The following is a 71,200-nucleotide window of genomic DNA, read 5'->3' as shown; positions in this document are numbered from 1 at the left end:
CTATCCAAAGAGCCAAGATTTAAAATGTTTCTTTCCTCAACAGACTCTTCATTGTATTGAGTATTGGGGGACTGCCCTGTAGTTGACACAAAATGCATTTGTCAACAGTGTATCAAAACAAAATGTTGCCATAGTTACCTCAAATGAGTAACAGCAATATGCATCATATTTATACCGCCTTTAATATGTCCAAGACCTCCATAAGGCAGGGTACAATTATTATATTGTTTTTACTTGTTGATTTATAAAAATGTGTTTATTAGCCTTTGCCCTCAAAATGTCCTTCTCATGTCAGTCTTCTGGAGCGTTGTTATTCCAACAGGGGACTTAACAGTGAACTGCACTTTAGTACATGGAAAATGGAGGCCTAAGTAATCAATCACACAAGTCCAGCAAAGTTCCTCAATCAAGCAGTGGGTTATTCCTTGGTTAAGTGCTTTTTAACTAGGCTACAATTAAGCTCAAGCAAATTCCTTTCTTTTGGGCATGACTGGACACCTCTGTAATATAACTTCAGTGCAGGTACAGTACAGTTTATTGTAGAAGAAGAAGAAGAAGAAAAAGATAACAGCAGACAGTAGGAAAAGAGGGTTCCTGAAGGCTTTTTGGGAAGGGTGATGGTTGTACAGTATGTAGTTCAGAAAAGTGCTCTTTCCTCTCTGATAGTTCAAATGTAGGGGCGGTAGCTCAGTAGAATATTTTGGGGTGTGGCTTGCTCACAGCTCTTTTTGTGCAACCGTGAGTGAGTGAATGAGTGAGTGAATGAGTGAATGAGTGTGTGTGTGTGTGTGTGTGTGTGTGTGTGTGTGTGTGTGTGTGTGTGTGTGTGTGTGTGTGTGTGTGTGTGTGTGTGTGTGTGTGAGTGAGTGTGAGTGAGTGAGTGAGTGAGTGAGTGAGTGAGTGAGTGAGTGAGTGAGTGAGTGAGTGAGTGAGTGAGTGAGTGAGTGAGTGAGTGAGTGAGTGAGTGAGTGAGTGAGTGAAAGTGTCATTCCAATTTATCTAATCTGTTGTGTTATGCCATTACACTGTAAATGTAGAAGTAACGTGAGAGGTGAAAACTGAAGTGGTTCAAGGAGAGAGCTCTGTCAGATCCCTGGTTCCCCAGTCTGGGAGGGAGCTCTGCCAGTCAGAACCCTAGTTCCCCGGTCTGGGAGAGAGCTCTGTCAGAACCCTGGTTCCCTAGTCTGGGAGAGAGCTCTGTCAGAACCCTGGTTCCCCAGTCTGGGAGAGAGCTCTGTCAGAACCCTGGTTCCCCAGTCTGGGAGAGAGCTCTGTCAGATCCCTGGTTCCCCAGTCTGGGAGGGAGCTCTGCCAGTCAGAATCCTGGTTCCCCGGTCTGGGAGGCTCGCAGGTGACCTTTCCCATTGGCCCTGCGTGGTAAAGCTGTTCAGAGTCTCCCTATCCCTGCGTTCCCTTCAGGCTTCAGCATCCGTCTCTGTCTGCCAAACGCTGCTCACCTTGCATGTCCCAGGGCAGGCTGGGAATGAGTCCCAAATTACACTATTCCCTTTGTAGTGCACTACTTTTGACTAGGGCCCGTAGGGTGCTTTTTGGGACGCAAACCTGGAAGGCTGGAAGGACAAGGCCGGCGGCCGCTCAGCTCGGCAGCTCAGCTCAACATGGCCTGTATGTGTGTTGAAAGGCGTCCATTTAAAATAACCTATGGATAATTAAATACAGAGCTCTAAGTTCACTGTACAGTAATTGGTCAGGAAGCCGTTCGCAGGCAAAGCTCATTTACAGTAAACGGATCAGCCTGGAGCTGCTGAAGTACACTTGGCTCACTCCGTGCATTATAACGATTGGAAATTTCAAGTGAAGTCCCAAAGTTTTTTTTAATGTGCAAATATTTATTGCGATGTCTCTTAGACGCTGTTATTTATTTTCTGTGGACAAAGTCCACACTGTTTGAGTGTGTGAGTACAGGTTTAGTATTGCGTTTTAAAAATATAAATATTACAGAAATGTTTTTGATCGTATGATCTGTGATGTTGTGTTAGAGTCTCAGAGGGAAATGAGGTGCAGGTTTAAAATAGAGATTCTTACTGTTAAACTGTTGATGTAGAGAGAGAACAACGAGGATAACAAGAGAGGACATATTATCCTCATTGAAGGGCTCGGTCATTGAATTAGAGACATCTGAAAGACAGTGAAGAAATCAACCAAGTAAATTAGATTATGATTGTGGATGTGCTTGCTCTAATAGAGAGGTTTACCCCGATGACCACACACACAATTTGTATTTGTATTTATTATGGATCCCCATAAGCTGCTGCCAGGGAAGCAACTACTCTTCCTGTGGTCCAGCAAAATGAAGGGAGTTTATACAATTTTAAAAACATTACAATATATTCACAGATTTCACAACACACTGTGTGCAATCAGGCCTCTACTCCACCACTACCACATATCTACAGTACTAAATCCATGTGTATGTGTGTGTATAGTGCATATGTTATCGTGTGTGTTGTATTCACTGAATACAGCAGGTGTAGACCTCACCGTGAAATGCTTTCTTACAAGCCCTTAACCAACAAATGCAGTTCATGAAATGGAGTTAAGGAAATATTTACTAAATAAACTAAAGTTAAATTATTATTTTTTAAATCTAAAAGTAACACAAGAAAATTACATAACAATAACGAGGCTATATATACGGGGGTACCGTGCAGGGGTACAGTTAGTCCAGGTAATTTGTGACTACACATGGATAATAAACAGCTAGTAGCAGCAGTATAGAAACAAATGTAAATAGTCAGGATGGCCATTTGATTAATTGTTCAGCAGTCTGATGGCTTGGGGGTAGAAGCTGTTAAGGAGCCTTTTGATCCTAGACTTGGCGCTCCGGTACCGCTTGCAGTGCGGTAGCAGAGAAAACAGTCTATGACTTGGGTTACTGAAGTTTTTTGGGGCCTTCCTCTGACACCGCCTAGTATATAGGTCCTGGATGTCAGGAACCTTGGCCCCAGTGATGGACTACCCTCTGTGGCGCCTTACGGTCAGATGCCGAGCAATTGCCATACCAGGCGGTGACGCAACCGGTCAAGATGCTCTCAATGGTGCAGCTGTATAACTTTTTGAGGATCTGGGGACCCATGCCAAATCTCTTCAGTCTCCTGAGGTGGAAAAGGTTTTGTCGTGCCCTCTTCACAACTGTCTTGGTTTGTTTGGACCATGATAGTTTGTTGGTGAAGTGGACACCAAGGAACTTGAAACTCTCGACCTGCTCCACTACAGCCCTGTCGATGTGAATGGGGTGTGTTTGGCCCTTGTCCTGTAGTCCACAATCAGCTCCTTTGTCTTGCTCACATTGAGGGAAAGGCACCACACTGCCAGATCTCTGACCGCCTCCTTCTAGGCTGTCTCATAGTTGTCGGTGATCAGGCCTACAACTGTTGTGTCATCAGCAAACTTAATGATGTTGTTGGAGTCGTGCTTGGGACAAACCACGCACCGCTGAGGGGCCCCAGTGTTGAGGATCAGCATGGCGGATGTGTTGTTGCCTATCCTTACCACCTAGGGGTGGCCCGTCAGGAAGTCCAGGATCCATTTGCAGAGAGAGGTGTTTAGTCCCAGGGTCCTTAGCTTAGTGATGAGCTTTGTGGGCACTATGGTGTTGAACGCTGAGCTCTTAGTCAATGAACAGCATTCTCACATGGGTGTTCCTTTTGTCCAGGTGGGAAAGGGCAGTGTGGAGTGTGATTGAGATTGCATCCTCTGTGGATCTGTTGGGGCGGTATGCAAATTGGAGTAGGTCTAGTGTTCCCTGCATGATGGTGTTGATGTGAGCCATGACCAGCCTTTCAAAGCACTTCATGGTTACTGACATGAGTGCTACAGGGCGGTAGTCATTTAGGCAGGTTACCTTCGCTTCCTTGGGCACAGGGACTATGGTGGTCTGCTTGAAACATGTAGGTATTACAGACTCGGTTAGGGAGAAGTTGAAAATGTCTTTGAAGACACTTGCCAGTTGGTCCGTGCATGCTTTGAGTACACGTCCTGGAAATCCGTCTGGCCCCACGGTCTTGTGAAAGTTGACCTGTTTAAAGGTCTTGCTCACATCGGCTACGGAGAGCGTGATCACACAGTCGTCCGGAACAGCTGGTGTTCTCATACATGCTTCAGTGTTGCTTGCCTAGAAGTGAGCATAAAAGGCATTTAGCTCGTCTGGAAGGCTAGCGTCACTGGCCAGCTCGCGGCTGGGTTCCCCTTTGTCGTCTGTAATAGTTTTGAACCTCTCTGGGATATGTGGGACAGTAGCGTCCCACCTCAACAACAGCCAGTGAAAGTGCAGGGCGCCAAATTAAAAACAACAAAAATCTCATAATTAAAATTCCTCAAGCACACAAGTATTTTACACCATTTTAAAGATCAAATTCACAGTGTCTGATTTCAAAAATGCTTTATAGTGAAAGCCCCACAAACGATTATGTTAGGTCACCACCAAAAACACAGCCATTTTTCCAGCGAAAGTTAGGAGTCACAAAAAGCACAAATAGAGATTAAATGAATCACTAACCTTTGATGATCTTCATCAGATGACACTCATAGGACTTCATGTTACACAATACATGTATGTATGTTTTGTTTGATAAAGTGCATATTGATATAAAAAAATCATATTTTACATTGGCGCGTTATGTTCAGTAGTTCTAAAACATGCGGTGATTGTGCAGAGAGCCACATGAATTCACAGAAATACTTGATGAAAATTCAAGTGTTATACATGGAACTTTAGATACACTTCTCCTTAATGCAACCGCTGTGTCAGATTTCAAAAAAACTTTACGGAAAAAGCATAATCTGAGTGCGGCGCTCAAACCAGCCAAAATAAATATCCGCCATGTTGCGTAGTCAACATTAGTCAAAAATAGCATTAGAAATATTCACTTACCTTTAATGATCTTCATCAGAATGCACTTGTCACGCCCTGGTCGAGGTATTTTGTGTTTATCTTCATTTATTTGGTCAGGCCAGGGTGTGGCATGGGCTTTTTGTATGTGGTGTGTTGGTATTGGGATTGTAGCTTAGTGGGGTGTTCTAGTTAAGTCTATGGCTGTCTGAAGTGGTTCTCAATCAGAGGCAGGTGTTTATCGTTGTCTCTGATTGGGAACCATATTTAGGCAGCCGTATTCTTTGTGTGTTTCGTGGGTGATTGTCCTTAGTGTCTTGATCAAATCAAATCAAATCAAATTTATTTATATAGCCCTTCGTACATCAGCTGATATCTCAAAGTGCTGTACAGAAACCCAGCCTAAAACCCCAAACAGCAAGCAATGCAGGTGTAGAAGCACGGTGGCTAGGAAAAACTCCCAAGAAAGGCCAAAACCTAGGAAGAAACCTAGAGAGGAACCAGGCTATGTGGGGTGGCCAGTCCTCTTCTGGCTGTGCCGGGTGGAGATTATAACAGAACATGGCCAAGATGTTCAAATGTTCATAAATGACCAGCATGGTCGAATAATAATAAGTTGAAACTGGAGCAGCAGCACAGTCAGGTGGAAGTTGAAACTGGAACAGCAGCATGGCCAGGTGGACTGGGGACAGCAAGGAGTCATCATGTCAGGTAGTCCTGGGGCATGGTCCTAGGGCTCAGGTCAGTCGAAACTGGAACAGCAGCATGGCCAGGTGGACTGGGGACAGCAAGGAGTCATCATGTCAGGTGGTCCTGGGGCATGGTCCTAGGGCTCAGGTCCTCCGAGGGAGAGAAAGAAAGAGAGAAGGAGAGAATTAGAGAACGCACACTTAGATTCACACAGGACACCGAATAGGACAGGAGAAGTACTCCAGATATAACAAACTGACCCCAGCCCCCCGACACAAACTACTGCAGCATAAATACTGGAGGCTGAGACAGGAGGGGTCAGGAGACACTGTGGCCCCATCCGAGGACACCCCCAGACAGGGCCAAACAGGAAGGATATAACCCCACCCACTTTCCCAAAGCACAGCCCCCACACCACTAGAGGGATATCTTCAACCACCAACTTACCATCCTGAGACAAGGCTGAGTATAGCCCACAAAGATCTCCGCCACGGCACAACCCAAGGGGGGCGCCAACCCAGACAGGATGGCCACAACAGTGAATCAACCCACTCAGGTGACGCACCCCCTCCAGGGACGGCATGAGAGAGCCCCAGTAAGCCAGTGACTCAGCCCCTGTAATAGGGTTAGAGGCAGAGAATCCCAGTGGAAAGAGGGGAACCGGCCAGGCAGAGACAGCAAGGGCGGTTCGTTGCTCCAGAGCCTTTCCGTTCACCTTCCCACTCCTGGGCCAGACTACACTCAATCATATGACCCACTGAAGAGATGAGTCTTCAGTAAAGACTTAAAGGTTGAGACCGAGTTTGCGTCTCTGACATGGGTAGGCAGACCGTTCCATAAAAATGGAGCTCTATAGGAGAAAGCCCTGCCTCCAGCTGTTTGCTTAGAAATTCTAGGGACAATTAGGAGGCCTGCGTCTTGTGACCGTAGGTATGTACGTGTAGGTATGTACGGCAGGACCAAATCAGAGAGATAGGTAGGAGCAAGCCCATGTAATGCTTTGTAGGTTAGCAGTAAAACCTTGAAATCAGCCCTTGCTTTGAAAGGAAGCCAGTGTAGAGAGGCTAGCACTGGAGTAATATGATAACATTTTTGGGTTCTGGTCAGGATTCTAGCAGCCGTATTTAGCACTAACTGAAGTTTATTTAGTGCTTTATCCAGGTAGCCGGAAAATAGAGCATTGCAGTAGTCTAACCTAGAAGTGACAAAAGCATGGATACATTTTTCTGCATCATTTTTGGACAGAAAGTTGATGTCCTTGTTCTGTGTGTATGTGCACCAGTATTATGCTGTTTCGGTTTTCGTTACGTTTATTGTTTTGTAGTGTTTGTATTTAGATTCGTGTTACGTTAGTTGAATAAACATGGATCGCAATCTACACGCTGAATTTTGGTCCGACTCTCCTTCACCACAAGAGAACCGTTACAGCACTCCCAGGAATCGCAGTTCCACAATAAATGTTTGTTTTGTTTGATAATGTCCATAATTTATGTCCAAATAGCTTCTTTTGTTAGGGCATTTGGTAAAGAAATCCAAAAGCGCGTTCAGGTCCAGCCGAACGTCGGACGAAAAGTTCAAACAGCCCGTAGAAACTTGTCAAACTAAGTATAGAATCAATCTTTATGATGTTTTTATCATAAATCTTCAATAATGTTCCAACCGGACAATTCCTATGTCTGTAGAAAAGCAATGGAACGAGAGCTAACCCTCTCGTGACCGCACCTCAGAGCCTGTGGCAATCTGCCAGACACATGACTCATTCCTCTCTCATTCGATCCCACTTCACAGTAGAAGCCTGAAACAACATTCTAAAGACTGTTGACATCTGGTGGAAGCCTTAGGAAGTGCAACATAACCAATATCCCACTGTATCTACAATAGGGTCTTAGTTAAAAAACTACAAGCCTCAGATTTCCCACTTCCTGGTTGGATTTTTCTCAGGTTTTCGCCTGCCATATGAGTTCTGTTATACTCACAGACATCATTCAAACAGTTTTAGAAACTTCAGCATGTTTTCTATCCAATAGTACTAATAATATGCATATATTAGCATCTGGGACAGAGTAGCAGGCAGTTTACTCTGGGCACCTTATTCATCCAAGCTACTCAATACTGCCCCCCTGTCACCAAGAAGTTAAGCCCTGCCACATCCGATGAGAGTCAGAGCGGTGTTATAGGATGCAATCTTAGTCCTGTATTGAAGCTTTGCCTGTTTGATGGTTCGCCTGAGGGCATAGTGGGATTTATTATGAGCGTCCGGATTAATGTCCTGCTCCTTGAAAGAGGCAGCTCTAGCCTTTAGCTCGATGCGGATGTTACTTGTAATCCAAGGCTTCTGGTTGAGATAAGTATGTACGGTCACTGTGGGGATGATGTCATCAATGCACTTATTGATGAAGCCGGTGACTGAGGTGGTGTACTCCTCAATGCCATTGGATGAATCGCGGAACATATTCCAGTCTGTGCTAGACAAACAATACTGTAGAGTAGCATTCACGTCAGATTTAGTTGTTGCTTGTAAGCAGGAATCAGGAGGATAGAATTATGGTCAGATTTGCCAAATGGAGGTCGAGGGAGAGCTTCGTATGCATCTCTGTGTGTGGAGTAAAGGTGGTCCAAAGTTTTTTTCCTCTTGTTGCACATGTAATATGCTGGTAGAAATGAGGTAAAAACAGACTTAAGTGTGCCTGCATTAAAGTCCCTGGCCACTAGGAGCGCCGCTTCTGGATGAGCATTTTCTTGTTTGCTTATGGCCTTATAATATAGATGAGAACTCTCGGTAGATAGTGTGGTCTACAGCTTATCATGAGGTATTCTACCTCAGGCGAGCAATACCTCGAGACTTCTTTAACATTAGACATCCCGCACCAGCAGTTATTGACAAATTGACACACATCCCCGTCCCTCGTCTTAACAGACGTAGCTGCTTTGTCTTGCCGATGCACGGAGAAGCCAGCCATCTCTATATTATCCGTGTCGTCGTTCTGCCACGTCTCAGCTAAGATATTACAGTTTTCAATGTCCCGTCAATAGGACGTAGGACGTAGATTGTCCAGTTTGTTTTCCAATGATTGCACGTTTGCCAATAATACGGAGTGGCAGTGGTAATTTACCTACTCATCGGTGAACTCTAACAAAGCACCCCGCCCTCCTTCCCCTTCTTCTCAGGCTTTTCTTCACGCATGCAAACACTGCGGTTAGCCCTGCCAACCTTGTTGATCTACTGGCTTAGCATGGGGTTACATGCTGTATGCAGAGCATTCATTGACCTATTGAATCTGCTCTTCACATAAACAAACATACAGGCTCAATCCGTCATTTCTGTGTCAGACTAGACGTGTGTTTGTGTGTGTGTGTGTGTGTGTGTGCATGTGTGTGCATGTGTGTGTATGTGTGTGTCTGTGCGTGCATGCATGTGTGTGTCTGTGTGTGTGTCTGTGTGTGTGTGTGTGTGTGTGTGTGTGTGTGTGTGTGTGTGTGTGTGTGTGTGTGTGTGTGTGTGTGTGTGTGTGTGTGTGTGTGTGTTAATGGTTTAATAACATACTGTACAGTAGTAGTAATGGTTTAATAACATACTGTAACTGTACAGACAGTAGTAGTAATGGTTTAATAACATACTGTAACTGTACAGTAGTAGTAATGGTTTAATAACATACTGTAACTGTACAGACAGTAGTAGTAATGGTTTAATAACATACTGTAACTGTACAGTAGTAGTAATGGTTTAATAACATACTGTAACTGTACAGACAGTAGTAGTAATGGTTTAATAACATACTGTAACTGTACAGTAGTAGTAGTAATGGTTTAATAACATACTGTAACTGTACAGTAGTAGTAATGGTTTAATAACATACTGTACAGACAGTAGTAGTAATGGTTTAATAACATACTGTACAGACAGTAGTAGTAATGGTTTAATAACATACTGTACAGTAGTAGTAATAGTTTAATAACATACTGTAACTGTACAGACAGTAGTAGTAATGGTTTAATAACATACTGTAACTGTACAGTAGTAGTAGTAATGGTTTAATAACATACTGTACAGACAGTAGTAGTAATGGTTTAATAACATACTGTACAGTAGTAGTAATGGTTTAATAACATACTGTAACTGTACAGTAGTAGTAATGGTTTAATAACATACTGTAACTGTACAGACAGTAGTAGTAATGGTTTAATAACATACTGTAACTGTACAGTAGTAGTAATGGTTTAATAACATACTGTACAGTAGTAGTAATAGTTTAATAACATACTGTAACTGTACAGACAGTAGTAGTAATGGTTTAATAACATACTGTAACTGTACAGACAGTAGTAGTAATGGTTTAATAACATACTGTACAGACAGTAGTAGTAATGGTTTAATAACATACTGTACAGTAGTAGTAATGGTTTAATAACATACTGTAACTGTACAGTAGTAGTAATGGTTTAATAACATACTGTAACTGTACAGACAGTAGTAGTAATGGTTTAATAACATACTGTAACTGTACAGTAGTAGTAATGGTTTAATAACATACTGTACAGTAGTAGTAATAGTTTAATAACATACTGTAACTGTACAGTAGTAGTAGTAATGGTTTAATAACATACTGTACAGTAGTAGTAGTAATGGTTTAATAACATACTGTACAGTAGTAGTAGTAATGGTTTAATAACATACTGTACAGACAGTAGTAGTAATGGTTTAAAAACATACTGTAACTGTAGAGACAGTAGTAGTAATGGTTTAATAACATACTGTAACTGTACAGACAGTAGTAGTAATAGTTTAATAACATACTGTACAGTAGTAGTAATGGTTTAATAACATACTGTAACTGTACAGACAGTAGTAGTAATGGTTTAATAACATACTGTACAGTAGTAGTAATGGTTTAATAACATACTGTGCAGACAGTAGTAGTAATAGTTTAATAACATACTGTAACTGTACAGACAGTAGTAGTAATAGTTTAATAACATACTGTAACTGTACAGACAGTAGTAGTAATGGTTTAATAACATACTGTACAGTAGTAGTAATGGTTTAATAACATACTGTAACTGTACAGACAGTAGTAGTAAAGGTTTAATAACATACTGTACAGTAGTAGTAGTAATGGTTTAATAACATACTGTACAGTAGTAGTAGTAATGGTTTAATAACATACTGTAACTGTACAGACAGTAGTAGTAATGGTTTAATAACATACTGTACAGACAGTAGTAGTAATGATTTAATAACATACTGTACAGTAGTAGTAATGGTTTAATAACATACTGTAACTGTACAGTAGTAGTAATGGTTTAATAACATACTGTAACTGTACAGACAGTAGTAGTAATGGTTTAATAACATACTGTAACTGTACAGTAGTAGTAATGGTTTAATAACATATAACTGTACAGTAGTAGTAATAGTTTAATAACATACTGTAACTGTACATAGTAGTAGTAATGGTTTAATAACATACTGTACAGTAGTAGTAGTAATGGTTTAATAACATACTGTAACTGTACAGACAGTAGTAGTAATGGTTTAATAACATACTGTACAGACAGTAGTAGTAATGGTTTAATAACATACTGTACAGTAGTAGTAATGGTTTAATAACATACTGTAACTGTACAGTAGTAGTAATGGTTTAATAACATACTGTAACTGTACAGACAGTAGTAGTAATGGTTTAATAACATACTGTAACTGTACAGTAGTAGTAATGGTTTAATAACATACTGTACAGTAGTAGTAATAGTTTAATAACATACTGTAACTGTACAGTAGTAGTAGTAATGGTTTAATAACATACTGTACAGTAGTAGTAGTATTGGTTTAATAACATACTGTACAGTAGTAGTAGTAATGGTTTAATAACATACTGTACAGACAGTAGTAGTAATGGTTTAAAAACATACTGTAACTGTAGAGACAGTAGTAGTAATGGTTTAATAACATACTGTAACTGTACAGACAGTAGTAGTAATGGTTTAATAACATACTGTACAGTAGTAGTAATGGTTTAATAACATACTGTACAGTAGTAGTAATGGTTTAATAACATACTGTGCAGACAGTAGTAGTAATAGTTTAATAACATACTGTACAGTAGTAGTAATGGTTTAATAACATACTGTGCAGACAGTAGTAGTAATAGTTTAATAACATACTGTAACTGTACAGACAGTAGTAGTAATGGTTTAATAACATACTGTACAGTAGTAGTAGTAATGGTTTAATAACATACTGTAACTGTACAGTAGTAGTAATGGTTTAATAACATACTGTAACTGTACAGACAGTAGTAGTAATGGTTTAATAACATACTGTAACTGTACAGTAGTAGTAATGGTTTAATAACATACTGTACAGTAGTAGTAATAGTTTAATAACATACTGTAACTGTACAGTAGTAGTAGTAATGGTTTAATAACATACTGTACAGTAGTAGTAGTAATGGTTTAATAACATACTGTACAGTAGTAGTAGTAATGGTTTAATAACATACTGTACAGACAGTAGTAGTAATGGTTTAAAAACATACTGTAACTGTAGAGACAGTAGTAGTAATGGTTTAATAACATACTGTAACTGTACAGACAGTAGTAGTAATAGTTTAATAACATACTGTACAGTAGTAGTAATGGTTTAATAACATACTGTAACTGTACAGACAGTAGTAGTAATGGTTTAATAACATACTGTACAGTAGTAGTAATGGTTTAATAACATACTGTGCAGACAGTAGTAGTAATAGTTTAATAACATACTGTAACTGTACAGACAGTAGTAGTAATAGTTTAATAACATACTGTAACTGTACAGACAGTAGTAGTAATGGTTTAATAACATACTGTACAGTAGTAGTAATGGTTTAATAACATACTGTAACTGTACAGACAGTAGTAGTAAAGGTTTAATAACATACTGTACAGTAGTAGTAGTAATGGTTTAATAACATACTGTACAGTAGTAGTAGTAATGGTTTAATAACATACTGTAACTGTACAGACAGTAGTAGTAATGGTTTAATAACATACTGTACAGACAGTAGTAGTAATGATTTAATAACATACTGTACAGTAGTAGTAATGGTTTAATAACATACTGTAACTGTACAGTAGTAGTAATGGTTTAATAACATACTGTAACTGTACAGACAGTAGTAGTAATGGTTTAATAACATACTGTAACTGTACAGTAGTAGTAATGGTTTAATAACATACTGTACAGTAGTAGTAATAGTTTAATAACATACTGTAACTGTACAGTAGTAGTAGTAATGGTTTAATAACATACTGTACAGTAGTAGTAGTAATGGTTTAATAACATACTGTAACTGTACAGACAGTAGTAGTAATGGTTTAATAACATACTGTACAGACAGTAGTAGTAATGGTTTAATAACATACTGTACAGTAGTAGTAATGGTTTAATAACATACTGTAACTGTACAGTAGTAGTAATGGTTTAATAACATACTGTAACTGTACAGACAGTAGTAGTAATGGTTTAATAACATACTGTAACTGTACAGTAGTAGTAATGGTTTAATAACATACTGTACAGTAGTAGTAATAGTTTAATAACATACTGTAACTGTACAGTAGTAGTAGTAATGGTTTAATAACATACTGTACAGTAGTAGTAGTATTGGTTTAATAACATACTGTACAGTAGTAGTAGTAATGGTTTAATAACATACTGTACAGACAGTAGTAGTAATGGTTTAAAAACATACTGTAACTGTAGAGACAGTAGTAGTAATGGTTTAATAACATACTGTAACTGTACAGACAGTAGTAGTAATGGTTTAATAACATACTGTACAGTAGTAGTATTGGTTTAATAACATACTGTACAGTAGTAGTAATGGTTTAATAACATACTGTGCAGACAGTAGTAGTAATAGTTTAATAACATACTGTACAGTAGTAGTAATGGTTTAATAACATACTGTGCAGACAGTAGTAGTAATAGTTTAATAACATACTGTAACTGTACAGACAGTAGTAGTAATGGTTTAATAACATACTGTACAGTAGTAGTAGTAATGGTTTAATAACATACTGTACAGTAGTAGTAATGGTTTAATAACATACTGTAACTGTACAGACAGTAGTAGTAATAGTTTAATAACATACTGTAACTGTACAGACAGTAGTAGTAAAGGTTTAATAACATACTGTACAGTAGTAGTAATGGTTTAATAACATACTGTACAGTAGTAGTAATGGTTTAATAACATACTGTAACTGTACAGACAGTAGTAGTAAAGGTTTAATAACATACTGTACAGTAGTAGTAGTAATGGTTTAATAACATACTGTACAGTAGTAGTAATGGTTTAATAACATACTGTGCAGACAGTAGTAGTAATAGTTTAATAACATACTGTAACTGTACAGACAGTAGTAGTAATAGTTTAATAACATACTGTAACTGTACAGACAGTAGTAGTAAAGGTTTAATAACATACTGTACAGTAGTAGTAATGGTTTAATAACATACTGTACAGTAGTAGTAATGGTTTAATAACATACTGTAACTGTACAGACAGTAGTAGTAAAGGTTTAATAACATACTGTACAGTAGTAGTAGTAATGGTTTAATAACATACTGTACAGTAGTAGTAGTAATGGTTTAATAACATACTGTACAGACAGTAGTAGTAATGGTTTAATAACATACTGTACAGTAGTAGTAGTAATGGTTTAAAAACATACTGTCCAGACAGTAGTAGTAGTAATGGTTTAATAACATACTGTAACTGTACAGACAGTAGTAGTAATGGTTTAATAACATACTGTACAGTAGTATCAATGGTTTAATAACATACTGTACAGTAGTAGTAATGGTTTAATAACATACTGTAACTGTACAGACAGTAGTAGTAATGGTTTAATAACATACTGTAACTGTACAGTAGTAGTAATGGTTTAATAACATACTGTAACTGTACATACAGTAGTAGTAATGGTTTAATAACATACTGTAACTGTACAGTAGTAGTAGTAATGGTTTAATAACATACTGTAACTGTACAGTAGTAGTAATGGTTTAATAACATACTGTACAGACAGTAGTAGTAATGGTTTAATAACATACTGTACAGTAGTAGTAGTAATGGTTTAATAACATACTGTACAGACAGTAGTAGTAATGGTTTAATAACATACTGTAACTGTACAGACAGTAGTAGTAATGGTTTAATAACATACTGTACAGTAGTAGTAATGGTTTAATAACATACTGTAACTGTACAGTAGTAGTAATGGTTTAATAACATACTGTAACTGTACAGACAGTAGTAGTAATGGTTTAATAACATACTGTAACTGTACAGACAGTAGTAGTAATGGTTTAATAACATACTGTAACTGTACAGTAGTAGTAATGGTTTAATAACATACTGTACAGTAGTAGTAATAGTTTAATAACATACTGTAACTGTACAGTAGTAGTAATAATGGTTTAATAACATACTGTACAGTAGTAGTAGTAATGGTTTAATAACATACTGTACAGTAGTAGTAGTAATGGTTTAATAACATACTGTACAGACAGTAGTAGTAATGGTTTAAAAACATACTGTAACTGTAGAGACAGTAGTAGTAATGGTTTAATAACATACTGTAACTGTACAGACAGTAGTAGTAATGGTTTAATAACATACTGTACAGTAGTAGTAATGGTTTAATAACATACTGTACAGTAGTAGTAATGGTGTAATAACATACTGTGCAGACAGTAGTAGTAATAGTTTAATAACATACTGTAACTGTACAGACAGTAGTAGTAATGGTTTAATAACATACTGTAACTGTACAGACAGTAGTAGTAATGGTTTAATAACATACTGTAACTGTACAGACAGTAGTAGTAATGGTTTAATAACATACTGTACAGTAGTATTAATGGTTTAATAACATACTGTACAGTAGTAGTAATGGTTTAATAACATACTGTAACTGTACAGACAGTAGTAGTAATGGTTTAATAACATACTGTAACTGTACAGACAGTAGTAGTAATGGTTTAATAACATACTGTAACTGTACAGTAGTAGTAATGGTTTAATAACATACTATAACTGTACATACAGTAGTAGTAATGGTTTAATAACATACTCTAACTGTACAGTAGTAGTAGTAATGGTTTAATAACATACTGTAACTGTACAGTAGTAGTAATGGTTTAATAACATACTGTACAGACAGTAGTAGTAATGGTTTAATAACATACTGTACAGTAGTAGTAGTAATGGTTTAATAACATACTGTACAGACAGTAGTAGTAATGGTTTAATAACATACTGTACAGTAGTAGTAATGGTTTAATAACATACTGTAACTGTACAGACAGTAGTAGTAATGGTTTAATAACATACTGTAACTGTACAGACAGTAGTAGTAATGGTTTAATAACATACTGTAACTGTACAGTAGTAGTAATGGTTTAATAACATACTGTACAGTAGTAGTAATAGTTGAATAACATACTGTAACTGTACAGTAGTAGTAGTAATGGTTTAATAACATACTGTACAGTAGTAGTAGTAATGGTTTAATAACATACTGTACAGTAGTAGTAGTAATTGTTTAATAACATACTGTACAGACAGTAGTAGTAATGGTTTAAAAACATACTGTAACTGTAGAGACAGTAGTAGTAATGGTTTAATAACATACTGTAACTGTACAGACAGTAGTAGTAATGGTTTAATAACATACTGTACAGTAGTAGTAATGGTTTAATAACATACTGTACAGTAGTAGTAATGGTTTAATAACATACTGTGCAGACAGTAGTAGTAATAGTTTAATAACATACTGTAACTGTACAGACAGTAGTAGTAATGGTTTAATAACATACTGTAACTGTACAGACAGTAGTAGTAATGGTTTAATAACATACTGTACAGTAGTAGTAATGGTTTAATAACATACTGTACAGTAGTAGTAATGGTTTAATAACATACTGTAACTGTACAGACAGTAGTAGTAATGGTTTAATAACATACTGTACAGTAGTAGTAGTAATGGTTTAATAACATACTTTACAGTAGTAGTAATGGTTTAATAACATATTGTAACTGTACAGACAGTAGTAGTAATAGTTTAATAACATACTGTAACTGTACAGACAGTAGTAGTAATAGTTTAATAACATACTGTACAGTAGTAGTAGTAATGGTTTAATAACATACTGTACAGTAGTAGTAATGGTTTAATAACATACTGTAACTGTACAGACAGTAGTAGTAATAGTTTAATAACATACTGTAACTGTACAGACAGTAGTAGTAATAGTTTAATAACATACTGTAACTGTACAGACAGTAGTAGTAATGGTTTAATAACATACTGTACAGTAGTAGTAATGGTTTAATAACATTTACATTACATTTAAGTCATTTAGCAGACGCTCTTATCCAGAGCGACTTACAAATTGGTGCTTTCACCTTATGACATCCAGTGGAACAGCCACTTTACAATAGTGCATCTAAATCTTTTAAGGGGGGTGAGAAGGATTACTTTATCCTATCCTAGGTATTCCTTAAAGAGGTGGGGTTTCAGGTGTCTCCGGAAGGTGGTGATTGACTCCGCTGTCCTGGCGTCGTGAGGGAGTTTGTTCCACCATTGGGGGGCCAGAGCAGCGAACAGTTTTGACTGGGCTGAGCGGGAACTGTACTTCCTCAGTGGTAGGGAGGCGAGCAGGCCAGAGGTGGATGAACGCAGTGCCCTTGTTTGGGTGTAGGGCCTGATCAGAGCCTGGAGGTACTGAGGTGCCGTTCCCCTCACAGCTCCGTAGGCAAGCACCATGGTCTTGTAGCGGATGCGAGCTTCAACTGGAAGCCAGTGGAGAGAGCGGAGGAGCGGGGTGACGTGAGAGAACTTGGGAAGGTTGAACACCAGACGGGCTGCGGCGTTCTGGATGAGTTGTAGGGGTTTAATGGCACAGGCAGGGAGCCCAGCCAACAGCGAGTTGCAGTAATCCAGACGGGAGATGACAAGTGCCTGGATTAGGACCTGCGCCGCTTCCTGTGTGAGGCAGGGTCGTACTCTGCGGATGTTGTAGAGCATGAACCTACAGGAACGGGCCACCGCCTTGATGTTATTTGAGAACGACAGGGTGTTGTCCAGGATCACGCCAAGGTTCTTAGCGCTCTGGGAGGAGGACACAGTGGAGTTGTCAACCGTGATGGCGAGATCATGGAACGGGCAGTCCTTCCCCGGGAGGAAGAGCAGCTCCGTCTTGCCGAGGTTCAGCTTGAGGTGGTGATCCGTCATCCACACTGATATGTCTGCCAGACATGCAGAGATGCGATTCGCCACCTGGTCATCAGAGGGGGGAAAGGAGAAGATTAATTGTGTGTCGTCTGCATAGCAATGATAGGAGAGACCATGTGAGGTTATGACAGAGCCAAGTGACTTGGTGTATAGCGAGAATAGGAGAGGGCCTAGAACAGAGCCCTGGGGGACACCAGTGGTGAGAGCGCGTGGTGAGGAGACAGATTCTCGCCACGCCACCTGGTAGGAGCGACCTGTCAGGTAGGACGCAATCCAAGCATGGGCCGCGCCGGAGATGCCCAACTCGGAGAGGGTGGAGAGGAGGATCTGATGGTTCACAATATCGAAGGCAGCCGATAGGTCTGGAAGGATGAGAGCAGAGGAGAGAGAGTTAGCTTTAGCAGTGCGGAGTGCCTCCGTGATACAGAGAAGAGCAGTCTCAGTTGAATGACTAGTCTTGAAACCTGACTGATTTGGATCAAGAAGGTCATTCTGAGAGAGATAGCGGGAGAGCTGGCCAAGGACGGCACGTTCAAGAGTTTTGGAGAGAAAAGAAAGAAGGGATACTGGTCTGTAGTTGTTGACATCGGAGGGATCGAGTGTAGGTTTTTTCAGAAGGGGTGCAACTCTCGCTCTCTTGAAGACGGGAGGGACGTAGCCAGCGGTCAGGGATGAGTTGATGAGCGAGGTGAGGTAAGGGAGAAGGTCACCGGAAATGGTCTGGAGAAGAGAGGAGGGGATAGGGTCAAGCGGGCAGGTTGTTGGGCAGCCGGCCGTCACAAGACGCGAGATGTCATCTGGAGAGAGAGGGAGAAAGAGGTCAGAGCACAGGGTAGGGCAGTGTGAGCAGAACCAGCGGTGTCGTTTGACTTAGCAAACGAGGATCGGATGTCGTCGACCTTCTTTTCAAAATGGTTGACGAAGTCATCTGCAGAGAGGGAGGAGGGGGGAGGGGGAGGAGGATTCAGGAGGGAGGAGAAGGTAGCAAAGAGCTTCCTAGGGTTAGAGGCAGATGCTTGGAATTTAGAGTGGTAGAAAGTGGCTTTAGCAGCAGAGACAGAGGAGGAAAATGTAGAGAGGAGGGAGTGAAAGGATGCCAGGTCCGCAGGGAGGCGAGTTTTCCTCCATTTCCGCTCGGCTGCCCGGAGCCCTGTTCTGTGAGCTCGCAATGAGTCGTCGAGCCACGGAGCGGGAGGGGAGGACCGACCCGGCCTGGAGGATAGGGGACATAGAGAGTCAAAGGATGCAGAAAGGGAGGAGAGGAGGGTTGAGGAGGCAGAATCAGGAGATAGGTTGGAGAAGGTTTGAGCAGAGGGAAGAGATGATAGGATGGAAGAGGAGAGAGTAGCGGGGGAGAGAGAGCGAAGGTTGGGACGGCGCGATACCATCCGAGTAGGGGCAGTGTGGGAAGTGTTGGATGAGAGCGAGAGGGAAAATGATACAAGGTAGTGGTCGGAGACTTGGAGGGGAGTTGCAATGAGGTTAGTGGAAGAACAGCATCTAGTAAAGATGAGGTCGGGCGTATTGCCTGCCTTGTGAGTAGGGGGGAAGGTGAGAGGGTGAGGTCAAAAGAGGAGAGGAGTGGAAAGAAGGAGGCAGAGAGGAATGAGTCAAAGGTAGACGTGGGGAGGTTAAAGTCGCCCAGAACTGTGAGAGGTGAGCCGTCCTCAGGAAAGGAGCTTATCAAGGCATCAAGCTCATTGATGAACTCTCCGAGGGAACCTGGAGGGCGATAAATGATAAGGATGTTAAGCTTGAAAGGGCTGGTAACTGTGACAGCATGGAATTCAAAGGAGGCGATAGACAGATGGGTAAGGGGAGAAAGAGAGAATGACCACTTGGGAGAGATGAGGATCCCGGTGCCACCACCCCGCTGACCAGAAGCTCTCGGGGTGTGCGAGAACACGTGGGCGGACGAAGAGAGAGCAGTAGGAGTAGCGGTGTTGTCTGTGGTGATCCATGTTTCCGTCAGTGCCAAGAAGTCGAGGGACTGGAGGGAGGCATAGGCTGAGATGAACTCTGCCTTGTTGGCCACAGATATGCAGTTCCAGAGGCTACCGGAGACCTGGAACTCCACGTGGGTCGTGCGCGCTGGGACCACCAGATTAGGGTGGCCGCGGCCACGCGGTGTGGAGCGTTTGTATGGTCTGTGCAGAGAGGAGAGAACAGGGATAGACAGACACATAGTTGACAGGCTAGAGAAGAGGCTACGCTAATGCAAAGGAGATTGGAATGACAAGTGGACTACACGTCTCGAATGTTCAGAAAGTTAAGCTTACGTAGCAAGAATCTAATTGACTAAAATGATTAAAATGATACAGTACTGCTGAGGTAGGCTAGCTGGCAGTGGCTGCGTTGTTGACTTTGTAGGCTAGCTGGCAGTGGCTGCGTTGTTGACACTACACTAATCAAGTCGTTCCGTTGAGTGTAAAGTTTCTACAATGCTGCTATTCGGGGCTAGCTGGCTAGCTAGCAGTGTTGATTACGTTACGTTGCGTTAAAAGAACGACAATAGCTGGCTAGCTAACCTAGAAAATCGCTCTAGACTACACAATTATCTTTGAAACAAAGACGGCTATGTAGCTAGCTATGTAGCTAGCTACGATCAAACAAATCACACCGTTGGGACTGTAATGAAATGAAATGAAAATGTGATACTACCTGTGGAGCGAAGCGGAATGCGACCGGAATGCGAAAGTTCTATTCAGTAGACGTTGGCTAGCTGTTGGCTAGCTAGGAGTGACTCCTACGTTAAGGACGACAAATAGCTAGCTAGCTAACCTCGGTAAATTAAGATAATCGCTCTAAGACTACACACTCTAAACTACACAATTATCTTGGATACGAAGACAGCAAAGACAACTATGTAGCTAGCTAACACTACACTAATCAAGTCGTTCAGTTGAGTGTGATAGTTACTACAGTGCTACGGTAGACGGTGAACGTTAGCTAGCTGGCTAGCTGCTGGGCAGATAGGAGGACGACGAAATACGATAATTACGCAATTATCTTTGATACAAAGACGGCTATGTAGCTAGCTAAGAAGAAATTGCTAAGATTAGACAAATCAAACCATTGTACTATAATGAAATGTAATGAAAAGTTATACAACCTGCAGACCGAAGCAGACCGAAGCGCGGATGCGCGGATGCGACCGCTCGCTCCAACCCGGAAGTGGCCTGTAACTGTACAGTAGTAGTAATGGTTTAATAACATACTGTACAGACAGTAGTACTAATGGTTTAATAACATACTGTAACTGTACAGACAGTAGTAGTAATGGTTTAATAACATACTGTAACTGTACAGTAGTAGTAATGGTTTAATAACATACTGTAACTGTACAGACAGTAGTAGTGTTTTAGTAACTTGCTGTAACGGTATAGCAGTAGTAATGTTGGTGGCACCGGTTTGATTCCAAAGGCAACCAGCACTATGGCAACACCACAAGTCACAGAACATAAAACACCGTGGTAGGTTTTTAGGCTGTGTGTAAACTGCCACCACCAGAACCAAGAGAGCCTCCACGCACGCACGCACGCACGCACACACACACACACACACACACACACACACACACACACACACACACACACACACACACACACACAACTCCTTAACCAACCCCTCACCCTCCTCCCTTCGTCCCTCAGACTTCACTGCAGAGCTATCTTTACTTGGGCACGGGGGTGGAGAGGGGGTCTAACTGTGTCTGACTGTGAGCTGTGCTGTGTGTTGCTTGGCAGTGCGGCTGAAGTTTATGGTAATGTTTTGGGTGATAGGTCGGTCGGGGGCAGTGGGTTGGCGGGTGGCAGGCCAGGCCAGAGCAGCCATTGGTGGTGGCTATGTGGTGACTGTGTGAGGTTTCAGGCCGTGTCCAGCTGGCCAGGGTTCGTTCTCTGAGGTCAGGGGAATGAGAGGAGGCAGGTAGCAGGCAGTTCGACCTGGAGCTGCTCGTGGTCAGGGTGGGCGGGTGGGTGGGGGGGCGGCGAGACGGAGCCACCCTCTCTTGTAGACCAGAGCACAGGGCCAGAGAGGGTAGCCACAGTCAGACACACAAACACACACACACATAAACTGACACATAGTCAGACACACACACAGAGTCAGACACCCCCAATGCTCTCTCTCCCCCCACAAACAACACCTGCCAAGACTAAGCAATGCCACAGTGACCACTTCATGAGGCCAGGGCAGAAGGCTCGGACTCTGGCCTTCATTTTCTGCTTTCTGAATCCCCCGAATCTCTTTAAAGTATTGAGGTGTTATCACACAGGCACACACACACACAAACAGTTTAAAAAGGAGGAGGGTTAGCGACTACGGGAGCTCAATATTTTATAGATTTATCTACATAGTTTTCCAAGTTCAAGTTCCTTGCATTCTCTAGTAAAACTCCTTCCCCTTTAATACAAAGGCCATTGTGAATTCACACTAAATATTTGTGGGGAATATTTACTGTAAATACCTTTTTTTAGTACCCATATATATAATATATCTGTTGCCACCCCGTGTTCTGAAATGTCTCTCCAGTCATCATCAGACCCACACATCTGGTCCCAAGGTGCCCCCCTCCAAGGTGTCCCCCCTGCATCAACTCAAGTCACATTGTAGATGCTTTTGCTGCAAAGAGGTGGGTGGAGAGATAAGAGCGTTTGCTAAATGACTCTCAGATGTTAAACATGTCAAATGCATAAAAGGGGATGGGTACATTTTGAAGCTACAGGGTGAAAAGATACATCAAAGACCGTTGGCTAAATCTGTTCCAGGCTCTGCCCCTATTTTCAATTTCAGTACAAAAGCTTCTGTGAATTCAAACTAAGAAAAAAAATATATATAAATAATAAAACAAATAAATAATATTTATTTAAAAAATACATTTTTGAAGAAATGAGACATAGAGAGAAAGGTAACAACAGTTGTTCCTCCTAGTTTCTCTCCTAGTACCACACTGAGTCTGACAAGCCGCTGAAAAATAGGACCAGCTCGAGTTTCACCCTTCAGAAAGAATGTGCTGTGAGGGGCTGTGACTGCTACCAACTACCAACCCTGTGGTCTAGCCCTGGCATGTTTGGTCTGGCTCTTCTGAAAACGATGTTGAGTGCCATTGAAGACCTAGCTAGGCAGGGTATGTACTGTACTGTACACCAAAGAGCTACTCTGAGTGTGTGTTCCAAATGGCACCCTATACCCTTTATAGTGCACTACTTTTAACCAGGGCCCATGGGGATCTTGTCAAAAGTAGTGCACAATATAGGGAATAGGGTGCCGTTTGGGACGCACACTGATTCTGACTGAGGGTGTTTCTACTCTGGAACTCTGGAGAACAGACTTCATCCACCAAGACCTAATAGTAGCACTGGTAATCAGTCTTAACCCGGGCCTCAACATCAAAGCATTTTCTCAGGGGCGGTTGGTTGGTGACTTTGGCGGGAATGCGTTTTTGATCATTGGCACTGGGACATTATAAACACCTGGTACTAGATTGGCATTATATGAAGGCTGCACACTAACTGCTGAAAGAAAGAAATGGCTTCAGGACGGACAGGAGTAACACTTAGTTTAAAGTGTCAATGAAAACAATAAAAGCTTTTAGGAGATACAGGACCAGCAGTGTTTGTTGTACAGTGAACACTTTGTTTGTTTTGAAACAAAAGTATACTATCCCAGCAGTGCCCTTTAGAAAAGAAAAGAAAGAAGATTATACACAGACTGAGACAAAAAAAACAATGAAAAATGGGCTGTGTGATGTCAATTTAATACAATGATGTTATTGTATTATAAACATATTATTCTCCCATAACACACAATTATACCTCATTCGGTCAATTCTGTTTTATAGTATACCAACTGTTCAGCGCTCACCTCCGGGCAGAACATCTCAAATCCTCAACCTCTCCTTTTATCAAAACCAGAAGCATTGGAAGCCGTCAGCCTAAGCAAGGCTGGTTCAGTTACATAGAGACATAAAGTCCCAACAGAGGAAGAAAAACACTCAAAGACAATTTGGTCAAAGCACCTGATCTCGACTGGAATGTATTAGGTGTCACCCCCCCATAGATGCTTGGTACCCTACCAAATTGTATTCCTTACACCGCTTCTGTCTTGCTATTGCACCTGTTCTGAATTTGCAGGAAGACAGAAAACACATACTATACACTAATGGGAGGAAGAGTATCACTCCGACTCAAATGACACCCTATCCTAATGGAAGCCCTCTGGGTCCTGGTCAAAAGTAGGGCACTATATAGGGAATAGAGTGGCGTTTGGGACACACCCTATGCCAATTAGAAAAAGGAGGTAAATCAGATCAAACCACCCAACATGCAGCATTCTCACTGTGAATTAATTCAAATTGATTTCCCCAGCAAGGCCAATATTTTTTGGTCCTGCCTGCCACTAAAAGTCGGGCGATTTATCATCCAAACATCCTAAGCTAGGGTGAGGGGTTTTGTGTATAGGTACTCTTGGACCTCAGGACCAGTGGGTGTGATGTCCGGCCAGAGATAATATGGCTGTCTTGCCAAGAGCCCAAGCTGTGAACGCTTGTCTGAGAGTTACCGTAAATCCTTCTGCCTGCACCACTAAGAAGCTCAGAAAGCCACAGCCCTGCTATTCGCCACCCCTGTGGTCCTTTACAGGTAGCCTAGACTGACTTACAGACTGAACTATGATCTCCCTCCTCCATTTGTAAAAGGGAGCATTGCAAGGACAGACAAAGCTCTCAATGGATAAAGAATACTTGACTTATTCTGTATTATTATCCATAGGTGAAACCATGAGCAACAACTTTGCCTCATGGATAATGAAAAAATAAAATAATTCAAAAGCTTCTCTCTTAAAAAATATACAGTTCCTTTGGAAAGTATTCAGACCCCTTGACTTTTTCCACATGTTGTTAAGTTACAACCTTGTTAAAAAAAAGTATTCAACTTCCTCATCAATCTACACACAATACCCCATAATGACATCACAATACCCCATAATAACATCACAATACCCCATAATGACATCACAATACCCCATAATGACAAAGCAAAAACAGGTTTGTAGAATTTTTTGCACATTTATTAAAAATGAAAAACAGAAATACCTTATTTACATAAGTATTCAGACCCTTTGCTATGAGACTCGAAATTGAGCTCAGGTGCATCCTGTTTCCATTGATCATCCTTGTTTCCATTGATGTTTCTACTCCTTGATTGGAGTCCACCTGTGATAAATTCAATTGTTTGGACATAATTTGGAAAGGCACACACCTGTCTATATAAGGTCCCACAGTTGACAGTGCATGTCAGAGACAAAAACCAAGCCATGAAGTCGAAGGAATTGTCCATAGAGCTCTGAGACAGGATTGTGTCGAGGCACAGATCTGGGGAAGGGTACTAAAACAATTCTGCAGCATTGAAGGTCCCCAAGAACACAGTGACCTCTATCATTCTTAAATGGAACAAGTTTGGAACCACGAAGACACTTCCTAGAGCTGGCCGCCCGGCCAAACTGAGCAATCGGGGAGAAGGGCCTTGACAAGGCACATGACAACCCACTTGGAGTTTGCCAAAAGGCACCTAAAGGACTCTCAGACCGTGAGAAACAAGATTCTCTGGTCTGATGAAACCTTTGGCTTTGGCCTGAATGCCAGCGTCACGTCTGGAGGAAACCTGGCACCGACCCTACGGTGACGCATGGTGGCGGCAGCATCATGCTGTGGGGATGTTTTTCAGAGGCAGGGACTGGGAGACTAGTCAGGATCGAGGCAAAGATGATTGAAGCAAAGTACAGAGAGAACCTTGATGAAAATCTGCTCCAGAGTGCTGAAGACCTCAGACTGGGGCGAAGGTTCACCTTCCAACAGGAGCACACAGCCAAAACAATGCAGGAATGGCTTCGGGACAAGTCTTTTTATATTGTGTGTATAGTAATAAAGCAAAAAAAACTGTAATGTAACAAAATGTGGAAAAAGACAATACTTTCCAAATGCACAGTATATATCTATATATATCTTGAAGCTGTCTTGAATTGGAGGGAGCACTATCCATGTAACAAATGATTGTATAAAGGGCATGCCACTTTCAGAAAGCCTGTCTCCCGTTTTAGTACAGATGTAGGATCTTAATTTGACCAGTTTCTCACAACAGTAAAATAATCATGCGTCAAAATTATTATAATTAATAATTAATGTATTTGTGTCGGGATTAATTAATTTCTAGTATTACAAATGTTAAAGTGGAAATTACAAAGTTTAGAAACCTTTTTAAACCTTGAATACACTACAACTTTACATTTTCTGTTATGCAGGAAATTTCCTACAACAACAGAGTGATCAAATTAAGATCCTACATCTGTAGCTGCTTGGTTCAGTCAATGGATCGTTGTTTGCTTCCTCTCGCAATTGTTTCTGGAATTACTCTTTGTGTACACAAGTGTTTTCTTTGGCATTTTCATACAAATGGTCTATATAGCATTCCTGGGTTGCAAACGTTTTGTCAAGTACACCTGTTGGAAAAACCTTTTAAAATGTGTTTGGGTATCCTGAGATGCAGCAAATATCCTTGTTTCATAGAAAGAGAGGGAAAGTAAGAAAAATCATAATAATACTAATATTAACAATAATTGTACTAGTTGATTCGAAAAGCTCCGAAAATATATCTGTATTATGAAATTGTATCTGCTGCAATTTGTCACCAAGTTCTAATGCTAACTGTATATTATCAGCGTTTGCTGCTGATGATTGTACCTTCTGCTATTTGCTATTTGATTTGATTTCTATGTGATTTATGTGATTTATTTTTATTTATTTGTGTCTTTCTAATTGTTATAAAAAATGACAATAATAATATTATTATTTTCTAAGTGCACCTGTTTCCCTAGTTCATTTGACTTATTACTTCAGGAATTCAATTGTCATGGTATAATCGAGGGAGAACCTCAGATTTCAGATGCTCTCTATTTCTGTGACTTATATTAGAGATCACTCATGGCACACTGGCTCTGCATGGGAACTAAGGACGCGAAACAAGGAATTACCCAACTTTCAGTCCTTTGGATATCAAAGCCTGCCGTTTGGGAGGTAGGGTAGGAGGACAGGTAAGGTCCAACACTGCCCCCACCAGGAGTTATCATCCCAGCAGGGTCCCAGGATCGAACCCTCCATCCCGACCTGTCGCTGCCTGGTCCTCAACCCCAAGCCATAGGGACAGAGAGGGAAGGTAGGGAGGTGGCAGATTGGGAAAGCTAGGGGAGGTGGAGGTCTTAATCAGGACGAGAGAGACAGCACACCCTAGCTGCGTGTAACTAACTGCCATAACTGCACAGTGAATCCTTTCGCTCGCTGTCACGCCATCCTGCGACCACAGGATTGCAGTGTTTACTTAACAGCCGGTGCATAAGAGAAAGGTTGTATTCCAAATGGCACCCTATTCCCTATGTAGTGCGCTACTTTTGACCAGGGCCCATAGACCCTATTCCCTATGTAGTGCGCTACTTTTGACCAGGGCCCATAGACCCTATTCCCTATGTAGTGCACTACTTTTGACCAGGGCCCATAGACCCTATTCCCTATGTAGTGCACTACTTTTGACCAGGGCCCATAGACCCTATTCCCTATGTAGTGCACTACTTTTGACCAGATTCCTATGGGCCCTGGTAAAAAAAAAAAAAGTGCACTATATAGCGAATAGAGTTCATTTTGGACGGACCTAAAAAGGGAAGACCACCGGCAGTTGCCACCCGTCGGGCACTGGGCAGGACCTGGGGCTCATCTTTGTTGAACGTGGCTGTGGTACCTGGCTGCCTCTCACCTCCCACTGGGCAGCCCGGACTGGAGACTATATTTAGCAACAAACTGAAAAAGAAAAACCCTCTCATTCTTAAAAAAGCTTTCTGTTTATGTTTCCATTGAGGCAGGCTGGGGGTTTAAAAGAGGTGAGAGGAGAGGAGGAGAGGTGAGACACTGGGCTGCACTCTGATGCTCTGACTAAGTGGTGATTTGATTTGCACAGGGTGGTGGTGGTGGTGATGATGGTGCAGATCAGTTTTTTCCCCCGCAGCATTCACGTGTAGATGTTGTGTCTGTACTGCAGGCAGTCACTCTCTGGTTAGAGCTAGATCCTCTCCAAGCTCATCTCTTTTCCTAAGCTGAGTACAAAAGCACAGGACCAGCCCGCACAATAAAATAAGCCTTAGACAACTTATTTCAAGAAATTGAAGGGACACATCCTGGACACATTTACATTACATTTCTTCTTCTTCTGTACATCCTGTCCAACAACATCGCATTTAAAGTGGCTGATTTTACATGTTGTAAGGTGTTTAAAATAACAAATATAATGGAATCGTTGGAGAGGAAAGTCAGGGGTTTGCAGCTCATTGAGCCACTGAGAGTCTTCAACCAAAACCACAGAAAATACCTGCTTTTAAAAGAAAGGGCTGAGGACAGCGACCAGTGTTGTCTTTCCTGCGAAACTTAAGTAAAAATAAATGAAAATAAAACTATTATTCTGCTCCAACCTCCCCAACATGTTTCGACGTCTGTCTTTCATAGGGATCGGGAGAAAGGAGACATTTGTCAGACATTCTTGGTCATTGGACAATAAAGTAATCTTATATTTCTAAGTTCTCAATCCATCTTTATAAGGATCGGATGGGATGCAGCAGTTTCTTTAAGGAGGACATTTCTTTAAGATATAAGTTCCATGTTCTTGTTCACCCCTACACTGGGGTGATCTAATGTATGTGCGCTCCAGTCGAGAGACAATCCCTCTTTTCATGCCTCGCTTTCTTTCCATGTTTGATTCAGTGGTTCAGTGGGTGGTAAGACTCACAGTAAGAGCCTCACTGTGATTGGGGATGAGGAAGTTTGGCCTGGGAGCATGTTCCAATCCAAGGTGAGTAGGTGGCCTACCTACCGACGTAACTTATGGGAGATGACTGGTGTGTTCTGTTCACTCACTGCCATTAGTCTAAGTGCAGTAGTGTCAGTTAACTCGCCACTGGCACCAGGAGCACCAGGACTACTTAATGCCAGATGGAGGGAGCTGTCCTTGAAGTCTTCACAAGCAAGACATAGAGAAACAAACCCTTTATTCAGTAGAGGAGAGCGTAGAAAAAAAAGCGGATATCTTAGCAAGGTTACCACAAAGTGTAGGTTAAATCCCACATAGGAAAAGGGAGGGATAAAGGAGATGGGGGGGGGGGGGACTTCCAATTCCATTCCAGAAGTGTATAAAAAAACACAATTTGGATGTTGCTGACTGTAATTTTTTATTGCGTTCAAAATACAGGCTGAGATATAAAACAAAGCGGTGGTTGTCACGCTAAAGGGTCCTGCTGCTGAAGAGGTGTCGAATTATTGTACCTCAGCTGGATACGTGGGTGTTGGAAGCCAGGGGGTGAGGATGGAGCCAAACCCAGTAGACTTTGGCACATCGGTCCCCTCACCGCTGGCACGGATCAACCTTGCTCGCTGTGAGGCTTCAGACCATCGATAGGCCTCTGGTGGATTGGCAACCGACTACTACCGAGAAACCATGAAACCCATGTAAGGGCTTCACTGACTGACTCCCAAATATTGATCTATGATGAAGAGGATCATTGTATTGGAAAACAAGTAAACATGACAACAACACTTGTCACTTCCTGTTGTAGGCTTATCTCCACCCAATCCCCTTGGACCTGACACTTACAATGACATAACACTTCTTCTATGTTACAAATAGGTCAACACTAAACTAGAGAGAGGCCCGCCCAAACAGTACAAGGAAGGAATGAAAAGTTTACGTTTTCAGGATTATATAAATAAAATAATAGCGGGAAAAATGCTATGCTGTTTTACCAGAGCGTGTGTTTTACCACAGGGTGTGTTTTACCACAGGGTGTGTTTTACCAGAGCGTGTGTTTTACCAGAGCGTGTGTTTTACCACAGGGTGTGTTTTACCAGAGCGTGTGTTTTACCACAGGGTGTGTTTTACCACAGGGTGTGTTTTACTAGAGCGTGTGTTTTACCAGAGCGTGTGTTTTACCACAGGGTGTGTTTTACCAGAGCGTGTGTTTTACCAGAGCGTGTGTTTTACCACAGGGTGTGTTTTACCAGAGCGTGTGTTTTACCAGAGCGTGTGTTTTACCAGAGCGTGTGTTTTAACACAGGGTGTGTTTTACCAAAGCGTGTGTTTTACCAGAGGGTATCTTTTAACACAGGGTGTGTTTTACCAGAGGGTATGTTTTACCAGAGCGTGTGTTTTACCAGAGCGTGTGTTTTACCACAGGGTGTGTTTTACCAGAGGGTATCTTTTAACACAGGGTGTGTTTTACCAGAGGGTATGTTTTACCAGAGCGTGTGTTTTACCAGAGCGTGTGTTTTACCACAGGGTGTGTTTTACCAGAGCGTGTGTTTTACCAGAGCGTGTGTTTTACCACAGGGTGTGTTTTACCAGAGCGTGTGTTTTACCACAGGGTGTGTTTTACCACAGGGTGTGTTTTACTAGAGCGTGTGTTTTACCAGAGCGTGTGTTTTACCACAGGGTGTGTTTTACCAGAGCGTGTGTTTTACCAGAGCGTGTGTTTTACCACAGGGTGTGTTTTACCAGAGCGTGTGTTTTACCAGAGCGTGTGTTTTACCAGAGCGTGTGTTTTAACACAGGGTGTGTTTTACCAGAGCGTGTGTTTTACCAGAGGGTATCTTTTAACACAGGGTGTGTTTTACCAGAGGGTATGTTTTACCAGAGCGTGTGTTTTACCACAGGATGTGGTTTACCAGAACTTGTGTTTGCCTGCCTTGGCACATTGCATGAGCTTTAGACAGCTCGGAACTGAATGAAAGCTAATGACTGGACCAAACCTGTTCTGATAAATTCCTTTGAGTAAGCAAACTCTTGTTTAAGTAAGTACATACAGTACATTTATACAACGTTTTGTTTATTTTTGGAGGGTTCATCCATACCAACGATCAAATCAAATCACATTTATTTATATAGCCCTTCGTACATCAGCTGATATCTCAAAGTGCTGTACAGAAACTCAGCCTAAAACCCCAAACAGCAAGCAATGCAGGTGTAGAAGCACGGTGGCTAGGAAAAACTCCCTAGAAAGGCCAAAACCTAGGAAGAAACCTAGAGAGGAACAAGGCTATGTGGGGTGGCCAGTCTTCTTCTGGCTGTGCCGGGTGGAGATTGTAACAGAACATGGCCAAGATGTTCAAATGTTCATAAATGACCAGCATGGTCAAATAATAATAATCACAGGCAGAACAGTTGAAACTGGAGCAGCAGCACGGCCAGGTGGACTGGGGACAGCAAGGAGTCATCATGTCAGGTAGTCCTGAGGCATGGTCCTAGGGCTCAGGTCCTCCGAGAGAGAGAGAGAAAGAAAGAGAGAATTAGAGAGAGCATAGGTAAATTCACACAGGACACCGGATAGGACAGGAGAAGTACTCCAGATATAACAAACTGACCCTAGCCCCCCAACACATAAACTACTGCAGCATAAATACTGGAGGCTGAGACAGGAGGGGTCAGGAGACACTGTGGCTCCATCCGAGGACACCCCCGGACAGGGGGTACAACCCAAACAGGGTTGGCGCTGTCGATAAGCAAGGCAGTGACGAAACTGGCAAGACCATTGATGGCCTTGAGTGTAAACCACCCCCCATAACCATTCAGTTAGACTATCCTCTTTATTTAACTTCTTTACTCAATTACAATTTCTTGTTTTGCTGAAAAAGCAGTACTATTATAATTTGTTCCATCTTTGCTGTAGTCAAAAGTATGTGTTTCTTTCTGTGGCCTATTGCAACTTCCCAATACCAGATTACCGGTGCTGGGGAGAAGAGAACAACCTATAGTTTAACTGGTAATTTAACTAAGTATTGCAGTAGTTTGGTGGTAGTTGCACTAAATTCAAATCTTGGGTAGTGTTTTTAGTAGTTAATAACTTTTTTGCCATGTAGCGGTGTAGCTAACTACTGGAACTACACACTACTTTTTTTGTTGCAAAAATCAAATATGGGTTTTTATGTTTAATAGGCCAAATTACACATTCTGTTAACTCAGATCTGACTCCAGAGTGACCAGTTCTTGCAATGTGTAGTCAGATTTCAGATTTAAATATATTTGGATGTACTTTGGATGCAGTGAACTTCTTTTTCAAAGTAACTTTAGTTAAGTAAACTATATTTTTCTCAATGGTAGCTATAGTGTAGGTTAACTTCTTCCAGTAATTGGTAGCTTGGTAAACTATATTTTTCTCAATGGTAGCTATAGTGTAGGTTAACTTCTTCCAGTAATTGGTAGCTTGGTAAACTATATTTTCAGAGTGTCTTCCCCAAAACTGCAGACCACCAATACCAGACATTTTTTTTCTCATGCTCTAGAGATGAATTGAAAGCATTCATGTTTCATACACGGAACCTTGGAAAAATACTTTTCAACACTGACTTCCGTTTCACTGGGAGACCTTTATTATTTTTTTAACATAGAACTGTAGAATAAAGGAACATTCTTTTAAGGTGGCGATGTCCGATTTCCTCTATAACATTCAATGCTCCGTTTCAAAGTGCTTACTATTGCTTCTCTATGCAAACAACTCACTTCACGCTGTCCACTCTGATTGTGGGTGGGCAGTGGGCACCCATAGTTTCAACTGACTGACCAAATAAATCTGATCATTTTAAAACACATATTGAGAGTCTATGCTTGGCTTGTGATTCATGATCTGCTTTAAAATTAGAAAAAAATACATTATCGACATCTTTATTCCTTACGATCAAGATCATATTTTTTTCATATAATATAATCTCTTCAACTACACATGTAGGCAAAGGTCTCCAGCCATGCACCCCTGACAAGACTTTTATTATTAGCTATGGTAGATCCACTCTTCATCCACTTTCCATCCAATCTCCAATTCATTTCTTAATTGAACATTTAGGCTGAAGCTATGCTAAAAAGGGGAGAGTGGGGTACGTTTAGGTGTTTTTTTAAAATTCAGCATCACTCCCTCAAGGGAAATATAGTATTCTTTCTAACAAAGATGTCTACATATATTTCAGGATGTTATGTATCCCTGGAAATAATCAGAATCCATGTAAATATGACAGTTTTGAAAACATAGCTTGTTCATAAAAAGTGGTCACCCCCGGGTATGAGGTAAGTTGAGCCGCTGGACAGGGTAAATTAAGACACCTACACATGTATGTATTGAATGAATATGACCCCTACCTTTTAAAAACCATGTCTATCTTTATTTCCCAAACACAATTCAACACAATCACAACCACTTTTTTGTCTTTTAATCATTTGAATCAGATTTTTAGCATTGTTTTAACACCTAACAAAAACTTAACACAAGCCAGGCCCTGTTATTACCTCTTATCCCATCGATAATGCCTTGCCTTACGCCTGGGAAGAAAACACTTCAATTTGCTCAACTTGCCATTGGCTCAACTATTGGTTCAACTTACCACGTAGCCATTGTCTCTCCTTACCCCAAGGCAAACATTTTGACTATATTAGCCCACACAGCTACAAGGATGCATTTTCATGCTAGGTTTAGGACCTCATATTGAAGCTTATAGAGACCCTGACTTATGTAGAGAACAATCTACTTTGGTTAAGATACAAGCATCATGAAACCTCTAACATGAATTTCACTTGGTAAAAATCTGTTTTTTGGACCTAACTTGCTGACCACTTTTTCCATGTAGATTCCCACTGGGCACAGATGTCAGTTCATTTGGTAGAGTTGTCAACTAACGTGAATTCAATGTGAAATCAAGAAAACATTTCACCATATCATTGGATTTAGGTCAAAAGTTGGTAATAAAAAAATACAAAATGCCCTTTCGTTGATTACTTTATGCAAATCCAATCAGTTTTCCACGTTGATTGAATGTCATCACATTATTTTGGTTGAAATGATGTGGAAACAATGTTGATTCAACCAGTTTTTGCCCGGTGGGTTCTTCCTTCACAGACTCCATGAAATGATGACTTCTTCCTAAATATTTGGTCAAATCATAAATGTTGTTTATGGTTTCCTAGAAGCAAGGGTGGCTCAATTTACCCATTTGGCTCAACTTACCCCACTCTCCCCTACAGTGAAATGATAAACACATTGAGATGTTGACATCTCCCTCGATCTGGCCCAGTGTGACTGGGAGTGCTGCTTGTGTTTCTACTGAATGCTGGTTGATTTATTAGGTAGGGTTAACAGTGAGGCTCCAGACTCCAGGACGACTGGTGGCCTGCTCCGATGGAGGGTAGTCTTGGGTTCAAATTCTATTTCAAATATTTCAAATGCCTGCCAGTAGTGCCAGATAGTGCCAGGGTTTGCCGTTTTGGGGCTATTCTATTGGACTGTTAAGCCAGGTGCACTCAATCTAGCCCAGCTCAATCTAGCCCAGCTCAATCTAGCCCAGCTCAATCGTGGCCAGCTAAAGGATTTGAAATGCATTGTATTTGAACCTCAGTCTGCTGCTCCGGTAGAGGGCTGCTGGGCCAGGCTGGTGAGCTCAGTCCAGGCATCAAGGATGGAGAGGAGAGGATGGAGAGAGAGAGATGGAAACGGACAGAGCCAGAGGGCAGGCTGATGCCATGGCTGCCACCGGCACATCACAGCACAGGAGTCTTTTGAGAAAAGTATTTTGCTCTTTGGCTTTTCCACGCATCCGCCGTGGCAGTTGGTTCGGTGTTCATTCAACCATGTGAAGCGACCGGTGGGCAGCGCTTAAGAGACAGAGCAGAAGCTGGTCTGACTGCTTGCCCTGCCTGACTGAGGGTTCCTGGGCCAAGTTAAGCACGGAAATATTTATTTCCTGTTCATTCAAGAGCCTTCCAGGTTACCCTCTCTCTGTTCATCCTGAGGTACCGGCCAGCCACTCGGTTCAACCGTGTCAGTCAGCCACAGGACTGTAGGCTATGTATGGTCAACTGGGTTCGTGGCTTGGTTAAACCATGTAACGGCAGGTAGCCAGGCAGTTAGAGAGGCGAGCCAGCAACTGGAACTGGACGGTTTGCCAGTTTAAATCCCTGGTCTGACAGGAACAAATCTGTCAGGAAGTGAGTTGGCAGGGTTGCTGGTATCAATTCCTAGATGCCATTGCCTGCTGTTGTGTCCCTGAGCAAGGCACCTACAACCCACCCTCACAACAGCTCCCCGTTGTCCCAGTGTGGCAGCCCCCCACACTGCCAAGTAAAACCAACTGTATTTGTATGTGTGTCTTTCAAAGGGGTTGGGTTAAAAAGCAGAAGTAACATTTTTGGTTGGACCTTGTGTGCAATTCACCAATAAAGTGATCTCAATCTTAATGTAGGTCGGCCATATTAATTGATGTTTGTTCAGTGAAGGTTTGAGACATGGTTAAACCATGGTTAGGTGAAGGGTTTAACTGTTTGTCTGAATTACCGTTGAGAATTTCAGTGATATGTTGCTTACACATCTGTTGTTCCTTTTCAATAACATTTAGCATGCTCAGAATCTCCATTAAAATAACTTTACAGTCCAGGACTAGGAGTAATCTCTGTCCCGGAAACAGGCCCATAGAATTTAATCAAAGACTCTTTAGCTATGGCTATTATATCAGCTGTCGCCTACATAAGGAGACATTCACTTAGCAGGGTGGTTTTTTGTTGGCCAGAGTAAAAGTTCCCTTAATTGTGCTGCAGGTATTGAGTTGCTGAGGGACGCTGGGAGGCTGAACTGCATAAGGTTGTCTCGGAGAGCCAGGTCTGTGCTGGGGGACACGAGATGGATTTATGTTTGGTCAGGGCTGCTGGGCTGGTGATTGTGTTTGGCGTACAGCACTGTAGCTCTCCTGGCACCGGCTAAGCTTAGGTATGCACATAGGGCCCGTGATCTCTTAAATTACAGCAAGGGGGATAAAAGATTTACAGGGTTGAAAGCTCTAACTCCTGTACTAATGTCTACTGGGATGTGAGCTGGTCAGGGGTAACTTTAGGCCGTGTATTCAAAAAGTGTCTCAGAGTAGGAGTGCTGATCTAAGATCAGATCCTCTTTGTCCATGTAATCTTATTGATTATGATCCTTGATGGTAAAACTGATCCAATGTCAGAACTCAGTGAGTCTTTTGTGAATATGGGCCTAGATCTTGAATATGTATTGGGTAGTGTTGACCCTTGCATAGTATTTATTAGATATGACTCCATTACACTAGGAATAGACGTTTCGTTCACACTTCAGTTTTCCTCTAAAGGGTGCTAATTTTAAAAACTCACAAAAGCTCTGACGAAGGCCGTGAGGTCGATACGTAAAGCTTATTAAAGAGCAGTGATACCACCAAGAGCAGTGATACTACCAAGAGCAGTGATATTACCAAGAGCAGTGATACTATCAAGAGCAATGATACTATCAAGAGCAGTGATACTACCAAGAGCAGTGATACTACCAAGAGCAGTGATACTATCAAGAGCAGTGATACTACCAAGAGCAGTGATACTATCAAGAGCAGTGACACTATCAAGAGCAGTGATACTACCAAGAGCAGTGACACTATCAAGAGCAGTGACACTATCAAGAGCAGTGATACTACCAAGAGCAGCGATACTACCAAGAGCAGTGATACTACCAAGAGCAGTGACACTACCAAGAGCAGTGATACTATCAAGAGCAGTGATACTGTCAAGAGCAGTGATACTATCAAGAGCAGTGATACTGTCAAGAGCAGTGATACTATCAAGAGCAGTGATACTACCAAGAGCAGTGATACTACCAAGAGCAGTGACACTACCAAGAGCAGTGATACTACCAAGTGCAGTGATACTACCAAGAGCAGTGATACTACCAAGAGCAGTGACACTACCAAGAGCAGTGATACTGTCAAGAGCAGTGATACTACCAAGAGCAGTGATACTATCAAGAGCAGTGATACTACCAAGAGCAGTGATACTACCAAGAGCAGTGATACTACCAAGAGCAGTGACACTACCAAGAGCAGTGATACTGTCAAGAGCAGTGATACTACCAAGAGCAGTGACACTGTCAAGAGCAGTGATACTGTCAAGAGCAGTGATACTACCAAGAGCAGTGATACTACCAAGAGCAGTGATACTATCAAGAGCAGTGACACTATCAAGAGCAGTGATACTACCAAGAGCAGTGATACTACCAAGAGCAGTGATACTACCAAGAGCAGTGACACTACCAAGAGCAGTGACACTACCAGGAGCAGTGATACTGTCAAGAGCAGTGATACTACCAAGAGCAGTGACACTACCAAGAGCAGTGATACTATCAAGAGCAGTGATACTACCAAGAGCAGTGACACTACCAAGAGCAGTGATACTACCAAGAGCAGTGACACTACCAAGAGCAGTGATACTACCAAGAGCAGTGATACTACCAAGAGCAGTGACACTACCAAGAGCAGTGACACTACCAAGAGCAGTGATACTACCAAGAGCAGTGACACTACCAAGAGCAGTGATACTACCAAGAGCAGTGATACTACCAAGAGCAGTGACACTACCAAGAGCAGTGATACTACCAAGAGCAGTGATACTACCAAGAGCAGTGACACTACCAAGAGCAGTGACACTACCAAGAGCAGTGACACTACCAAGAGCAGTGATACTACCAAGAGCAGTGACACTACCAAGAGCAGTGTGCCGGTTTCTTCTTTTTTCTAATTGTATTCAACTGTTACCATGCACCTGCAAAAAATATATCTCAGATGTGCGAGTGCCTTTTGAATTTTGAATGCTCTAAATTACCTAACACGTCATGCCATACCCTGCCGGTGGCCTTGACAGGGATTTAAAAATAATAATGTTTTATTCCTTTAGAGACTTGAAAGTTCATCTAACATTTGTCTGAACTGAAGCAACCCAGTGCAGTGCACACAAACATGAGCTGTGTTTTCTGTATTCGACAGCCAAACAAAACTGGTATAAAACATTTTTTAAAACTATAATAACAATAATGCAAGTATATGGGGCACTTAGTTGGTATGGTGCCAATGAGTGGAGAGCCATATGAGCATCAACAGATCGGCCAAGAGAGAATCTCAGTTTCCCCTGCAGAGAGAAATGTCTACAACTAAGTGTGTGTCCTTTATGTACAGTTAGTTTGAATTGTCAACAGACGTAAATATACTGTGTGAGCAGCAGACTGAGTTGATCCACTACTGGATGGCTGGATGGCTGTTCTTAGGCCAGGACACACAAATCTCCTCTTCAGCTCATGTGAAACGAAACGCAGTCAGAGTGCCGGCGCCCGCATCCTACCCTCCCTCCCACCCTCCCTCCATCCTAGCTCCGTACCTCCCTCTGGAACAGGAAACGACAAGGTCTGATCTTAATTAGCTTGGCAGTTATGAATAACATCCTTAGTGGATTAAGGGGATTGTTGTTGTTGTAGGTTTGTGTAGGGAGCAGGGAAAATGTCTCAACAACCAACCATTCTGATTCAGTTATTGTATAGTGTTGGTACACACACATGCACACACACACACCTTGAGTGTGTATCCAGTGCCACGGAACTGTTGAAACCCACCCAGGCATGATCAGGATCACACAAGGGGCCATATTCAATCAAACATCAAACCCGGTAAATGGGAGATTTGGGATATCAGAAAACAAGTTAGTAGATTACCTGTAGGTTACACACATAACGAACATAGTGTAAAGAATGTGGACTCCACTTGTAAACTCTATTCCTTGTGCAATGTACCCAGGGCCACCCCTAGCCTTTTGGGGGCCCTAAGCGATTTTTGTTTGGAGGGGCCCCACCTCACGGGCATAACATTACCGTGCCCCCACCCCTCTTGGCAGTGGATACTTTTTTTCAGTGTTAAATGTATTTCCTGCAACTCTGCACATTTTGCCATCGGGTGTAGAGAAAATGTTTTCGTTTTATAACTAATTTCATGCAATTCTACACATTTTGGTATGAGGTGAAGAACTGCTGATGCACTACCAAATTTTGCATCTTGTGTTTTCTACTTTTGCAACTCTCAACAATAAATTGAGACTCAGAGTGAGTTCGGCCACTGGGCCCTACGCGTAGTCTGCATATAGGCAGAGGCGGCACTGAATGTACCTGGCTGTCTCCGTGCAAAATATAAAAGTGCTTTCATCAAGTTCAACCATTTACATTTTACATCTTCTATCAATTTCACCAGTATTTATTTTGTTGTGTCAGTGGAATTGGATCAGACACATTCACTGGGAGGTAAAAGGTTGAGTTTTCCTATGCTCCTAACGCAGCGGCGGTTGGCTCGATTGGGATTCAGAAATGCTTAAAATCCAAGATAAACTGGACCAAGGACAGAGTCTTATGTTCAACATTTTTCCAAATGATCAAAAAATTCATTGGATCTTTGAGTTGGATTTCAGTCAAGACCTCATCCGAGTCCCCACCCATCATGCTGTTACATTCTTGAATATGGAGACTTTCTGAGTATATGAATCTTATCTGGGCTCATCTGAGACTGTACAACTGTAATTATAAGGTTTATAATAATGTTATGCCTCTCTATGACACACTTAGTCACGATAATACTAGGATCATAATAACGTGTTGTAAGTGTGTCATAAAAGTCAAGTCTTATAATGCATTATACCTACAGGCTTTAAGTGAAATGTTACCAAACTCCACACACTAACTATATAGGTCACAGAAAGCCTAAACATCTCCCATATCTGGAGACAAACAAATTCACTGACAAAGCTAAAAGATGACAATCAAATACTCTGCATGCTCAGATGAAGGTCTTCATGACTGAAAGCTTGAACTTTAGACTCATTGAATGTGCATTGATCTAAGTGCGCAGAGACTCTTCTACAATTTAATCAGGTGGGGAAATATGAGAGAGGTTCAGTAAGAACACTATTGAAACACCTTTATCTAGCCTCAAGAGGTTACAAACATTCATCCCAAAATATATATTATTAGCTATTCACAATCACTGTATGGTACTGTAGCCTAAGAGAGCAATGTCCTTATACAGTATTTCATTTTTACATGAACTCATTTTGAAAACGTGAACGTTGATAATTGCAGTCTCCACTTTGATCATTTTTCAGAGGGCACGACTGATATGCTTAAGGAGGTACTTCCTGTGATTCTTGGCCCGCCGCGTATTTTCTGTGTAAATGACATACAAAGAAAACTTAAGAGGTGTTTCTCAAGGGCTCAACATTTTTTATGCTTACACCCCATTGGCAAGTCGGCTATGGAAAACCTGAACTATAAACTTCAAGCACTGTATTCTGTGTGGTTTGAGGCTGAAGGCTGAGGTGAGCTGGGGATCCATTGCTTGGTTTCTACGGTAGCAGCAGCATCCCAGAAAGGCCAGGGTTGTGTCCCAAATGGCTCTCTATTCCCGGTATAGTGCACCACTTTTGACCAGGGCCCAATGGGCTCCAGTGCACTATAGGGAATACGGTGCCATTTGGGATGCAGCCCAGGTCTAGGGGCAACACTCTGCCACCTCAAACCACTGTCGCCATGGCATCATAGGGCCTTCACCACCACAGAGTTTAAAGGCTTGGCAACTGGCATGCCCTGAAGACTGGAGCCAGACAGTGGTCAAAAATATTTTTCTATGACTGTGCTCTCTCTCTCTCTCTCTCGCTCTCTCTCAGCTGGTCAAATTAGCCATGGGCATTTATTTCCTTGTGAGATAAGGAGTGACCTCTTATCTTACCTTAATTTATCATTTATACTTCAGAACGATCTGACCAGCGTGTACATTATGTTAAGAATATTCCTATGTACGCCTGTGTCAAACAATGTTTATAACGTTTAATGTAACACTGTTATAACAGCTTTCCTTTGTCACTTATAGTCTGTGCTTCGGGGGCTGCTCTCACGGAACACTGGTTTAGAGACTCAACCATATAGTGGATAACACTGCCATCTTCAGATGGGGATGCAGAGTTTCATCATCATTATCAGTGTTATAAAATTGGAAATTACCTCTCATGTCATTATAAAGGACTTTTAAACTATACCAAAAATCAATCTGGGCAGAAATTCAGACGACATACTATTTTGACTGCTGACTAGGCCTACTGATGTTGAAGCTCCTCTTTCTTTGTGGCAGGTGCATCTGTTATTTTCAAGACCGACCAATCACCATCTAGTTTATAGCTCATTGCGGTCTACCGTCCAATAGCTCTCCTCTTTGTTGCCTTAGCTTGGTATTAACTGGTTTACGACTGCGGACAGGCAGACGCAAATAGGCCGGGCTTTAACTAATAGGGCATACAGTTCTTTAAATAGTTTTAAATCCGTATTTACTTGTTGAGTTTAAATATACAATTAAATTGCATCTGTATTTTTGCTAAATAATCGCAGCCTGAGACAAGCGATCGGAGGTGAATATATCTGAAGATTTAAAAAAGTAACTAAACCGGATAGCTTGTTCATGCTAGCTAAATTAAATCGCTTGGCGCCAGTCTTTTCATTTGCCGACATTGCTAGCTCTGCACGTTTCCTTTTTGTTTTTGTTGTTGTTAGCGACCGAGTTTGCTAACTGCTACATTTCAGCATTACTTGCTAGCTACAGTTTTTAGCTAGAAGAAAGCAATCAGGCATGGCGGAATTCCTCGAAGATCCGTCTGTTCTCACTAAGGATAAGCTCAAAAGTGAGCTCACGGCCAACCATGTCCCACTTCCCAGCTCCGAACAGAAGAAAGACGTCTACGTTCAGTTGTACCTGAAAAATTTGACCGTTCAGAACAAGAAATGTCCACCATCTGTAGACACGTTCTCCAGTGATGAAGAATTGCCTGCCCCTGTAGTCTCCAACAAGAGCCGATCTGGAAGAGTAAGTCATGAAATGTTTATGTTATAAATGGTTATTACAGTGCTATGAGTGTAAATTGATATTCTAATCTTAGTCATAATGCATTAAATCACTAGATACTTGTGTTGTAAAATGAAGGTTGGTGTCCATGTGATGTTATTTCCGTGAATATTTTGTTCCCTCCAACTCATGCCTTGAATTGGTTCTCTAATGGATGTGCTAAGAACAAATTCTTATTTTCAATGACGGCCTAGGAACAGTGGGTTAATTGCCTTGTTCAGGGGCAGAATGACAGATTTGTATCTTGTCAGCTCGGGGATTTGATCTTGCAACCTTTCGGTTACTAGTCCAACACTCTAACCACTAGGCTACCTGCCGCCCCAAGGTGGTAGATAAAGTTAGATAGGCTAATATTTGGTCTCTTTTAGATAATCTAATTAACCATAATCAATCCATAGAAAGCTACCCGAAAGACAGACAAGCCTCGCTCAGAAGAAGTGGAAGTCACAGACCTCACCGATGCAAGTTTAAAAGATGAGCTGTTGAAGCATGGAGTCAACACTGGGCCCATAGTTGGTGAGTCCTGCTTATGTCTCTCACTTGTCTAAGGTGTCCTCCTCTCCTTGGTCTGCACTGATTGGAGAAGAGAAGTGAAAGCGAAATGGCAGAAGCCTACTGAGGAGTCTCCTTTCACCTCGTCAGTTCTTTCAAACCTGTGCAGATGAAGGAAAGGAGACGAGGAGAGGAAGCCACTTGAGACTATGGAGGTGTGTGCACCAACAGACTCAGACAAGCGGAGATATATTTTTTATCCACAGTTCACTTCATCCCTAACTGGTTTCCTTTGCCTTTCCCTCAGGCTCCACCAGGAAGCTTTATGAGAAAAAGCTTCAGAAGCTACTGGATACACCTGCAGCTGAGACTACGCCCAGCCCACCTGAAACTGCCACAGTTAACGCTGCAGCCAAGGCAGATGGCAACCAGAACGGCAACACATACTCTGGCCAGTACAGTGACAAGGAGGAAGGTGAGAGCAATCATCTTACCACTGCACAAGAACATGCACCATTAATTAGGCAGCTCACCTATACAAATAAAGTTAATTCAGGGTTGGGATCAATTCCATTTCAATTCAGGAAGTAGGCCTAAAACTGAAAAGCAATGAGGAAAATGTTAATTTCAGTCCACTCCCTGAATTGAAATGGAATGGATCTTTTTTACTTTATGACGTTTGACTGTCAGTTTAGATGCCTTGATTCTCACTGACTCATGTTGGCTTTGCCTGTGCCAGATGAGATAGGTACCGCTACGGAACCAGAGCCTGTTCCTGTTGTGGAGAAGCCTGTGTGGAGCAGGGGGAAGACTCCTGTCACTGTTAGGAACAGCAGCAGACGGAGCAGCAAGGTAAGCCTTCAAGTTCAACTTTATTTTCCATATAGAATAAATAATAAATAAATAATAATTAAAACATCTTAAAACATACAATGGAAATCAGAGCTCTCACATTAAAACCGCTTTCGTCTTCAACAGCAAGAAAGTTCACTGCAAATATGTGCAAATAACATTATCTTGCATCCATAAACTCCAGCCTCTCAATCATCTGTTGCTATTGTCAATGTTCACAGCTACAGGTGGTGGAGGTGAGCCTAGCAACGGGCGACCAGACCCCTAAGAAGACGAGGGAGAATGTTGAAGAGATTCTCGCTAATGAGATCTTTTCACCCACAGGCATCAGGTAAGTCTGTTGACATTTCACTTCATCAGCTAAGTAGCCTTGAAGAATGGTTGTTTTTTTTCCAGAAAGATTCAATATAATTTTGGAAAAGTACTTATCTTTCCAGTAGGCCTGGCACAATTACTGTACAACCATGTAATCCACAGTTATGAATGAAGACTGTCATGAAAATAAAATAACTGTCATGACCGTAACAACAACAAAAATGAACTAACAAACAGCTGACTGGAGACCGGGTGGCTAGGTATTCGTGTGGTTGAGTCCGTTTCTACGGTAACATGGACTCTTAACAACGTAATGAAACTCTGTTTCTCCTTACTGAAACAAACAAGGTGTTGTAGCAAACAAGCACACACAGAAATGTCATCTATGGTAGGTCATGTAGTCAGGAGTGGAGGACAGCAAAAATGTGTGTAATAATAATATTGAACATTTCTTGCTATTCGAATGGTTAATGCGGAGACTTGCGGTCATTTGGCTGGCCAATTACCGTCATCCAAAATTCCATGACCTTCACAGTCCTACTTTTCAGTGATATTTAAAGCAGTAGATTTAAATTACTTTAGTCACTCAACTCATCCTCTAATCCCTCTCTCCACAGCGCCAGCTGCAGGCGACCTATTCGCGGCGCGGCGGGCCGACCGGTGAAACCCAGCAACTACTGGCTGAACGAGTCTCTCCTGGAGCGCTCCATCTATACAGAGTCTTATTCTGGATGCAGCTCCTTGGGCTCCAACGTGCCGGCCAGGCCCGGCTTCCTCTCTGTACTATTAAAGCTCATGGTACTCGTCACTGTAGCTGGGTCCATCTACTTCGCCATTCAGCACCTCGATGCAGATCAGGTTCAGTCCTTCAAGGGAATGCTAACCGACGCCAAGGGTCTCCTAAACAGCGCTAAGGGTCACCTGTGTAGCACGGTTGATAAGGTGGTGGATGCCGTGTTCGATAATGTGATTGTGCCGCTGGGTATCGGGGGAGGCAGCAGCCAAGGTGCAGAAGCAAAGAGTGGCGGCAGGTAAGCAGTCCACCCTCTCCACCCTGCTTTCTTTTGTTGTTGTATTATTTTACCGTTATTTTACCAGGTTGTCCAATTGAGGTCAGATCCCTGGTTATTCAACAGACCACCTGGCCACTGCTCTGCCATCCACACCTCACTAGCTCACCACACCCCCTCCATCGTCATCCTCTGGTCACCACCTTGGAGGACTGACTGACTGACTTTTAATCTGGGCTGGTAGACTATCATCCTGTCCCCTCCTTGTTCACTTTTCCTCACCCCGCGTGAGGAGGGCAGGAGGGGTATTCAACCCAACCAACACCAGCTTCCTGGAAAACCAACACTGTCTTGCCAAGACAGTCTAAAGAGACTTGTTTTTATTATGAAGTTGTTTTTAATCGTAGTGTGAAGTCTTATGTTGTGTATCCTTTGTGTGTGTATTTTTAGAAAGGACAGACAAATCGTACGCATGGTTGTAGTTTTTTGAAGGACATGTTTGTCATTTTTGGAGTGTCTGTGGTGCCAGGTGTTTTTCTGATGGTGAAGTGCATGCACAGTGATAGCACTTAGTGCCAGTGTAGGTGTCAATTCCATTTCAATTCCAGTCAATTCAGAAAGTAAACAATTCCAAATGTTCCTCATTAAAAAGCATGGAAGAGAATTGGAATTCCAGTGTACTTCCTGAATTGACATGGAATTTACCTCAACCCTGCTTAGTGCCCTCCCACTAATTCAAGCACAGAGAAATAATATTAATTACAGAAACATTTACAAGTATTTCTGTATTGGTTTTTGAATATACACTAGTAGTAACAATAAAGCTAGGTAGAATAATGGTGCTCAGGTCTATTCTAATCTGCTCTAAATTAATCTGATCAGTGCTGGGAGGAGTGACAGTGTCCAATAGTGTAACTTCAGGTCTCGTCACTGTATGAGGAAAAACCCTTATTTTCAAGCTATAAAGGTTATAAAACTGATTTTCTTTGGTTAAATTGCTTGTTTTTTGGTATATGCTGCAGTAACTAAGTAAGTGGTCTGACCTGTGAATGGCTCATGATGGCACCTGACTTGAGGGGCAGTGACCCAAATCCCAGTATTAGCTTTGTGAGTTTGTGTGAGTTTACGTACATGTTTAATTTAGTAGTGATTTGTTGTGCTAAAGATTCCAGATCTTCCAGTCCCATCTACCGGGTCATGTTCAGTAGGGCACCGTAGCAAAATGGGTATAATCCTCTCTGTTTTAATGTGTGTTTTCCCTGTTTGTTGCCTAAGGAACATGACCCAAGACTGGCTGTCTTTTTTAGTGCACCCACACTGCCCTTCTAAGCGGTTCTGCACACTACTGATCTGGGAAAAATAACATTTTTGCAATAGGTAGTTGAGCAAATATACGAGTTAACAATGTATTCCATTTTGTTACTTGGATTATAAATTGATATTTACTCTGCCTCATGTACACTTCATTGTCATAGAAGAGGTAACACTAACAATTGCCTGAGGAGAGACAAATGGTAATATTGATAGCAACTTAACTTATGTTGACCATTCATAGAATTTTGATGTCAAGATGTTGACATTTTTTGTCCAGTGTTGAAAATAAGTATTTTTTTTTATTTCTGCATTTTTCTAATGTGAATTGTTAATGTTGGTCTTTTGTCTAGGTGAAAGTGAAATTTTAAAAACAAACAAAAAAATGCTATCCTAAAACTGAACCTCTTTGTTGACTTGTGGTTACACAGTGAATACAGTATATTAAAGATGAAATGTTTGTTACTTTGATCAGGCAGCTAGCTTCCCAACGATGGATTGTGGGGGTAAGGATTTTGAATCTGTTTTTATTTAAAATACTATCATGAAATAAATGTGGTAATTCAATTGTCTGCCCGTGGTTTTCTTTATTGAGGTTTGTACACGGTTCAATGGATAGCTACGATTATGAGAACCGATTATGAGAACCCTTGTCTTGCCTGAGACTTGAAGATTTGTGTTGGCTCACTGAGGTAATGCGCACTGTGCATAAAAACACCTCAGAAGGACGCTCTAGTTTGAGAATATTTCAACAAAAACTGAAAACATTCATGCATAGTAAGATGAGCGTCCAACTCAAAGGTGAAAGAAGAGTGTTGAGTGGCATCCTTCAACTTGAGTCAAATCTAATTTTATTGGTCACATACACATGGTTAGCAGATGTTATTGCGAGAGTAGCGAAATGCTTGTGCTTCAATAGCAGCAATATCTAAAAAGTCATATCTAATTCCACAACAAATACCTAATTTACACAAATCTAAGGAATGGAATGAGAATATATAAATATATGGATGAGCAATGTCAGAGTGGCAGCATAGGCTAAGGTGCAATAGATAGTATAGAATGCAGTATATACATATGAGATGAGTAATGCAAGATATGTAAACATTATTAAAAGTGGCCGATGATTCAAGTCTGTCTGTAGGCAGCAACCGTTCTGTGCTAGTGATGGCTGTTTAACAGTGATGGCCTTGAGATAGAAGCTGTTTTTCAGTCTCTCGGTCCCAGCTTTGATGCACCTGTACTGACCTCGCCTTCTGGATGATAGCGGGGTGAACAGGCAGTGGCTCGGGTGGTTGTTGTCCTTGATGATTTTCTTGGCCTTCCTGTGACATTGGGTGCTGTAGGTGTCCTGGAGGGCAGGTAGTTTGCCCCCAGTGATGCGTTGTGCTTGTGCAGACCACACTACCCCCAAAAAGCCCTGCGGTTGTGGGCAGAGCAGTTTCTGTACCAGGCGGTGATACAGCCCGACAGGATGCTCTCAATTGTGCATCTGTAAAAGTTTGTGAGTGTTTTAGGTGACAAGACAAATTTATTCTACCTCCTGAGGTTGAAGAGGCGCTGTTGCCCCTTCTTCACTACACTGTTTGAATGTGTGCCTGTTACAAAGGAAAAGGACAAATCAATGAATGAACAACACAAAAAATGACACAAATTGCCACCTGGGGCAGTCAGAGACCTTCATATTGTATGCAGAAAAGCCTGGTTTAGGTAGGACGCCACAGAGCGCAACCCAAAGACACCAAAAGTGCGGAACTGACGTATCCTCTAACCTCAGGTGACGTAGTCTCTTGTACAGTTAGGACGGACACTTGCCAGACACGAAGGTCTCTACGATTCGCCGGTGGTGAAGGACGGCGGCGCCATTTTGCGACTGAACGCGTGGAAGTAAAGAACATATAAAGATAACTTTTTTTTTTTTGTGAATTTATAGTTTACGTAGAAACACATTAATTGATGTGGGATACATTTCTCAAGACAAGAATATTGGTTGCTCCAGCAAGGATAATCTAAAAACAAAATGTTGACCGACTAGCTAACGTTAGCTAGCCTAGCAACTAGCTAACACTCAGGGCTAACCAGCAGGCTTTAGTGTACTAACGACTTTACCTAGATAACGTTAACTCTCTTGCTTTAAAATAACAAGTACATGTTGAAACAACTTACATGTCATTTTAAGCAGAAGTTGACCAACTAATCTAACTAAATACATTTTGATTTGTTTCATCCATTTTTTGAGTGGGGGGGGTTATAAGATAGCCTAACCACGTTGTCTTTATCTGTTCCCCACAGCCATCCCTTAATTAAGGAACAATGTACCCCAACGCGTTATTGACACAGGTGGCGCGATCGAACCCGTTCAGCGCTCCCGGTTTCACTCTCCAGAAAGTCGAGGAGCCATCACAAAGTCTTACTGCCGATCATGGACCAAGAAAACGCACATTGGCTGCGGCTGCAGTGGCCGGTAAGAAGAGTGGTGTATATGTGATTTAATATTAGCTAACAAAGTCCTCCAACGAATTAGTTAGCTAAAATAGGTTTGATAGCTAATATTACCACTTATGGGTTATGGGTTTATGAACGAAAGCCAATTGAACAGTCTCTTTTATCTCTCTTTACTTATCGGTGTGTACATCAATGACTATGTTTAAATTAGTGAGTACATCGATGACTTTGAATTACACCTATAAAGCTTAAATCGTCTAGGCCCCGTTTTTCTAAAATGTATCTTTCCGGATTTCAGCTTTAGGATTAAATGCACATACATAGAATGAATAGAACAGACTAATCATTGACATGAATATGAACTCACGTTTTTATTTCTATTGGTGTAATACTATCCAATAGCCGAAGTACAGATAACCTTTGAATAGACTGATTGCTGAATATCAGGCATCAGACATTTTTTTTAGTTCGCTTTTGGCTTCTGTACAGTCCCTTTGCACTTCCTTTTAGGCAAGGCCTTGCAGTCATGCATGGAGGACACTGTGAAGGGCAAAGTTTTGTAAAAAAAAAAAAAAAGTAGGCCAGAAGCTATGACAACTTATTAGTAGACTGCAGAAAAATCGAGCCAGCTTGAGATAAAAAATAAAATAAGAAAAGGAACGCAGCTAGTACTATTGCCAAGGCCCGATCCCCTTTTTACGACTAAAGCTACAATGCAAATCATATTGTTAGACCTAAATGGTCTCATGTTGTCTATAGCCCTGGTACAGGTAACTAGATAATTACAAAGTAAACACTGTAACAGCCTAGGGCTTATTTTGTTGCAAATAAGTGGAATAACACATGGGGGCCTAATCTCATGGTTGAGTTGAAAGAATAGACTCAAAGACATGTGTGTGTATAGGGGCTTGCATGTGGTGTTACCTGATCTCCTTGCCACGTGAGTTTGGACGTCTACCAATTTACTAAAGGTCTCATTATGGACTGGTCCTAGGCTGTGCTACTTGCTTTGACAGTTTCTTCCATTGAGTCTTATCAGTTAGTGATTTAATGGGAACCGTTGGGCTTCGTTATACTTGAGCCCCTATCAAATAGATTAGACGGATAGGCTACCGTTTACAACCCTCCGTTTGCGTACTATGTATGATACGGTGCCCTTTCAGTACATGTACCCATATATAAATGGAATAATCAGCCGTAACGCCGTTATGAAGGTGATCCCCCCCACTGTTGCTAGACTGTCGAGCTCAGGTATCGGCTTGAATAGAATGTGAGGCACCAGTTAGACTCAGTACTAGAATAAATATATGGTCTTCACTCTCAAGAGTTGAACTGAACATTTCTATTCCGGTCTATTCCGCACCAACTACCCAATTTAAGACTAGGCCTAATACTGCAGTGTACATTAAACAAACAAAAAATGTTTCTCCCCCTATTACATCTGTGAAAGAACCCCAATTCACTGTCTTTTCCTCAGAGGGAGACAGTTGTGAGTTTGGCTCATCGCATTATTTCATCATGTGTGGCATCGGTGGAATCCTGAGCTGTGGTACCACACACACAGCAGTGGTGCCCCTTGACCTGGTCAAGTGCAGGTTGCAGGTCTGTGGCCCCCGACCACGGGTTGCATGGCATGTATATTGTGTTGTGGATTCCACTAAAACATTGACATCCCAGATAACAGTATTTTTTTTTTTAAACAAGACTACATCCCAAATAGCTTTTATTTTCAGGAACGGTGTGTTTCCACTAATATGCAGTGGGGTGGAAGCAGCCAGTTATTTTATTTGCATGCTTGAACTAGTATTGTTGAGGCCCTAGGAGCTAAAAATGAGAGTTCATGTGTGAACTGTGAAGCTTTAACAGAATGCGAAGCTGGCATTCTTTAACTTTATGGTATGACCCCTAAATGGTACTGGCAGGCGCTTGCCCTTTCTCTGTGCCGCTAAGAGCAATTTGATACTCTACCCACATTCATTCAACATCAGTGACCTTTAGCCTAGCAACAACTGCAGTCAAATTCCTAGCCAGGACAGGACATCCTCCTTGTTAAAAACTGGACTGCCCTGCCTTGGAGTTGGGCCTATAATACTTGCAGAACAAGTTTTCTAAATGACGACTGGTGTCCTTGGCCAGTATTCACGAAGTAAGAGTGCTGATCTGGGATACTTTTTGACCTTTCGATCATAATGAATAAGATTACATTGATAAAGAAGGGACCTGATCCTAGATCAGAACTACAACTCTTGACACTCAAATCAATAATGACCCTGGTATGGGAATAGAGGAATCACCTATTATTGAGGATTTTGTTTTGTGGTATGAACTTACTTTTACAATAAAAACATGAGTCAGTGTCAGGGAGAGTGTCTTCTCCACTGTGCTAGAGGGCATAATCAAGAGAAAAGCCTAGAGAGCGTATTATGACAATCCATTGCTAGCGTTGTGGTGTGAGACACTCGGCATGGCTTAGAAGTGATGTTGACTTAACAGCATGGTGTGTGTGTGTTGTCTGTCTCTATTCTGTATTGTGTTCGGTCTGCTCTAGATTCTGAAGTTAGCTGTGAGTTTGGCTCTAAGAAATACTATGCCTTGTGCGGCTTCGGCGGCATCCTCAGCTGCGGGATCACACACACGGCGGTCGTTCCCCTTGACCTGGTCAAGTGCCGTCTGCAGGTCTGTATATCCGCTAGTCGTGTGGGGTTGCGTCCCAAATGCCGCCCTATAGTCTACATAGTACACTACTTTTGACCATAGGGTTTCTGCCAAAGTAGTGCACAATGTAGATGATAGGTTACCATTTGGGACGTAATTCTAGTCTCTGTGATCAATGTGCTCTGCTGCGCTGGAAGAATGGATACATTGCAGCGTTGAAGGTCGATTCCATTTCAATCCAGTGACTAAATTGATATTCCAATATATATATTTTTTTCCTTCCTGCTTTGAAATGGCATTGACCCCAACTCTAATAAATGTATAATACATTGAGTGTGTTATGGCCCTGTAGTATTGAGTGCATTTCTGTAGTATTGAGTGCATTTCTGTAGTATTGAGTGCATTTCTGTAGTATTGAGTGCATTTCCCTTACAGGAACCCTGCAGCACTATTTCCCCACTTAAAAAAACCAACAACATCAGTTCGGTTTCTAATGTGGGTTCTGTTCTCCAGGTGGACCCAGACAAGTACAAGAGCATCTTCAAGGGTTTCTCCATCACCATTAAAGAGGATGGCGTGAGAGGGCTGGCAAAGGGCTGGGCTCCCACCTTCATCGGTTACTCCATGCAGGGTCTCTGCAAGTTTGGCTTCTATGAGGTGTTCAAGATCACCTACAGCGACATGATCGGAGAGGTCAGTACTGTAGTAGTGCTCATCAGTGAGACTTAAGTCCACGTCCCAAATGTCACTTTGAACAAAAGTAGTGCCCTATACAGGGAGTAGGGGGGACTTAGCCAATATGTTGATTCCTTGACTCAACTGTATTGGACCTTGCTTCGCAAGGAGAGTGAATGTAAAGATGAATTGTGAAAGACCCAAAGAATAAGGTCGTCCTCCCATTTTTATAATAATCCAATCGCCTCTTTCTCCATTAATCTTTCCTCGATTCTCTCGTCTGCTTGTCAAAACGTATCGAATACGTTCTTGAAGTAAGGAATCTTAGCGCTTCTGTTCCAATACAGTTGAGGAGGCAAGCAGGTGAGATGTGAGGAGTCGTGGAAAGACTTAATTGAGACTGTGATTTTTGCTCCTCACCTCCTGCCCTGCCTGTCTGGTAAATGCAGGAAAACACCTACCTGTGGAGGACCTCTCTCTACCTGGCTGCGTCTGCCAGTGCAGAGTTCTTCGCTGACATCGCCCTGGCCCCAATGGAGGCCTGTAAAGTGCGTATTCAGACCCAGCCCGGCTACGCTAACACCCTCAGACAGTGTGCCCCTAAGATGTTCGCCGAGGAGGGACTCTGGGCGTGAGTATCCCTACTGAATCAGCCGGTCACATTTAGCTACCTTCGTCTTAGCCCCAACCCTTTTGATGTTTGTTATTCTGAAGGGTCTGGGTTGGTATGGTCAGTGAAGTGCTGGTGCTCTCAGATCTGCAACCATTGAAGGGCTAGGACTGAGGGTCAGGGAACACATTGGGACCAGCTGAATTAATATGGCCTTGTTTTGTCATGACTAGAATAAACTCCTCAATGACGAGGATGTTTCAAAGTTCAACATGCTCCTTAGATCCACCTCTGGGGGGCGCTCCTGGTCTGTTGAGTCTGCTATCTCTCTCTCTCTCGGAGTGTTGACTGCAGCTCCAGCCCAGACGCTCCCAGCAGCTTTCTGGCTGTACAGTTGGAGGTGCTTGAGTCATTGGCGTGTGAGAACAGTCTACCTGCTCCTCAGCCCACTCCCTGCACTGGCACCCTCGCTGGAAAATGACCAGTGCAGACAGGCTGGGGAGCGGACAGCTTTTATATGTCCCTAATGAACTTTTTCTTTATTTGGTTCCTGTTTCCTATACCCAGTTTAAGCCTCCTCCTGGTCTTAAATATATGCTCACGGAATAATCTATTAAAACAGTTGTTTATTCCAGAATTAGATTAAAGGTCCAACGTAGCAGTTTTTATCTCAATATCACAAAAAAAACTCTGTGTGATTGATTTCATTTAAAACGGTCAAGAATAAAATTGCTTTCTTAGCAAAGAGCAATTTCTCAAGCAAGAATTTAGTTAGGACTATCTGGGAAGTGAAAACTGAAAACTAGCTGTTATTGGCAGAGTTTGAAACTTTCTTATTGGTTTATTAACTAATGTACCGACTGGTGATGTCACCGGGTAGGTCAAAACCTCATCCCACCAAAACAAGCTGAAATTTCAAACAGCTCTTACACTAAAAAAATCTTTATTTTCACACTATTATTTCAACCTTAGTGTGGAAATGTATATAAAACAAGAGGACAGTCACGTTTTTGAGTGCACTGGGCCTTTTAATCCTGTTGAGGTAGAGGTCAATAACACGGAAACAAGTCACTCACGCTCTGCCCCTTTGCTGCTGCTCTATAGTTTCTACAAGGGTGTAGTCCCTCTGTGGATGAGGCAGATCCCCTACACCATGATGAAGTTTGCCTGCTTTGAGAGGACCGTGGAGCTGCTGTACAAAAATGTGGTGCCTAAACCCCGTGCTGAGTGCTCCAAGGGTGAACAGCTGGTCGTCACCTTCGTGGCTGGATACATTGGTGAGTCCACGGTTCTAAAGAGAAGCGGATTGGAGAAGTTGGTAGATGTTTTGTTTTGGTTAGACTTCCAACCACAAGTGGGTATACTGGGTATTAAATAATTTTAAAGATGAGTTTTACAATGGATTTCTGTTGGTTTGTGTTATGAGAATTTCGTTATCAATGTTCAAAAACTTCAATTAATCTACTCAGTCTGCAATCCAGAGTTTGTAAGATTCTGGTTGAATGAAACAGACAAGAGTCCCCGCTTACAAATGTCAAAATGTTTATTCACGAGAGTACTCTGAAATCTATTATACAAAGACATCCATTTTATACCATGCTCCTTAATTACGCACATACTTTCACACCAACAGTAGATATCCTACGCACATACATACACACAAACAGTGGGTGAGTTTTATCCTTTTCCGTAGTTCTCACCACTGTGTATCACTACCCAGCCGACAGTTCCATTCCCCCGAGATTAGGGAAACCTTGAAGTACTCCCTGTCCTATCATAAATTCCTCAAGAGTTCTAGCCAGGTCGATTCAAACACAGTTGAATTGTTCTCTGTATTTTCCTAGGCGCACACATACACACACATTTCTCTCTCTCCTAGTCCAACCTAGTCGGACTTATGTTTAATACTTTAATTAGTCCTTATACATGCTACATAACTATAATCCCTAATGTTTAAGTTTCAGGGTAGAATTATTTAAACATTATCTCTAAACATATAAATTATTTTATCAGTATGAGATGTAGCCTATAACTTTACTCCTAAGCCATAACTCATCCAAAATGTATTTTTTTCTTAATCGATTTAAGAATTTCTACTTATCTGATATTTTCTATGTTGTCCTGATCACATCTCTGATGGTTGTTCTGTCCCCTGCAGCTGGTGTGTTCTGTGCCATCGTCTCCCACCCTGCTGACTCTGTGGTGTCTGTGCTGAACAAGGAGAGTGGCAGCACCGCCATCGGAGTGCTCAAGAAGCTCGGGCCCAAGGGTGAGGAGTAGCACTGCATTCCTCTGTCAGAACCCTCCCTACCCCCATATCCTTTTCACTCTAATGAGACATACCAAATTGTACTGGATGCTGATATTTCCCTTTCACCTTGTTTTGTCCAGCAACTTCTTTTAACTGTGGCGGATGTGTAACCAGGCCAGCTCAGTACAGCTTGGTTTGGCTCGGTAGTGTGACTCAGCCAGTAGGATCAGATGGAAATGTATTGTGTGGTAAAGAGGTTTCCAACACGCTCCTTAGATCCACCTCTGGGGGGCGCTCCTGGTCTGTTGAGTCTGCTATCTCTCTCTTTCTCGGAGTGTTGACTGCAGCTCCAGCCCAGATGCTCCCAGCAGCTTTCTGGCTGTACAGTTGGAGGTGCTTGAGTCATTGGCGTGTGAGAACAGTCTACCTGCTCCTCAGCCCACTCCCTGCACTGGCACCCTCGCTGGAAAATGACCAGTGCAGACAGGCTGGGGAGCGGACATGATTCAATATCTCCTACATCATCTGTTGTACCACCATCAGACATTTTGATTTGCTGATATTTTTTATGTATATGCTGTAACATAAAGTATTATATTTTGACTTGAGTGTGAACTGTTGTGTTCTGTTGCTTTCTTCCTTTCTATCTCCTCAGGTGTGTGGAAGGGTCTGGTGGCCCGTATCATCATGATCGGTACCTTGACCGCCCTGCAGTGGTTCATCTACGACTCTGTCAAGGTCTACTTCTGCCTGCCCCGTCCCCCTCCCCCAGAGATGCCCGAGTCCCTCAAGAAGAAGCTGGGGATTACAGAGTAAAGAAACAAAATGGCGGCCTTATCAACAAATATATATTCAAAATGGCGGCCTTATCAACAGCAATATAAGATGGCGGCCTTCAAACAACACATCCTTAAGTTAACATCCACACTGCACACCGCTATCTGCCTGGTATAGTCATAGCTGTCCTGTTCTGCCTGTAGACCACCTACCCTGGTCTGAGCTACTTCTGCATATTACATTCAGAGCGAAATATGCCATGTAGAACAGACATGCCGCTACGACGTGTAGAATAAAGAATCATGTTGACTCTATTAGTAGCGTTTCTATATGCGACGTACTGAACATGGCCCTGGTCAGCATGAGTTAGGGTCCATTTCAATTAGATTCCAGAAGTAAACTGAAATTCCACTTCTTTTTAAATTATAATTTCTTAATTGAAATTTTAGTTTTTGGGTTTGAATTGAAATGAAACTGAACCCAACCCTACTGGTCAAGGGGGAGGAGGGTTCCCTCCTGTGGGGGAATAGAGGGAAGACGACAACACATGCCATCAGGTTAACACCCTACCACAGTTGGTTAATGTTCTAATAAATAAATGAAAATGTGGAAACATTTCATGTCCTTGTTTTTGAAAGTTGTGTGTGACTGATGTTGGATTGTAGTTCAGGGGATGTTTTTATGCCCCTTTAAACATAATTGTTATGTTATTGGTTGTAGTTTAGTTATGAGGATTTTTGCACTAAAAAGTTAATGGAACATTGTTATGATTTGTCTGATTCTTGCATTATTACCTAGAATACACACACATCCTGCAGGTGAAGAAGCCGGATGTGGAGGTCCTGGGCTGGTGGGGTTACAAGTGGATGTGAGGCCGGTTAGATGTACTGCCAAATTCTCTAAAATAACAGGTGGCTTATGGTAGAGAAACCAAAGTGACTAATACGCCTCGCTCACAATGATTAGTGTCATAGCACAAAACACTATGCAGCATCATCTGGATGTGTGCAAGAAATGTTCAACATTCACCTGCTACCATTTCTGTCCAGCTGTCTACGTGTACAGTTTGACACAAATGTTTGACAAATCCAATGTACTCACTGCAAATGCAGCGTTCCGTTGGAAATTAATGTACTTCTAGTGTTATTTATTTATTAAGCAAATAATGACTCCTAAACTTATTTAGGCTTTTTATAACAAAGGAGTAGAATACTTATTAACTCAAGACATTGCAGCTTTACATTTTTAAGTTCCAAAATGCAAAGACCTGTCGGTGGGATCTAGGCGTAAAACACAAGGGATTTTTTTTTTTAAACAAACAAACATGTATTTAACCTTTAACAAGGCAAGTTAGTTAAGAACAAATACTTATTTACAATGATGGCCTACCAAAAGGCAAAAAGCCTCCGGGGCTGGGATTGAAACTCAATTCCATTTAAATAATGGACAAAACACATCACGACAGAGAGACACTACATAAAGAGATACCTAAGACATAGCATGGCAGCAACACAACATAACATGGTAGCAGCACAAAACGGTATAAACACTATTGGGCACAGACAACAGCACAAAGGGCAAGAAGGTAGAGACAACAATACATCAAGCAAAAAGCAGCCACAACTGCCAGGAAGTGTCCATGATTGAGATAAAACTCCAGTTTGAGTGTTTGTTGCAGCTCGTTCCTGTCGCTAGTTGCAGCGAACCGTAAAAGACGAGCGACCCAGGGATGTGTGTGTGCTTTGGGGACTTGTAAAAGAATGTGACTGCCAGAACGGGTGTTGTATGTGGAGGATACACAATGTAGATCGCCATCTGAGGTGCAGAGCAGGTGCACCAGATGGAGCCTGTGTCATTACAGACATTTGGCATCCGATTAGTAAACCTAGAGCGTTGTCCGGTCAGAGTAAAGCAGGAGGAGGAGCCGATTCTAGAGCTCTGTGCTGCTGTCACTGTGTCACAGTCTGTGGTGCACACTCGTTTTGGGCCTGCGTCACATGCATCCGAATCTGTAGTGCTGCAGCTCATCTACGGTATTCCTCCTGACCTGACTGGATAGAGGATACGGTCGTTGTGTGAGGTGCTGTGGTTGCAGGGAGAACGCAACTTAGCTCTCTTCTGGTCTCGTCAGACATGTTGATTACATGGTGGTATTTATATATTACAGCTCGGAGCATCCTCCAACAAAGCAAGTATTTGTTTGTGATTGTTTGTGCCTAAAGTAGTTAATTGTTTCCTGCTAGGATCGACAAGCTCTGCACGGTGATATGGTGTTTCTATTGATTGAATGGTTGGTTGTATGTGTGTTTAAGAATGGTGTGTAGGTGGTAGTAGGCGAAAGTCATGCAGGACTAAAGACTATAATCAAATGTCTAAAACCTTAATCTCTAATCTCTGGGCAGGACAGGGCAGTGCTGTCAGCCTGCCATTTTAAAGCGACGCAGGTTATTTTTTTGAGTGCATCAATTATTTAATGAAACCCAAATGAATCCTAGCTGGGTCAGGAAAAGTGTTTGTCCTGCTTGTCTGAGGGTTCACCATTGTGTCTCTTTGGACATGTAGAAAAGACTTACATTTTATGTGTCTGACCAGGTACATTCTCTCTCTACCCAACCCCTTCCCTCCTCTCACTCCCCTCTTCCTTTCCTATGTCTGCCCTCCCCTTGCACCCCCCCCCCTCTTTCCCATCTCCTTCCCTCCAGCATTGAACATGGCCTCTATCCTTCAGAAGCTCATGACCCCCCTGGTCAGTGGGAACCCGGAGCCACCCAGGAACAAGGTGACGGTGGTGGGGGTCGGACAGGTGGGCATGGCCTGTGCTGTCAGCATCCTGCTCAGGGTAAGACCCAAACCTGCTCTGTGTTGTTGACCGACTCCTGTTAAAAACATTGCTACAGTATTATGTCTAGTCTAACCCCCACCCTGTGTTACAGTATAACCTGTCTAGTCTAACCCCCACCCTGTGTTACAGTATAACCTGTCTCGTCTAACCCCCACCCTGTGTTACAGTATAACCTGTCTAGTCTAACCCCCACCCCGTGTTACAGTATAACCTGTCTCGTCTAACCCCCACCCTGTGTTACAGTATAACCTGTCTAGTCTAACCCCCACCCCGTGTTACAGTATAACCTGTCTCCTCTAACCCCCACCCTGTGTTACAGTATAACCTGTCTCATCTAACCCCCACCCGTGTTACAGTATAACCTGTCTAGTCTAACCCCCACCCTGTGTTACAGTATAACCTGTCTAGTCTAACCCCACCCCGTGTTACAGTATAACCTGTCTCATCTAACCCCACCCCGTGTTACAGTATAACCTGTCTCATCTAACCCCCACCCTGTGTTACAGTATAACCTGTCTAGTCTAACCCCCACCCAGTGTTACAGTATAACCTGTCTCATCTAACCCCCACCCCGTGTTACAGTATAACCTGTCTAGTCTAACCCCCACCCTGTGTTACAGTATAACCTGTCTAGTCTAACCCCCACCCTGTGTTACAGTATAACCTGTCTAGTCTAACCCCCACCCTGTGTTACAGTATAACCTGTCTAGTCTAACCCCACCCTGTGTTACAGTATAACCTGTCTAGTCTAACCCCCACCCTGTGTTACAGTATAACCTGTCTAGTCTAACCCCCACCCTGTGTTACAGTATAACCTGTCTAGTCTAACCCCCACCCTGTGTTACAGTATAACCTGTCTCATCTAACCCCCACCCTGTGTTACAGTATAACCTGTCTAGTCTAACCCCCACCCTGTGTTACAGTATAACCTGTCTAGTCTAACCCCCCCACCCTGTGTTACAGTATAACCTGTCTAGTCTAACCCCCACCCCGTGTTACAGTATAACCTGTCTCCTCTAACCCCCACCCTGTGTTACAGTATAACCTGTCTAGTCTAACCCCCACCCTGTGTTACAGTATAACCTGTCTCCTCTAACCCCCACCCTGTGTTACAGTATAACCTGTCTAGTCTAACCCCCACCCCGTGTTACAGTATAACCTGTCTCATCTAACCCCCACCCTGTGTTACAGTATAACCTGTCTAGTCTAACCCCCACCCTGTGTTACAGTATAACCTGTCTAGTCTAACCCCCACCCTGTGTTACAGTATAACCTGTCTCCTCTAACCCCCACCCTGTGTTACAGTATAACCTGTCTAGTCTAACCCCCACCCTGTGTTACAGTATAACCTGTCTAGTCTAACCCCCACCCTGTGTTACAGTATAACCTGTCTAGTCTAACCCCCACCCTGTGTTACAGTATAACCTGTCTAGTCTAACCCCCACCCCGTGTTACAGTATAACCTGTCTAGTCTAACCCCCACCCTGTGTTACAGTATAACCTGTCTAGTCTAACCCCCACCCTGTGTTACAGTATAACCTGTCTAGTCTAACCCCCACCCCGTGTTACAGTATAACCTGTCTAGTCTAACCCCCACCCTGTGTTACAGTATAACCTGTCTCCTCTAACCCCCACCCTGTGTTACAGTATAACCTGTCTCCTCTAACCCCCACCCTGTGTTACAGTATAACCTGTCTAGTCTAACCCCCACCCTGTGTTACAGTATAACCTGTCTAGTCTAACCCCCACCCTGTGTTACAGTATAACCTGTTACTACTCATCTCTCAGTAGTCTGTATTACACAAACATTCCCTCTTTTATTAGTGTCATAACAAGGTTGTTGCTATGCTTTTGTGCTGTGTTTTTGCTCATGTAGGAACACCTCGTTCATTGTGTGTTCAACTAATTTATAAAACAGTTTTTTTTTTTAGAAGCACACATGCAAATGATATGTAATCAATAATATTACCATTTACTTATATGAATGACCTGTGTTGGGCCTGTCTCTCTGCAGGAGCTAGCTGATGAGCTGGCATTGGTGGACGTGATGGAAGACAAGCTGAAGGGAGAGATTATGGATCTGCAGCACGGCAGCCTCTTCCTTAAAACACCCAAGATAGTCGCAGGCAAAGGTGAGTCTATAGCAATGGGACACTAGGTAACCAGAGAGCCAAGATGGCCACCCTCTACATGTCAAATGTCTTTTCTCTATTTTATTGGTCACGTTGTCTTTTGATATGTTATAAACTTGTTCACTTGTCTCCCGCGGCCAGACTACTCTGTGACGGCTAACTCTCGCATCGTCGTGGTAACGGCGGGCGTACGTCAACAGGAAGGAGAGAGCAGGTTGAATCTGGTTCAGAGGAATGTCAACATCTTTAAACGCATCATCCCTCAGATCATCAAACACTCCCCACACTGCATCATCATCGTGGTCTCTAACCCAGGTACTCACTACACACACACACACACACACACACATACTAGTGTTAGTGACTCCAATTATTTGTTAAAGCAGTGTAGCCTAAGCCCAGAAGTCTCTCCCTGGCCATAGTTGATGTGCTGACCTATGTGACCTGGAAGTTGAGTGGCCTGCCCAAGCACCGCGTCATCGGCAGTGGCACCAACCTGGACTCCGCCCGATTCCGTTACCTGATGGCAGACAAACTGGGCATCCACACTTCCAGCTTCAACGGATGGATCCTGGGAGAACACGGAGACACCAGCGGTAAGTGTCCAGTGTGTGTGAGCGTGTATGTGAGCGGGTGTGGTGCATAATTAGGACAAATTAAAGAACACACACTCAGGAAGTCAGGACAAGTGTGTTCAAATATGCTTTAGAATTCTTGTACTATAAATAGTAGCAACCCCTTCCTTTAGGGTTACTGTGATAAAGGTGAGACGTGAGAGACCTGCTAATCTATCTGGGCATTAAGGAGTTAAGTGTTAATTAGGTTAACTGTGTGTGCTTTAGTGCCTGTGTGGAGCGGAGCTAACGTAGCAGGCGTTAACCTGCAGACGCTAAACCCTGACATCGGTACTGATGCTGACCGGGAGAACTGGAGGGAGATGCACAAGCAGGTGGTCGACAGGTAATGTCGGCCTACACAGTCCTATTCAAGCAACCTGTTATCTCTATTGCTGTTGGTATAAATCAATGTAATTTGAAGTTTATTTTCTGTAGTTCTGCTCTCTCACTGTTATGGAGTTGTGTGTATGTTGTGCTCAAAGTCACAACGGCAATCTGGTTGCCTGCTCACTTCCACAGTAATTTTTACTGTCAGCCCTGGGATTCGAACCGGCAACCCACCGGTTACTCCCCTGTTTCTCGAACTGCAAGGCTACTGAGATTTAAAAATGTGACTGTGTGAGTTTTCAGTGCCTATGAAGTGATCACGCTGAAGGGCTATACTAACTGGGCCATTGGCCTGAGTGTGGCTGACCTGACAGAGAGTCTGATCAGGAACATGAACAGAATCCACCCTGTCTCTACCATGGTCAAGGTAAGGAGGACACACACAGTACTGTCTATGTAAGTAGAATGTGTGTCAGTGTGTAGACACTTATCTAATGTACAAACACACACCTACACCCACAGATTACAGCATACCCATAATGCACAACACGCATACTACCGTTCAAACGTTTGGGGTCACTTAGAAATGTCCTTGTTTTTTTAAAGAAAAGCAAATGTTTAATCCATAAAAAAAATTAAAAAATTGATCAGAAATACAGTGTAGACATTAATGTTGTAATTGACTATTGTAGCTGGAAATGGCAGATTTTTTTATGGAATATCTACATAGGTGTACAGAGGCCCATAATCAGTAACCATCACTCCTGTGTTCCAATGGCACGTTGTGTTAGGTAATCCAAGTTTATCATTTTAAAAGGATAATTGATCATTAGAAAACCATTTTGCAATTGTTAGCACAGCTGAAAACTGTTGTTCTGATTTAAAGAATCAATAAATCTGTCCTTCTTTAGACTAGTTGAGTATCTGGAGCATCAGCATTTGTGGGTTCGATTACAGGCTCAAAATGGCCAGAAACAAATAACTTTCTTCTTAAACTCGTCAGTCTATTCTTGTTCTGAGAAATGAAGGCTATTCCATGCGCGAAATTGCCAAGAAACTGAAGATCTCGTACAATGCTGTGTACTACTCCCTTCACAGAACAGCGCAAACTGTTTCTAACCAGAATAGAAAGAGTGGGAGGCCCCGGTGCACAACTGAGTAAGAGGACAAGTACATTAGTGTCTAGTTTGAGAAACAGACGCCTCTGCCGTTTCCAGCTACAATAGTAATTTACAACATTAACAATGTCTACACTGTATTTCTGATCAATTGGATGTTATTTTAATGGACCAAAAATGAGCTTTTCTTTCAAAAACAAGGACATTTCTAAGTGACCCCAAACTGAACGGTAGTGTGTGTGTGTGTGTTACATACAATAGATATAAATACACACACACACACACACACATATACCTACACTACTCTAAAGTGTCCATGCTGTTGATCTTCAGGGCATGTACGGGGTCAAGGACGAGGTGTACCTGAGTCTGCCGTGCGTCCTGAACGCTGGGGGCGTGGCCAGCGTGATCAACATGACCCTGACGGATAATGAGATCGGCCAATTAAAACAGAGTGCTGACACATTGTGGGGCATACAGAAGGACCTGACTGATGTGTAACAGAACAACAGGGGGCGCCACACTCCACTCACCACCAGGCTGCATCCCAATAATATCTCATCTCCTTTGTCCTTAAGTGTGGACTCCATCACAATTTTCGAATCTACAAAATGTATCTAATCTTATCTAGATTCACACAATCCAAAAGCATTGGATCGCTGGAGGCATGGGCCAGTGCGAGTTTACATCAGTAATTTCCTTTCAAATCAATGAAGGGAACTAGTGCACACTTTTGGAGGAAAGATAGATAATTGGGACAGAGCCCCACTCTCCTGATCACCTATAATGTATGCCACTTAGAAAACAGTCGCTTTTATCCAAAAATGACTTTCAGTACAGGGAATGCATATATATTTGAATGTGTATTTGTTCCCTGCGGTAATTCCCTTCATTAATTTTAAATGTTTGAACTCACACATAAGTCGTTCTGGATAAGAGTGTCTGCTAAATGACGTAAATGTAAATTGTAATTGAACCTGAAACTTTTCCATTGCTAGCACTGCACTACACTCTTAACTGGGCTACACAGTAAAAAAAAAATACTCAACTTCCAAAAATACACTGTCAGTGTCACTGCTCCCATTTTACACTCTAGTACTGTTCTTAGCTTCCCTGTTATCTGGGAGGGGGTTTGGGTCACCATGGAAATAGGATCTAGTCCTTCTATTTCTATGTTGGTCTCATGGGCACTTGGTTTGAGGGTTACTTTGTACATGACTGCTTTACTGGAAAAGGGTCAGATTAGAGTCTTTGGGTTGGTGAACAGCACTATAAAAATAACATTTATTCAGGTGTGCGATCAGCAAAAGCTTCAGTCATTTGTTCTTGTCAGAATGAAGAGAAATACAATCTGTCAATCATGTTGTTTGATGTGTAAATTAATAAAGCAAGATTATTTATTGGTCCTGCCTCATTTCTTTACGTTTCAGGGACAGAATAATTTTTAATCAATGGTAATTTATTTGTTTCAGATTTAGAAACGTATGTCTTCTGTTGTATCACAACCGGTCGTGATCGGGAGTCCTATATTGCGTCGTCCGGGTTTGGCCTAGGGGGTTTACTTAGCTCATTGCGCTCTAGCGACTCCTTGTGGCGGGCTCCTTGTTCGGTCGTCAGTTGAACGGTGTTTCCTCCGACTCATTGGTGCGGCTGGCTTCCTGGTTAAGCGGGCAGGTTTTAAGAAGCGCAGTTTGGCAGGTCATGTTTCGGAGGATGCATGACTCGACCTTTGCCTCCCGAGCCCATTGGGGAGTTGCAGCGATGAGACAATATGGAAAAAGGGGGGTTGTGGCCTAATAATTTTAACTATATATTGTAGCGACCCGCACAGACAGCTGTGTGTTATGTGCTAGGCTAGGAGGTGGTTGTGTTGTACTGACCAGTACCCGGTGTTCGCGGGGTCCGACATGTCAATCAACCTGCTATCTGCCAATCACGGGAATGCCTGGAATGTTCTGATGCCGGGCATCCTGGTGGTTGGCGCAGTGGCGTGGAGGGGGGTTGGGCATTGAAAGTTAAGACCAGGTTCAGCCTTTGTTCTCTCTCTCTTACGTCTGGGCTTCACAAGAGAAGGTCACGATTGGCTTGTGGGTTATCTGTCATCTATTTGGCGTGTGCTACGGCCCAAACAGTAGCCTGTGTAAAGTTGGTTCAATAAACCGTCAATTCGCAAACTCAAGCCTCTGTCTGGACAATTGTTCATTTATGATCTAGTCAGGTCATTACATTGGTGTCAGAAGTAAAAACGTTGATACAAGTTAGCCAGCTAGCTAGCTGACTTATGTGGCTAGCTACCGTAGGTGAGAACGGGGATTGAAAATGCTTCGAGGGAATCCGAAAGTGAAGGTGGAGGTAGGGGACGATTATGGCCAAGGAGGTGCGTGTGAATGGACGTCGGGGGTTCTGTCTGAGGAGATCGCCAGGTCGTCGGAGCGCAGAGGCCGCTTGAGGGAGGACGTTAGAGTGATGGTGGCTGAAGCGGGCATGAGTGCTTCGTCGAGTGTATTTCGCGCGGATTCTGGTGGGCGGACCGAAGTGGCGACGTCGACGCGGCGTGACGAGGAATCTGGGGCTCAGGATGTAAACAAACATGGCGGCGCCCAGTTCCCGGCTGCGTCCGTATCTGTTAAGACCCCGAAGTATTCCGGTAAGGCGGATTGGGAAGCTTTTCATGCTCAGTTTGAACTGTTAGCTCATTTTAGGGGGTGGTCGGATGAAGAAAGGGCACTGCAGTTGGCTTTATGCCTCACGGATGAAGCTCTGTCCTGTTTGATATTGATTAGCTCCGAGGACAGGCATGATTATGGTGCTCTAGTGGGAGCACTGAGGAGGCGCTATGGACAGTGTGTACAGCCCGGGCTACTGCGCTCCGAACTGAGGAATAGACGCAGGCAGCCTGGAGAGCCTCTACGGGTGCTAGCTAATGACATTGAGAGCCTCTCTCGGCGGGCATATGCTCACATGCCCCCCTCCGTGCAGAGCGAACTAGCACCGGACCAGTTCATACAGGCGCTCTCCCCTACGGAGCTGCGCATACAGACCCAGCTGGCTCATCCTGAGTCATTGCAGACAGCCTTGGAGATGGCTTTGGAGAGGGAGCTGGTGTGGGCTGGGGCTTCAGCTGGGGCTTTGGTGGGGGTGCAGGGAGGCACACCCTCTGTGCGAGCTGGGGGGCAGAGCAGCCCGGAGCCGGAAAAGCCTGCTTGGGTGGCCGAAATGACAGAACTCATTCGGGCTGTGTCGCTACAGGCGGCACGAAACACAAGCCCTGGTCCCAGGGTCTGCTGGGGTTGTGGCCAGCCAGGCCATCTGCGCCGAGATTGCCCCATGTCCCCCAGAGCTCAGGGAACGGCTCGGGGTCCGCATAGACCGGGTAGTGCGGACCCCTGGCTTTCTATCCCAACCACCATCATCTTCAGGAGGAGCCCACCGGCACAGACGGGGAAGCAAGGCTCCACTTCCCCAGAAGCAGACGAGGGCAAGCGGAGGGAGCCTGTTGTTGTGGTGGGCCGGACCTGTGTTGGGGACTTTGTCATGTCCCTGTCACTGTGGAGGGGTGCCCTGCTCCGCCCTGGTGGACACTGGGTCCACAGTAACCCTGGTGAGGCCAGATATTGTGCCAGGTTGGACTCAGTGTGAGCCTACAACTGTGCAGCTCCGCACAGTCACAGGTGAGCTGGCACCCATGAAAGGGAAGGGAATAATGACTCTGACAGTAGGGGGCAGGACTGTGCGTCATCCTGTGTGGGTGGCGGCTGTGCAGGACCCTTGTATCCTGGGGTTGGACTTTCTTAGGAGCACAGGCTGCCAGTTAGACCTAAATAGGGGCACACTGAGCTTCCAGGGAGGGACGGAAGTCACCATGGCCCCCCTAATGTCACATTCACTCAACCCAACAAACCCTTTACTCCAACAGTTAAAGCAGCAGAGACTCATGGCTGCGCCCCTCCCCCACAGCTGTGTGTGACTTTTCCCCAGTCCCCCTGTCACCTACGGCGGTGTGTTACATTCCCCCAGCTACCTCCATGACACAGCCCTCTGTGAGCCCGGGCCGCACCCCCCCAGCCCAGCTACCCCAGATGGGAGAGGAGAGGACACTGTCTGCAGTGAGGGAGATATGGGGAGGAACTGTGTTGGTCTTGACCCTGAGCAGCAGGAACGGTTGTGGCAGTTGCTGTTTGAATTCAGAGACAGCTTTGCGTTGAGTGAGGAAGAGGTGGGTCAGACTCTTCTGGTGCAGCATGAGATCGACACAGGTGATGCTCGACCCATCAAGATGCGTCCCCGCCGTATCCCGCTGGCACGCCAGGAGGCGGCAGACAAGGCTGTGTTGGAGATGCAGCGGGCAGACTTCATTGAGCCCTCAGACAGCCCCTGGGCGGCGCCAGTCGTCATGGTTCCGAAGAAGGGGGGCAAGCTGAGGTTCTGTGCGGACTACAGGCGGCTGAATGAGGTAACCAGGAAGGACTCATACCCCATACCACGTATCGATGAGTCGCTGGACCTGGTTAGGGGTCCTCCTGGTTCTCCTCACTAGACCTCCGCAGTGGCTACTGGCAGGTGCCCCTCTCCCCAGAGGCCAGAGCCAAAACTGCGTTCTCCACTAACAGAGGACACTGGCAGTTCAAGGTCCTGTGCTTTGGCCTGTGCAACGCTCCAGCTACTTTTGAGCGTTTGATGGACAGGGTGCTGGGTGGCATCCCCCGACAGCAGTGTCTGGTATACCTCGATGACATCCTGGCCCATGGCAGCTCCTTCCAGTCAGCCCTGGGGCGCTACGGCGTGTGCTGGAGAGGGTGGCTGCCGCAGGTCTGAAGCTCCACCCCGAGAAGTGCCACTTCATGAGGAGAGAGGTGTCCTTCTTGGGCCACCGAGTGGGGAAGGAGGGGATCAGCACCATGGAGGACAAGGTAGGGGCTGTCAGAGACTGGCCCACCCCACCGACCAGCGTCAGCTGAAGAGCTTCCTGGGCCTGGCCTCGTACTACAGGAGGTTTGTACGGGGCTTCTCAAGCGTTGCTGCTCCACTGAACCGCCTGCTGCCGAAGGACAAGGCTTTCACTTGGACAGTGGAGTGTGAGGAGGCGTTCAACACCCTCAAACGTGCACTGATCGAGGCCCCGTGCTCGCCCCCTGACCTCACCTTGCCCTTTATCCTGGACACAGACGCGAGCAATGTGGGCATGGGTGGGGTGCTGGCCCAGGTGGGGCCAGAGGGGAGAGAGTGGTGGCGTACTTCAGCAAAACATTTGACAAACATGAGCGCCGCTACTGTGTCACCCGGCGGGAGCTCTTGGCTGTTGTGGCTTCCGTCAAACACTTCAAGTACTACCTGGGTGGTCTGCCCTTTACTGTAAGGACTGACCACTCTGCTCTCCAGTGGCTCATGTCTTTCAGAGAGCCAGAGGGGCAGGTGGCACGCTGGTTGGAGGAGCTTCAGCCGTATGACTTCACGGTGGTGCACAGGGCAGGGGCACGCCACTCCAACGCCGACGCCATGTCCCGTCGGCCCTGTACTGCAGACGGCTGCCGCCACTGTGAACGGAGAGAGGGACGGGAGAGAGAGCTGCGGGCAGAGGAGGGTGTCTGTGCCACAGTGTGTCGGGCGAGCGGGCCTGTCTGCTGTGAGCTGCAGACTGTCGACGTGGCTGAATGGCGGCAGGGACGGGACACAGACCTACAGCCAGTGCTACAGTGGGTAGAGGCGCAGGTGAGGCCACCATGGGAAGAGGTGACAGCGCTCTCACTCGCGACCAAAGGGTTGTGGTCACTCGCTACAGCGGGCATGGAAGGAGTCAGCTACGGGAGAGGAGAGGTGGCAGGTGGTGGTCCCAAAAGCATTGCGGGAGGCTGTGCTCCAGAGTACTCATGGGGGTGGGGACTGGACACTTTGGGGTCACAAAACACTGCGCCGTCTCCGTCAGGGCTTCTACTGGGGGCAGCACAAGAGGGATGTGGAGGACTTTGTGTCGCCGCTGTGACAACTGCACAGCGAGAAAGGGCCCCCAGGCCGCTCTCATGCTCAGCTCCAACAGTTCCCAGTGGGGGCTCCCATGGAGAGGGTGGGAGTGGATGTAGTTGGGCCGTTCCCACCACAGACAGTGGAAACCGCTGGGTGCTCACGGCCATGGACTATTTCACAAAATGGCCCGAGGCCTATGCTCTGCCTGACCAGGAGGCAGAGACCATCGTCGACGCCCTGACAGCGGGGATGTTCAGCAGGTTTGGAGCTGCAGAGTCCATCCACAGCGACCAAGGCAGAAACTTTGAGTCCCGTGTGTTCGCCACCATGTGTGAGAGGCTGGGTATGCACAAGACCCGCACTACTCCTCTCCATCCTCAAAGTGATGGCCTTGTGGAGCGCTTCAACAAAACGCTTGGACAGCAGCTGGCCATCGTCTCTTCCAAACACCAGCGTGACTGGGACAAGCACCTGCCTATGGTCCTCATGGCATGCCGCTCCGCTGTCCAAGACTCCACCTCCTGCACGCCTGCCCTCCTCATGCTGGGGAGAGAGATCCGCACCCCTGCGGAGATGGCGTTTGGTCGGCCCCTGGATAGCCCTCATGTTCCTCCGGGGCCGGAGTATGCCCGGAGACTCCAGGACCGCCTGAGACAGCCCACACCTTCGCCAGAGAGCAGCTGGTGAATGCAGGTGTGAGGCAGAAAAGGAACTATGACGTGCACACCCGGGAAGGCACTTTGTGGCTGGGGAGCTGGTCTGGGTCTACAGCCCCTAAGGAAAAAAAGGCAGATGCCCCAAGTTGGACAGTCACTGGGTGGGACCCTGCAGTGTCCTGGAGAGGGTAGGGGAGTTTGTGTACTGGTGCAGCTTCCTCCCAGGGGGAGAAAGGTGGCACTGCACCGGGACAGGTTAGCCCCATACAGAGGGCCTCTTCTCCCCAAACCCCAGGAACCCCCACAATTCCCCTCTCTGGCAATGACATTCTCCAGGCACCCACCCTCAGGTGCCGCAGACAAGGCTCCAGACAGCCCACTCCCCCTGTCTCCCCCTGTGTCACCGCGTGGTTCCCCAGAACCACGGACTGTATTACCCGTTCCCGCTTCCTTGTCCCCCATATCCCTGCCTTCATCCCCTGGTTCCCAGAGGGGCACTCTGCGACCATCACGGCCACGCAGGCAAAGGAGACCTCCGGGTCGCTTCAGAGACTTTGTTTGTTCCTCGGGGACGAGGGACTTTGTGGTGGGGGCTGTGTAGCGACCCGCACAGACAGCTGTGTGTTATGTGCTAGGCTAGGAGGTGGTTGTGTTGTACTGACCAGTACCCGGTGTTCGCGGGGTCCGACATGTCAATCAACCTGCTATCTGCCAATCACGGGAATGCCTGGAATGTTCTGATGCCGGGCATCCTGGTGGTTGGCGGAGTGGCGTGGAGGGGGGTTGGGCATTGAAAGTTAAGACCAGGTTCAGCCTTTGTTCTCTCTCTCTTACGTCTGGGCTTCACAAGAGAAGGTCACGATTGGCTTGTGGGTTATCTGTCATCTATTTGGCGTGTGCTACGGCCCAAACAGTAGCCTGTGTAAAGTTGGTTCAATAAACCGTCAATTCGCAAACTCAAGCCTCTGTCTGGACAATTGTTCATTTAGATCTAGTCAGGTCATTACAATATATTTTTTAATAATTAGTTAAATGGCCAATAAACTGTTGAAACAATAACAAAGCATTATCCCCACCACTGTTTTATTAAAAAGCTGGGAGATGGGGCTAGAAAAATGTAATTACTCTCAACTTCATAGTTCTTGCATCCATGGTCTGACCATCCATTATACCAAATTACAGTTTGAATCATGTTTTGAGGCTATACAGTGTTTGTTTACAAACAGAGTTAAAAAAAAAGTGTATATTCTGGGTTCTGATTGGGTATGACAGTTGAACTAAACTCATGAGGCATATGTTATACTCTTCAAGAATCAATGGGAGTACAAGATCATGAATTTAAAGGGATTGGTCCTTTAAAGGCATGCATTAACACTTGTTAACAATGACCTTTTATAAGGGGTGTTTTCAGTTCTGCTTAGATTGAGCCCTAGGCATGGGGTGAAGTGTCACCGTACTGTTTTCTATTAGACAGATTATGCCTCTAGGTGCAACCTGGAAAAGGTTCAATAAAATAAATAAAAAATCAGTACCTGGTTTGGTGCCAGGACAACCTCTCAATGTGAGCAAAGCAGAGGAGCTGATAGTGGACTATAGGAAAAGGAGGGCTGAACAGGCCCTCATTAACGTCGACTGGGCTGAAGTGGAGCGGGTCGAGATTTTCAAGTTCCTTGGTGTCCACATCACCAACAAACTATCATGGTCCAAACACACCAAGACAGTTGTGAAGAGGGCACGACAAAACCTTTTCCCACTCAGGAGACTGAAAAGATTTGACATGGGTCCCCAGATCCTCAAAAGGTTCTACAGCTGCACCATCAAGAGCATCCTGACCGGTGCATCAGTGTAAAGGAGAGAGAATCATTATATTGATAGGTGCTTGAATTGGACTATATTGCGATCCTGCCAGTGCATTTCGAAATGTAATGAGAACTTTTGAGTGTCAGAGAAATTGTATGGGAGTAAAAAGTACACATTGTCTTTAGGAATGTAGTGGAGTAAAAATTGTCAAAAATATAAGTAGTAATGGAAGTACAGATACCCCCCAAAAAACGACTAAAGTAGTACTTCAAATTATTTTTACTTAATTACTTTACACCACTGAATGTAATAACATATATACATACTAATTACACATTCACATAATGTAACAAATGAATAAATAGTAGTATTGCCGAACAACTATTTGGGCAACCATAGACGTTACACAATCACTTTACTCGAGAAAAAAAATAAGGATCTTTTGTCATGCGTGCCTTTTTAAGTAGAGCATGACCTGGGAAGTCCAGTTTCTCCGCTGAAATCAAGGACAAAAGATGTTACTGTATCTTATTTGCAACACCCATTCAATCTCAACCAAAATTACAGTTTTGAGCAGTCTGTAGGCTGTGCCTAAAATGCTGTTACCTTGGGGCACACACCGAGAAGGAGACACCGATGTCACCAAGAGTAGTGTTGAGGTGTGAACACTTCGTTACAAGAAAATGTTTTTCTCTTTATATCATTC

The 71,200-nt window shown here is 43.5% G+C and overlaps 3 protein-coding genes and 2 non-coding genes across 7 annotated transcripts; all 5 read left to right on the top strand.

Moving 5' to 3' along the window:
- Positions 1-40,968: 40,968 nt before the first annotated feature.
- Positions 40,969-46,200, top strand: LOC115133939 (lamina-associated polypeptide 2-like). The gene is made up of 7 exons (XM_029667385.2): positions 40,969-41,609; positions 42,047-42,164; positions 42,448-42,615; positions 42,880-42,992; positions 43,214-43,323; positions 43,925-44,338; positions 44,444-46,200. Exons 1-7 carry the CDS (start codon positions 41,376-41,378, stop codon positions 44,535-44,537), a joined length of 1,251 nt encoding a protein of 416 aa, XP_029523245.1. The 5' UTR covers positions 40,969-41,375; the 3' UTR covers positions 44,538-46,200.
- A 1,206-nt stretch (positions 46,201-47,406) lies between these two features.
- On the top strand, positions 47,407-55,656 carry LOC115133938 (solute carrier family 25 member 3-like). Of its 2 annotated transcripts, none has more exons than XM_029667382.2 (8): positions 47,407-47,515; positions 47,921-48,092; positions 50,622-50,749; positions 51,242-51,421; positions 51,853-52,034; positions 53,118-53,290; positions 54,172-54,282; positions 54,920-55,656. In XM_029667382.2, exons 2-8 carry the CDS (start codon positions 47,942-47,944, stop codon positions 55,078-55,080), a joined length of 1,086 nt encoding a protein of 361 aa, XP_029523242.1. In that variant the 5' UTR covers positions 47,407-47,515; positions 47,921-47,941; the 3' UTR covers positions 55,081-55,656. The 2 variants fall into 2 exon arrangements, with proteins under 2 accessions (XP_029523242.1, XP_029523244.1); XM_029667384.2 differs by lacking the exon at positions 50,622-50,749 and adding an exon at positions 49,551-49,675.
- On the top strand, positions 52,283-52,524 carry LOC115134898 (small nucleolar RNA SNORA53). Its single transcript, XR_003864404.2, has one exon. It is a non-coding gene; the product is annotated as a small nucleolar RNA SNORA53 (small nucleolar RNA).
- On the top strand, positions 54,527-54,768 carry LOC115134897 (small nucleolar RNA SNORA53). The gene has a single exon (XR_003864403.1). It is a non-coding gene; the product is annotated as a small nucleolar RNA SNORA53 (small nucleolar RNA).
- Positions 55,657-56,526: 870 nt separating the features above from the next.
- Positions 56,527-63,480, top strand: LOC115133937 (L-lactate dehydrogenase B-A chain-like). 2 transcript variants are annotated; one of them, XM_065022322.1, is made up of 8 exons: positions 56,527-56,626; positions 57,744-57,880; positions 59,898-60,015; positions 60,157-60,330; positions 60,438-60,611; positions 60,858-60,975; positions 61,263-61,386; positions 62,411-63,480. In XM_065022322.1, the coding sequence occupies exons 1-8, from the start codon at positions 56,542-56,544 to the stop codon at positions 62,576-62,578; spliced, it is 1,098 nt and encodes a 365-aa protein (XP_064878394.1). In that variant the 5' UTR covers positions 56,527-56,541; the 3' UTR covers positions 62,579-63,480. The 2 variants fall into 2 exon arrangements, with proteins under 2 accessions (XP_064878394.1, XP_029523241.1); XM_029667381.2 differs by lacking the exon at positions 56,527-56,626 and adding an exon at positions 56,756-57,229.
- The last annotated feature ends 7,720 nt before the right edge of the window (positions 63,481-71,200 follow it).

This window comes from Oncorhynchus nerka, linkage group LG9a (genome assembly GCF_034236695.1).
Source record: "Oncorhynchus nerka isolate Pitt River linkage group LG9a, Oner_Uvic_2.0, whole genome shotgun sequence".
Classification (NCBI taxonomy): domain Eukaryota; kingdom Metazoa; phylum Chordata; class Actinopteri; order Salmoniformes; family Salmonidae; genus Oncorhynchus; species Oncorhynchus nerka.
This window is presented reverse-complemented; position numbering and strand designations above follow the sequence as displayed.

Excerpts from the sequence above, each read along its gene's own strand:
- LOC115133937 (XM_065022322.1), top strand. The coding sequence starts at position 56,542 with ATGGCAGCAACACAACATAACATGGTAGCAGCACAAAACGGTATAAAC. Across the intron at positions 56,627-57,743 it reads ACAGCACAAAGGGCAAGAAG|CATTGAACATGGCCTCTATC; the intron begins GTAGAGACAACA and ends CCTTCCCTCCAG. Across the intron at positions 60,976-61,262 it reads CACAAGCAGGTGGTCGACAG|TGCCTATGAAGTGATCACGC; the intron begins GTAATGTCGGCC and ends GTGAGTTTTCAG.
- LOC115133939 (XM_029667385.2), top strand. The coding sequence starts at position 41,376 with ATGGCGGAATTCCTCGAAGATCCGTCTGTTCTCACTAAGGATAAGCTC. Across the intron at positions 41,610-42,046 it reads ACAAGAGCCGATCTGGAAGA|AAAGCTACCCGAAAGACAGA; the intron begins GTAAGTCATGAA and ends ATCAATCCATAG. Across the intron at positions 44,339-44,443 it reads GAAGCAAAGAGTGGCGGCAG|ACCACCTGGCCACTGCTCTG; the intron begins GTAAGCAGTCCA and ends GTTATTCAACAG.
- LOC115133938 (XM_029667382.2), top strand. The coding sequence starts at position 47,942 with ATGTACCCCAACGCGTTATTGACACAGGTGGCGCGATCGAACCCGTTC. Across the intron at positions 48,093-50,621 it reads GGCTGCGGCTGCAGTGGCCG|ATTCTGAAGTTAGCTGTGAG; the intron begins GTAAGAAGAGTG and ends GGTCTGCTCTAG. Across the intron at positions 53,291-54,171 it reads CTTCGTGGCTGGATACATTG|CTGGTGTGTTCTGTGCCATC; the intron begins GTGAGTCCACGG and ends TGTCCCCTGCAG.